Raw genomic sequence first — 72,089 nt, 5'->3', positions numbered from 1 at the left:
CACCCCACCCCAATGGAATGTGGCTCTTGCATCACAGTATTTGTTTCCAGACATGAAGTACTGTAGCTGCATATGGAAAATCTCTATTAAATGCAGTTGACAGGATAGGCGGATGATAGTACATCGAAAGCCTAAGCGGTTGAAAGGAATCGTCCTGAAGTGTGACTGAAGGAGCAAGTTGATGTGGAAGACATTTGACGATCCAGTAATGCGATCAGCGTTTGACAGAGCACTGAAACATCTGACCTCAATAGAATCGATGACATATCTTCGGAGTTGCTGAAATCTGTGAGAGACGTAGGAACTGGGTTACTTGAGTTGGTGTCAAAGATCGATGAAACGTGTGATTACCATAAAATTTTCAGAGAAATATTATCGTTACATAAATGTAAAAATATTGAATGATTGGTCTGAGTCACTAGTACTCTTGTGAACTAATGAAGAGAATAATAAACAGAAAAATCGTAATAAAAACTGCAGACGTACTGGATGAAGGCCAGTTTTGCTCGGGGAATATAAAAAGTACCAGTGAAACAATTCAATTGAAGAAAATTAAGGATAATTTCATAACGTTTGTGACTGTAGAGAAAGGAATACGTTCCTAAGGTGGACGCCTGAAGCACACATTACTGTTTGTTGGTTGGTTGGTTGGTTGGTTGAGAGGGCCAAACAGCTAGGTCATCAGTCCCATTGGCTTAGGGAAGGACGGGAAAGGAAGTCGATCGTGTCCTTTTTCAAAGGAACCATCCTGGCATTTGTCTGAAGCGATTTAAGGAAATCACAGAAAACCTAAATCAGGATGGCCGGACGTAGGTTTGAACCGTCGTCCTCCCGAATGCGAGTCCAGTGTGCTAACCACTGCGCCACCTCTCTCTGTCACTGTAATGCATTGAGCGAAATGTGGACCAACGGAAAAACAGAGAAAAAACTGGAAACATTTGAAATGTAGTGTTATCGAACTCTTTTAAAAACAGAGTAGACAAATGTAATATTAAACTAAGAGGTACTGCACTAAAAGGAATAGACGAAGAAGAATCTATGAAAACTACCAGAAGAAGGGACAGACGAGAAGGACACCTGCTATAGCACCCAGGAATAGTTAACTCGGCACTGGAAGGAGCAGGAATGGAAATAAAATTCTAACACATTCTACAGTACGCGTCGGATTTGAATGTACTAAGAAAGGTAGTTAGAGATGGGTGAACCGTGGTTTATTTTCAAAGAATTTTCTTGAGAATTTATTCTACTTATTAGCGGTTCACCAAGAACATTAACACATTTAATCACACTATGTGAGCGTGGTAGTAGTTGCCAGGGAGTAACTGATGAAATCATAAGCAAATTCCTTTTTAACAAACTGTAATTTATTTACTTTAAGGTGCCTAAAGCATTTTTTAAAAGAAACAGATTTAAAATTATAATCAAAAGCACCCTCTAAATATCAAGTTACAATTTATTCAGAGGCAGAAAGAAACAAATTTTTGACTGTATGAGCTTTCGGGCTGAGAACTTTGCCGCTCCCTTTTGATACGGGCGTAGTTACGACCGCTCTCAACAACCTCTGAAAGACTACAGATTACTTTAAACTAAAAGTTATAACAACTCACAAGCACACAAACTACGAACCCCGTAGAAGGGATGGAAATGGTACAAAACACCAAAATTAAAATATTAACTTTGCCACCGAAGGTGCAACTTGATTTTAACTTCTAAGAAAAGCCTTACGGTGGATGGGTGGCAACTTTAGATACTAAAATGACCATTTAAATAAAAGCCCATGAAATGCAATCTTATATAAAATTATAAAAGGTTGGCCAAACAAGTTAACATGCTCTACAGTACACAGATGCTGCCTCTCAAAATGATAGGCTAGATCAAAACATATTTCAGGAATTAGGCCGTTACACTCCAAGCAATAAATTCGTTAACACACCAAATCTGACAAACATGACAGAGCCAACTACTAACGTACGGCAGATTGATAGGGAGATTACCGAATAACCCGAACCGCAGGTTGTTCTAACCCGCCCCTACTTCACAAGGGAAAAACGGACCACCCAATTCATAAATAACCACCTTCCCGCGGGTGGGCAAACGGAGAAGAATGGTGGGACGACCCCAAAACAAAGCGGCTGGTGACTTCACCAAGAAAACAAGAAGAATTTAACAAGTAAATGAAACAACAGATCACCAATCACTTAACTTCTAATAAACTGCGATTTCTGGAGAAGACCTGGTGCCACACCCCCAAATCGCTCTCCCGAACCATCCGCTGCCAACCGCTTCAACGGACGCAGGAAGGCGCGCCGATCTACCGTATCACGGCGTCGCAGCTCGCACCGGCCAGACCGATTTCGTGGTTTGACTCCTGTTGCTCTCGTGTCGACCGCGAAGCCACTACCCCTCGCTATACGGCGCGGCCCACATGCGACCTCACATGCGCCGACGCTCAAGGCGGACAAGTGATTCAAATGGCTCTGAGCACTATGGACTTAACTTCTGAGGTCATCAGTCCCCTTGAACTTAGAACTACTTAAACCTAACTAACCTAAGGACATCACACACATCCATGCCCGAGGCTGGATTCGAACCTGCGACCGTAGCAGCCGCGCGATTCCAGACTGTAGCGCCTAGAACCGCTCGGCCACTCCGGCCGGCAGGCGGACAAGTCATCTTGTGTCTCAGTGCGCGAGCGACCAACCGATCGAACCAACCGCCAATGACCATTGCATGAGCAACTCGAGCAGACTGGCGGCCTAACGCGCAGACTCAGATGCCAGAACTAAGCCCCGACCGGGCGACCACTCGCTGAGTTCTCTTACTGGCGGAGTGGAAAGACTCTCATTTATCCGGCCTTAAAGATTGATCCGAACGAAAGACATACTAGCACTCCGGACGACAGACAGACACTAACTACCTCACAAATTGGGACGAGAGGCAGACTAGCAAGCTGGGGACGAGAGACTGATCCAGACTGACTCCGACTGACCAGACTGACCCACTGGCGAGCTCATAGCGCCCCTTAAATGCACGTGAACGGGCAACCTTTCCCCTTTCCCACCAGAGGGAGACACCAAAGCTGCGATTGCCACAGCGGCGTCACCGTCAGAAACGGAGGGCGACTGCTCCACACTATGCGCTGAGGCGCGCTCTTCAAAACAGCAATTTTTACCACGGCTCAATGGGTAAGACCACTGTAATTCAGTAGCCATGTTACCAAGGTGCTACGAAGGCAAAGAGAGGTCATCACAGATTTAACAGAAGTAACAGCTGTATAGACAAACAGAATGAAGCGAAAATGATTGTGAGGAGAGCAAACCAAGAAGCTTTCAGTGAGTTCGAAAGAAATATTTGGGACTCGATCTGGTAAAATTAATAAGTGGATCGAAATCATAAGAAGGCGTGATGAACGGCAATGTCTCCGCATTTTTATGCGGAAACTCTGAGAGCTTTTTAAATAAAACAAATGTTATTAACATTCTACACCTTTATTCTTTACGCCTTCATATTTGCCGCCCTCTGACGCCAGAGGGCTCCAAATTGTAGCGTGTAACATGGCGTCGTGTAATGTAACTATGTCGGCGCATAAGAAACAGCGTGCTGTAATCGAGTTTCGAATTCAGAGAGATCGTCCACACATGGAGCACATTCTCCTTCATCGTGACAATGCCAGACCACACACGAGCGCTGCAACATCGACAACAGTCCAAAGCGTCAGGTGTTTTTTTGTATGTACGTACGAGTGTTGCCCATGCATTGTTTTTCTTCAACAATTCTTTGTTGAACACAATGAGAATTACACACACGAAAGAATGGTATTTTATCTACACGCCCTACTTTTCCACGTTACCTCCATCCCGTTCTAAGGCCTTCCTCCAGCGCGAAACAAAGGCGTGTCTGCCCTGTCGGTACCAACCCTTGTCCTAGTGGCGGAGCCAGCGCTTCACTGTGTGAATCACCTCCTCATCGTCCTCAAAATGTCGTCCACGAATGGCATCCGTTAATGGCCCAAACAAGTGGAAGTCCGGGGGGGACTAGGTCAGGTGTGACAGCCGTGGATGGTCTCCCGACCGCTGCAAGTCGTGGAGATCCACCGAACCACCTTCTGATGACCTCACCCTCCGTGCCCAGCGATTAACCGTATTTCTGTCGACATCAGATGCTCCATAGGCTTTGCACAAGCGTTTGTGAATATTCTCCATAGTTTCTTTCTCTGCAGTGAGAAATGCAATGACCGCACTTTGCTTGTAACGTACATCACCTACAGACGCCATTTTGAAAATGTTCTGCACCTACGCTATCTGTCGAAAGTGACGGAAACTTGGCGCGCTCACTCAGGAGGCTTCAGATAACACATACGTAACGTTTCGCATTCGTAGCATTGTTTTCGGCCGAGGAAAGAAATGCGGTGCATTACTTTCTGGGCAACCCTCGTATATTGCATTAATAATCAAAAATATACAATTATTTATTATTTTATTATTAGGCCATTTACTGTAGACAATAAATTTCCTTTGTTGTGACGGTGGTATGAAATGGAATATACAGCTAAGTTATTTATTAAAAGAACAATGTGGATAAGTTGTGTGAACATTCATGATGTCAATAGAAAAAATGATAAATTTGAATTGTGTGTACAGCGACAAAAACTACCATAACGCGGATAGAAATATGTATCACGTATGTAATGGATCATTATGACACATTTCGACGAGAAATACTTTAAATTGTGACATAAGTGTGACAAAAAAGTAATAATGTTGTTGTGCATTCTGTAAGGCTGACAAGAAACAAAAAAAACATTACCAGTGAAGTGCTTGCATAAACATGCAGTGTGAACACATGTGTGGCAAGAAAATCGTTATGTGTCAGATGAGACCTTAAATGCTAAACCACATAAAAAACAATGATAGAAAAAAATGACAAAACCAACCATATGAAATGAAGACACGTGGTTATGTGATATATACAAGACACTTCATCATGTATTTGTGGAATGCAAGGTCAGCAGTTTGACATGGCGTGAAATGAAAGACCCAGAGCCTGACGATTCCATAACCAGAGAAAAGCATCACACGCAAGCATAGAGCACTGCACTAACACACAAGACTTGGAACCTCTCATTCAGTCATCGCTGTCCAAGGAAACATGTGAAACATGTTGGTCGGCGTGTGTGTGAAGACTATGAAGCACACAAGCAATGGGGAGTGCCACCCTGTAGGTGTAGCTCTGGCTGTGGAACAGCAGAGGGCAAAAATGAGCAGCGCCTGTAATCGTCCAGTCATGGACGTTAATCGCACCGTGGGCAGGACAAAATGGCTCTTGGCGTGGGACGGTGCCGTGTGACATCAATGTATTTCAGTATTGAGACTCTGGTTGAGAGTTGTGGTGGTTCAGCGTTCTGACTCTCTGGCGGTGACACATCGCAGGTGTCATTCTCCCTGCGGACCTCTTCATCCATGTCTCTGCTTTGGCGTTTTTTATCATTTGTCAGGTGACAGCGAGATGTATGTTGCTCAAATGTGAACAAAATGAAGGCAAGAATGAAGTAGCACAGCTGGTGTGTTGTTGCTATACTGGCGTACTTGAAAGTGAGCAGCTGATCTGTACCACGTTTGTGGCCGATGGCTCAGGGCTAATCTCACAAAAAGACAAACAGTATATAATTCCGAGTTGACTATATTTTAGCACAGAGCTGTGTATGATTACAGGCTGGCCACTAGGTCGAGTACAAAGAAAGCTACAGTAATGTTCAGGCACTCAGAGTGTCTCTACGAGTATTGTCGCTGTAGCGACTTAGTGGTAGCCTCCAGCCAGGGAAAAGCTCGTGAGTTGTCTTGGATCACTGTCAAAGTGCAGTGGCTGTTTCTGCTGTCAGCATCTGCCCAGACGTCAGACTGTCTACCGCACTGGAATTTACCATGAAGTGGGCTGCCACAGAGGCAGATCTCTCGTCCTTCGGCTGTTCCGGCGTTGTAGTCTAGGTAGGCAGCAGCCAGCTGTGCCATTCGGGGTTCCCTTTCACCTGAACACGACTGTAAGCCGACCAGAAAGTGGGTCGTCTGCTCCCACGCTCAGATGAGCTGACGGCTGCCCCGCACACTCCTCTGCAGATGCGCCTCTGTTCTTCAGAAACCAGTCTGTGTCCCACTCGTGTTGTCTCACATCTCTGGGCTGGGTCGGCACAGTTCTTATGCAAGTGTGGTTTATACATAATACGAGTACAATGACAATACAACATACAAAAAATAGAAAATAAGAAACCAAGCTTTACAAATAGGCCGATAATACATACTACCACATTACTTATGATAAAAGGGTTATCTTTATGCTGTTTCAAAACACAGTACACATATAAATAAAACCTCTTGCACTATATAACAATATACATAGAAAATTATTTCCAAGGTGTTGAAAGTGTAGCATAAAAATCCTCTTATGTTACGTGACTAATCCCTCTGGGCCCGTTTTAGACTATCATATCAGTATGAGTGCATGTAGTTACACTAGTTAGTACATAATGATTACTGTTACCAAAATAATGGAACTTAATTTATTATTTACCATATTCAACTGTGGGTTAAGAAAATGTACAACTTAACATGCAATAAAGTGAGTACAGACCTAGTAAGAAATAACTGCCACCTGATGAGGTACCGTAAATTCTGTCCTAACTATGAATTACAACCCAACTGCTACATGTGGTACCCCATGAGCGACATAGTACTCGTCATAGTATGCCAGCCGAACTACCTGTGAACTTTATTCTGAAGTACAAAACAAGACAACGAAAACTGAATTGAGTATCACATGTCTTATCCCGGGCAGAGCACAAGGGGTACTTTCTACATACACACTGACCAGATGTGAACTCAAAAGGGGAAAAAATATCAGTACATACACAAAAATAATGACCCATTATGATTACCAAACTGATGGCTTCCTCCATCTCTTGATGTCACTTCTGGGTATGATGTCTTCTTGCAGGCACGTCAGGACAAGCTTTATGTTCCTGCTTCCTTTTTTTTTGTCATCATGAGATTTGCTGATCACTAAAACTTGCAAACTTGCCTTAGTCCTAGCGCATGGATAACCAAAAGTACAATAAATATCCATGCTCTACTTTTTGTCTAAATGTTACTGAATTGACATCAAAAAACTATGATTTGCTTGTAACTTAGTCCTTGTCAAACCTCTGTCATGGTACAGCCGTGAAGTTGCTGCTCATAAAGTCTTCCACGGTACATGCAGCATGACACCAGTGACTCCACATGTACAGTGACATGGCACTTCTGCGAGAATCTCACAACTCCAACAAAGATTAACCTGATGCATTTGCCGCCTGGGCCATGCATAGTGGCCCCTCAGCATCATATATCATGGAGAAAGTGGAATCCCAGGTGTGGCCATACACGACGAAACACCATCGAAACGCTAGTGCAGTGCATACACAGTCAACAGAGAAAGCTCCTCTTGATATCATCAATGACGGAAAGCCAGCTAGGCTTAGAAACTAAAACAAACTAGATTCCCACACTTTCAAACAACATGGCTGCATCTCCCACGTAAGTCAGGCTGATGATATTAACAAGGAGCATGCCCCTAAGTGCTCAAGACACAAATGATTTTATGACAATCCCCATTATGTGAACATGCAACACATCTACTATTTCTTCTAACACTGTAACTTGCTATAGGCAGGACCGCAGATTCACAGCTTCTTCTGGTTCTTATAAGCTGGTTGACACCACTGTTATGTATGATGACAACATGCCACTGGTAATCATTAATGGCCAGCAAGATAATCATAAAAAAGTTATCTCCTAATTCTAATTTATGTACACAACAAAGATACAAAATAACCTAATCCTAGCAAAACTGAGCTTTCACTAAACCTTTCTCTTCAACAAAATATTTCACATAACACACGCCGGGGACACCAATCGACTTCTTTGCTCTCAAACACTCTAGTTCTACCACATGCGTGATCCTCCGTATGTGAAAGTGTCCATTGTAGACAGAGAAGAACTAGTGGAACTGTAGCTCCTGCTTGTTAGAAAACCAAAAAGATTTGACAAGACCTTTTGCCAGAAATAAAATTTTCGCATCTGTGTCTCCTTGTCAGACCATTTTTTTCTCTTTCTTGCTACCAACTGGATCTCGAAGAGTGCCTACTCCACTATCTTGTGATGCTGTCTTCGCGTCCTCAGCAGGAAGTTCATGACTTCTCTCATAAGGATTGCTACTCCATGAGATACCTCATACATGACATCCTAGAGCTCTTTCAAGAAAATCTCCCTCGTAGTTTGTTGCTTGGTGCTATAGATCCTACAAAGATTCCCTAGCTCTTCAATAATGCGTTCATTCGGTTTTGAACTTGGGTGAAGTGATAAGATGAAGATAGATTCAGTCCTATGCCTTATGAGCACATCTTTCCATCTCTCCGGCCTGAACTATGGAAATGATATTCATAAGTATGGTGCAATGTTCCTTCAGACATGTCTCTTGTGAATAACACAGGCACTGCAATATCATATTTATCTGCTGACACTGGGCGAGCGACTTTCAATTAAAATATCTCCCCCATATGGGAATTTACATAATGAATGTACGAGTGCAGATTGAAGACACATGTTTGGTGGCATATGGAAGTCTGGGTCCGGCCATGAGTCATGCCTGGATAGCCTAATGGTAAGGCGACCACTTGTAATAACCGAGAAATCAGGTTTTATGTCCCAGTCTGGCATAAATTTCAGTTGCCGCCATTCCATTATACAGCTGATGGTTATCCATAATCACAACTACGAATACATGTCATGAACTGTGGACTGTTGTCCAATATCATTTTCTCCAACCTGCGGTAGGAAATCTTCGTGCAGAGCACATGGCACAGTCAATGCTGTTGCTTTGTTGAGTGGTGTGCCTTTAGTGGAGGTCAGTTCACCATACTCGTTGATATTGCTGAACCCTCTCTGCATCTGTGGAAGTGGCCCCATCATGTCTTCTGTGGTTGATTGCTTTAATTTCTTTGACATGCTGTGATGGTGCTCCCTTCTATGCTTCCTACTCCAAAAGGTCCATGTGCTCTTTGTTCTATTTTAATGTTTTCTCGAACTAAACTTGATTACTATCTATCTATCTTTTTCGAAGCCTCCACTAACACGTTCTGATCCTGTATTTGCAGTAACACCAAAACTTTTGTATTTTTACTCGTGGCACTCCTAGCTAGCCTGGCATGTTTATCTGCCGGCTGCTTCTATTCCTGCTAGTCATGTATCTTCTTTCGCTCCTGATGTGACATGTTTTGACTTGGCGCCCGTCCTCCCTACTTGCCCCACCTGCTTTTCGATATTATTCACATGTGCTGTCAATTTCTCTTCTGACTTCTCGAACTTATATCTATCTTCTTTTCTAAATTTTTAGCTTCTTATTCCCTCTTCGTTTCTCCTTCTCCTGACTTATTTTCTAAGTTCATCGTATCTTGTTCCCTTTTCTTTCCTAACTCTGATGCTTCTTTTTTTCTATCCCTTCCTATTTATTTCAAATGTGCTATAAGTGTGTCTGGCCAAAACTCGTTCACCGTGTTGGCTACTGGTGATAAGAGACATGACTCCCTCAGGTTTCTGCACTAATGTGGAGAACTGGCCTGTTGTGCATCTCTGCTGAGTCGTCTCAGATTTTGATTACTGAATTTATATGCATATCGTTAACTGCATCGTCCTCCTCACTCATGTTGCACGTTTGTTCAAGATCCGTGATGACTGGGTGTTGTGTGTTGTCCTTAGGTTAGTTAGGTTTAAGTAGTTCTAAGTTCTAGGGGACTGATGACCATAGATGTTAAGTCCCATAGTGCTCAGAGCCGTTTGAACCTTTTTTTTTTTTTTTTTGTTCAAGATCCCCATTACCTTTCACTAGTTTTTCATTATCATCTACACATGCTGCTGACTGTCTCTTGGAACAGTAAACCATTTCGTCCCCAGATATGTCCTCATTTTTATCCTGTCTATTCTTCATAGTACTACAATCCTCGATACGGTTCTCCCTTTGCCTTAATATCACTTTATTTCTGGTTATCATTCACACAACGCCTAAGAGGTCACTGCAAGAACGATGCCAGATATTATTCACGTAACATGTATACACTCTTCCTGAAAGTCTGAACAAATAATTATGAACCCTTACAAATGAATGTTTAACACTTATAACGACACCACAGGTCAGCAAAACTTGAGCTGCACTACAGAAACGACAAAACAACTCATGAGGAATGAAAACAGTTTATTAAAAATGAGGAAAATGGATTAAAAATTCCATGCCAGTATCTAAGACTAACACAAAATTGACACAATTAATTATTTGATTATATATATATATTTTTTTGCTGACCATGCATCAGAGTCTTTCGAGTGGAGCTCGTTCAATGGCAGCATCGATGCAAGATTCGCAGTCGTGTGTGCAATTTGACATCTATAGAATGGTAAGTCGGCAATGTTGAACTAAAATCCTAATGCTTGACTCGCTATAATATGCCATCTATTGCGAACAAGACAGTAATGTTACCTGACTGCTTTATTACAATTTCTTAAGACAGTTAATGAGCACCACAAGAGCGTACAGCTATGGCGCATGCAAAGAAAGATCTGCTGCTGCTGCTGCTAAGCACATGAATATGTTATGGAAAGCATAAGAGTAACTTGACGAAGTTCCCTACATGCCAGAACTGAAAGTGTATTAACACCTACAGATGCCATCATATATATAAAAAAAAAAAAAACAGACAGCATTAAGTAAATCTGGAAGCTGGCGACCAGGTCAGCTGGTCTCAGACTCGAACAACGGACTCCGGCTGAAATCCACAACAGAATCTCGTCTGCGAAAATAAAACAAGTTGTCCATCTGGTGGTCCAGATCAGAATACTCTAACCTACTAGCCCACTGGTCCATATCGGAATATCAAATCTCACTTTCCACGCACAACACCCCCAAATCGGATGACTAGCCGCCAGAAATTAGAGGTGCCTCATTACATCAACTCATCACAGTCTGATCTCCAAGCAGTATGCACGCATTTTTGGTGCATGGGAATCCAGTGAGCATGAGAACACACAAAAACATAGCAAAACAGGCCAGCTACGTGGGCGACAGTCGGACGGCCACCTCGCTGTGCCAGACGCACTCTTTCTTGGAAGACGAACATTCACAATGCTTACAGATACAGAATTCAGGGAGTAGGCACTCGGTCATTCAGCCAGCAAACTCCAACAGACGTCCAAAACACCCCTCGCCTGCTGTAAAAAGATTCTGGAGGCTCCAGCTCGGCGTGGCCCATAGTGACAGTAAGGCAGGGCCAATGGCACAGATAGCAAATTAAAGCGCCGGCTTGGCATAGCAGCACTGCAGCCGCGCCAGTCCAACGACCCCTTGGTGTCAGCCAAAGTCAGTCTCTCACTTCCCACCTCGCCTGCTTAGTCTAAGAATTCGTCCGGCGGTCCGGCTCAATGAAAACATCGCTCTGTAAAGTGTTTCCTCTGCACAAAGTGGCAGTGAAACAGATGCCAGGAAAGTACAGAGAAATGAAGGAATGATCCGTCAACTAAGTAACCAGGGGAATGAGTTGTCAAGGCTCTCAGTACACAATCGCTGTCATTTCTTAACATTAACTGATGTTCTATCAATAAATAAACACCATATATGCAATGAAAATGAAAAGGTGACAAACTAAAACGGCTTGACGTCTTTCAAAAACTAAGATTAACTCCTCAGAGATAGGGTTCACAGTCACGTAAAATTTTATAAATCACATTGTGATCACCTTTCGACTCTAACATCATTTATTCGTAAAACCCAGTATTGCAGTTTCGACATGTGGTCATTATCGAATGGAAATAACTTCGTTTTAGCAGTTGTTAGAACTTAAAAATCATCTGACATGCCGTGAACACCGAAGCTGGTTTCATTGTACAGTGACTCTGAATGCGACTTTTGGTGTGTATTGCACTCCTTGAATTTCACTGTAAATATGTTGCTCGTATTTTGATAGATTTTTGTTCACATCCATAATATTGGGTGGAATAAGTGGTTCTATGTTTTCCTTTTTCTTTTTTTTTTTTTTGCTTTTTTCATTTAAAACAGAATCTGGTTTCGTCACATGGCGTTCTGTGGACTCATGTACATATGTACATCTGCTCCTGCTTTTCAATCCCTATGTGAACTGCTCGATTTGACAGATGATTTGACACAATTGGTATTCAACATTATTACATCTTGTCACAGAATAAGTACGTAATTCTGTTTTGAATGGTGTTGCTTGACGGTAAGTATGTTTTGCAGCCTTAGTGACAGTATGCATGTCATTGAACCAGGGATATTGATTTCTGCTGCAGAGCATTTTTGTAATATCTGTCAGTAACATGTGAACATGTACGCGTGATTAATTTTGTATTTTTAACATTTGCAAAGAAGAATGCCCTACTCATTAACACTACAAAACACACTCAGTGGCAAGGAGCAACACCGTTCAAAGCAGAATCAAGAGGTAATAGCGTTGGATACGAATTCCATGAAAAATTGCTAACATGGAGTTCTCTATTAAAAGCGAGGAAGTAAGGAAAACATATACAAACAAAAATAAGTAGAATACAAATGTGTACTTACTGTGCATTTAACTCGAGCAGTTCACAAATGGACTTGTTATCAGGAACAAATATACATGCGTCCACAGAATATCATGCGACAAAACCAGCTTATGTTTTATTCAGGATGACAATTATTGAACTACATGAAATAAAATCGTCATAACTTCTGAACGGTTTGCTTTAGGACATTCAAACTGCACGGTTGGCTGTGGGGCATAATGGGAATTAGCATGCACATCCATGGTTTGGTTTAGCGATGAAGCCCACTTTCGTCAACACGCAAACTTGGAGCATTTTGGAGACTGAAAATCCGCATTTCGCGATCGAGAAGTCTCTTCATCCTCAACAGGAGACTGTGTGATGTGCAATGTCCACTCACGAAGTTATCGGTGCGATAGTCGTTGATGGCACGGTGGCTACCGAACGGTACATGAAGGTTTTGGAAGATGATTTCATCACCATTATCAAAAGTGACCCTGATTTCGACAAGATGTGGTTTATGCAAGACGGAACTCGACCCCATCGAAGGAGGAGAGTGTTTGATGTCCTGGAGGAACACTTTGGGGATCACATTCTGTCACTGGGGTACCAAGAGGTCAATGGCATGGGCCTCGATTAGTCACCATATTCTCCGGATCTGAACACATGCGACTTCTTTTTTGGTGCTATATTGAAGACAAGGTGCACAGCTGAAAACAGCCATTCAGGAGGTTATCGACAGCATCGATGTTCCGACACTTCAGCGAGTCATGCACAATTTCGCTTTTCGTCTGCGCCAGATCATAGCCAATGATGGCAGGCATATCGAACATGTCATAACCTAAATCCGAATATCTGGAGTGACGTTTACATGTTGAATAAAGTGTGTGCATGCCATAGTTTATAACTAATTTATGTTTCTTCATTGTTGTTGTTGTTGTTGTGGTCTTCAGTCCAGAGACTGGTTTGATGCAGCTCTCCATGTTACTCTATCCTGTGCAAGCTTCTTCATCTCCCAGTACCTACTGCAACCTACATCCTTCTGAATCTGCTTAGTGTATTCATCTCTTGGTCTCCCTCTAGGATTTTACCCTCCACGCTGCCCTCCAATACTAGATTGGTGATCCCTTGATGCCTCAGAACATATCTAGTCAAGTTGTGCCAAAAATTTCTCTTCTCCCCAATTCTGTTCAATACCTCCTCATTAGTTACGTGGTGTCCGCCCCCGGTAACTGAGTGGTCAGCGCGACAGAATGTCAATCCTAAGGGCCCGGGTTCGATTCCCGGCTGGGTCGGAGATTTTCTCCATCGACGCGCAAGTCGCCAAAGTGGAGTCAAATCGAAAGACTTACAACCGCCTAACGGTCTACCCGACGGGAGGCCCTAGTCACATGACATTTACATTTAGTTATGCGGTCTACCCATCTAATCTTCAGCATTCTTCTGTAGCACCACATTTCGAAAGCTTCTTTTCTCTTCTTGCCTAAACTATTTATCGCCAATGTTTCACTTCCATACATGGCTACACTCCACACAAATACTTTCAGAAACGGCTACCTGACATTTAAATCTATACTCTATGTTAACAAATTTCTCTTCTTTACAAACGCTTTCCTTGCCATTGCCAGTCTACATTTTATATCCTCTCTACTTCGACCATCATCAGTTATTTTGCTCCCCAAATAGCAAAACTCATTTACTACTTTAAGTGTCGCATTTCCTAATCTAATTCCCTCAGCATCACCCGATTTAATTCAACTACATTCCATTATCCTCGTTTTGCTTTTGTTGATGTTCATCTCATATCCTCCTTTCAAGACACTGTCCATTGCATTCAACTGCTCTTCCAGGTCTTTTGTTGTCTCTGACTGAATTGCAATGTCATCGGCGAACCTCAAAGTTTTTAATTCGTCTCCGTGGATTTTAATTCCTACTCCAAATTTATCTTTTGTTTCCTTTACTGCTTGCTCAATATACAAATCGAATAACATTGGGGATAGGCTACAATCCTGACTCACTCCCTTCCCAACCATTGCTTCCCTTTGATGCCCCTCAACTCTTATATTTGTCATCAGGTTCAATTGTACAAATTTTAAATAGCTTTTTCGCTCCCTGTATTTCACCCCTGCCATCTTCAGAATTTGAAAGAGAGTATTCCAGTCAACATTGTCAAACGCTTTCTCTAAGACTACAAATGCTAGAAACGTCGGTTTGCCATTCCTTAATCTATCTTCTAAGATGAGTCGTAGGGTCAGTATTGCCTCATGTGTTCCAACATTTCTACGGAATCCAAACTGATCTTCCCCGATGTCGGCTTCTACCGGTTCTTCCATTCGTCTGTAAAGAATTCTTTTTAGCATTTTGCAGCCGTGACTTATTAAACTGATAGTTTGGTAATTTTCACATCTGTCAACACCTGTTTTCTTTGGGATTTCAATTATTATATTCCTCTTGAAGTCTGAGGGTATTTTGCCTGTCTCATACATCTTGCTCACCGGTAGAGTTTTGTCAGGGCTGGCTCTCCCAAGCCTATCAATAGTTCTAATGGAATGTTGTCTACTCCCGGAGCCTTGTTTCGATTTAGGTCTTTCGGTGCTCTGTCAAACTCTTCACGCAGCATCATGTCTCCCGTTTCACCTTCATCTACATCCTCTTTCTTTTCCATAATATTGTCCTCAAGTACATCGCCCTTGTATAGGGCCTCTATGTACTCCTTCCACCTTTCTGTTTCCCTTCTTTGCTTAGAACTGGGTTTCCATCTGAGCTCTTGATATTCATACAAGTGGTTCTCTTTTTTCTCCAATGGTCTCTTTAATTTTCCTGTAGGCAGTAGCTATCTTACCCCTAGTGTGATAAGCCTCTACATCCTTACATTTGTCCTCTAGTCATCCCTGCTTAGCCATTTTGCACTTCCTGTCGATCTCATTTTTGAGACTTTTGTATTCCTTTTTACCTGCTTCATTTACTCCATTTTTATATTTTCTACTTTCATCAATTAAATTCAATATTTCTTCTGTTACCCAAAGATTTCTACTAGCCCTCGTCTTTTTACCTACTTGATCCTCTGCTGCCTTCACTGTTTCATCCCTCAAAGCTACCCATTCTTCGTCTACTGTATTTCTTTCCCCCGTTCTTGTCAATCGTTTCCTAATGCTCTCCCTGAAACTCTCTACAACCTCTGCTTTTGTCGGTTTATCCAGGTCCCATCTCCTTAAATTCCCACCTTTTTGCAGTCTCTTCAGTTTTAGTGTACAGTTCATAACCAATAGATTGTGGTCAGATTCCACATCTGCCCCTGGAAATGTCTTACAATTTAAAACTTGGTTCCTAAATCTCTGTCTTACCATTATATAAGCTATCTGAAATCTGAAACCTTCCAGTATCTCCAGGCCTCTTCCGTGTATACAACCTTCTTTCATGATTCTTGAACCAAGTGTTAGCTATGATTAAGTTATGCTCTGTGCAAAATTCTACTAGGCGGCTTCCTCTTTCATTCCTTACCCCCTTTCCACATTCACCTACTACGTTTCCTTCTCTTCCTTTTCCTACTATCGAATTCCAGTCACCCATGACTATTAAATTTTCGTCTCCCTTCACTATCTGAATAATTTCTTTTATCTCATCATACATTTCATCAATCTCTTCGTCATCTGCGGAGCTAGCTGTCATATAAACTTGTACTACTGTGTAGACGTGGGCTTCGTGTCTATCTTGGCCACAATAATGCGTTCACTATGCTGTTTGTAGTAGCTTACCTGCGCTCCTATTTTTTATTCATTATTAAACCTATTCCTGCACTACCCCTATTTGCTTTTGTATTTATAACCCTGTAGTCACCCGACCAGAAGTCTTGTTCCTCCTGTCACCGAACTTCACTAATTCCCTCTATATCTAACTTTAACCTATCCGTTTCCCTTTTTAAATTTTCTAACATACCTGCGAGATTAAGGGATCTGACTTTCCATGCTCCGATCCGTAGAACGCCAGTTTTCTTTCTCCTGATAACGACCTCTTCCTGAGTAGTCCCCGCCCGGAGATCCGAATGGGGGACTATTTTACCTCCAGAATATTTTATCCATGACGATGCCATCATCATTTAACCATACAGTAAAGTTGTAGGTCCTCGGGAATAATTACGGCTGTAGTTTCCCCTTGCTTTCAGCCGTTCGCAGTGCCAGCACAGCAAGGCCGTTTTGGTTAGTGTTACAAGGCCAGATCAGTCAATCATCCAGACTGTTGGCCGTACAACTACTGAAAAGGCTGCTGCCCCTCTTCAGGAACCACACGTTTGTCTCGCCTCTCAACAGATACCTCTCCACTGTGGTTGCAGCTACGGCACGGCTATCTGTATCGCTGAGGCACTCAAGCCTCCCCACCAACTGCAAGGTCCATGGTTCATGGGGGGCGGGGAGGGGAGGGGGGAGGGACGTTTTTCATATAGTTCAGTAATTTTTTTTCATTGATACTGGATGACAATTACGTTCCTCATAAAGTTCACAAATAAAAAACGGATATGGAATCATTTACTTCTCCCAATATTACAGATATGAGCAAAAATCAAGCAGAATACAAGCAACACATTTACAATTCATAAAGTGCAATAAACACAAAAAGTCGTAATTAGAAACATACTGCGACGAAACCAGCTTCTGTTTACTACAAGTGGAAGACTAAATCACCCAATACGAAAACGAGATGACTTAGGATCGATAAACTTACAGCACTCTAACTGGCCTGGCAGCGAACCAAGTTCGTGTTACCAGGAATCACTACATGCGTTTCAGCCAACTGATGAAGACAATGAGAAACTGTCTCAGGAGACACTGGCAGTACACCAGACGACAGTTGTATGAACAGCACGTTAATAGGCTCCAGGAATTTATAAAGAAGGAGATACAAACACATCAAAACACGCAGTGGGATCAGAAACTTGCTGAGCTGTATACCACCTGACCAGAAGTGTGGAATCTAGCTCGAGTGACGCTGTACACACTCTCTACAAGAGCCTGACAGACCCACCCAGTTTATGAAGGAGAAGGCGAACCTGATAGATAGAATACCAGCAGCGTCATACACACCGAATCTGGCTCCCTCAGACCGACCATTCGCTCTTGAAACAGACGAGGAGGTTACGCGACTTATAGCCCAACCTACGGGAAGCAAAATCAGACGTGCTAGCACACATTAAATCACTCATCTAGAAAAGCCCCTGGTCCTGATGGCATTCAAAACCATGTCCTCAAGGAGTTTACAGATAAGGCTACAGAATACATGTCAAACATCACGAATGTCATCCACAGACACCAACACTTCCCTGCCTTTTGGAAGGTGGCCAGGGATCCTGATGTTACAGAAGCCAGGAAAACACTACTCCCTCCCACAAAATTATCACCCCATTAGCTTGCTGAACTCGCTCAGAAAGATTGTTGAGAAGGTGATTCGATAACGACTCACTAGGCGCTGTATCAACAACACTGGACTGGAGTATTTTGGCTGCAGGAATCACCACACCACAACACAACAACTCTTCCACATAATTGAATACATAACAGACAAAAAAATGGTTCAAATGGCTCTGAGCACTATGGGACTTAACAGCGGAGGTCATCAGTCCCTAGAACTTAGAACTACTTAAACCTAACTAACTTAAGGACGTCACACACATCCAAGCCCGTGGCAGGATTCGAACCTGCGACCGTAGCGGTCGCGCGGTTCCAGATTCAAGCGCCTAGAACCGCTCGGCCACTCCGGCCGGCACATAACAGACAGATACAACACAAGCAAAGCAACCGGGGCTGTTCCTAGACATCGAAAAAGCCTTCGATCGTCTATGGCACAATGGCCTGGTTAGCAAACTCAGTAATGTAAGATTCCCCGACGGATTCGTACATCTCATACCGAGAGATTCATACATCTCATATGCTTACACAACACAAGCAAAATTTTCAGCATTGACATTCAGGGTAACCAATCAACAGAACATGGTATACAAGCCAGGGTATCCCAGGGCAGGATACCCCTCTTCTTTAATTTCTACATTTCCAGTATTCCAGCAACACACAACACAATGGTCACGATGGTCACATGTGACACAGCCATCTTAGTGCAAGAGTGTAAACCATCAAACATAAATTCATGACTATAGACAGCACTCAATACTGTCGAGCTTTGGTTGGAGAAATGACATATCAAGGTTAACACACCAAGTGTGAGGCAGTTCTGTTCACATGTAGACTAAAACAACTGCACAAACATCAAACTGTAGACAAATCACACTACAGACATTCCCGAAACGTTTCCATGTGAAAGTCAAATCCCTCGGTGTCTGGCTGGACCAGAAACTCACATGTGGGGAAAACATACAACACGTAGTGAGTAACGCATACATGAGGTTCAAACAGATGTTTAACAGGCAAGGCACAGTGAATAGGAGGGCGTCGAGGTCGATGTACATGACACTTGTCAGACAAGTATGCAGTTTCAGTCTGGAGCACCAACACGTCTGTGCTGCCTGCTGATGATAGAGAACAAGGTGCTATGAATTATAAGCGATGCCCCAACATACACGTGCACCATGGACTTACATAACTAATTCCGACTCGAAAATCTCAAAGAAATATCCAAAAAACTCGCTACAAGACTGTACAAAAACTCGAGACACTCGAACAATCCCTTCATCCTAAATCTGTGGAACTAAGACCACAACTATAGGTGGAAGCACAACCGCCCAGAAACAGTTTTTCTTGGGGATACTACCCACCTATGACAGGTTAAATTATGCACACAAACACAGCAATTTCGGCGAACCCCAGCTATGCATACAGCCTACCAAATGGCACAGACAGCGAAGCCAAACACACGGAACACGAACAAACCCCACACGACCCAACACGACGAGCGGCCGATTTACGACCAATAGACCACTCAGATGATAACTTGGAATGTCACAGGTATTCTGACGCTGCAGGTGGCCCAGAAAACTTCACCGGACAATAGCTACAACGGGTAATGTCCCACTACTAACCTTTCCAACGTCCACACATAACAATTGTTGTTGGCACAAATCCGCCAGCAGGCCTCCTGCCCGTTCAGACTGCCACAGAGGTTTTTTCCCCATGGGTCTTGCCATGGCACTTTTTTCCCCTCTGCCCATACAAACCGCTACTGTTAAACAGCTTACTTCTACTACCTCCTAGATGGGACCGTATTAGTGGGTGGGCGTAGAACGGCTCCACTTCTATTACATTACTGCACTGGCGAACACGATGAATAAGGAGTGGAGTGTGGTTAGCCAATCACATCACTCATTCGTAATTTCCTAAGCTTAATGATTGAGCAAGTATTCGGTTTTACTCATGCCAGTTTAAGCTGTGCTGTTAGGTTCTACCCTAACCACCGCCTTGGAAATAGTGATAAACCTATCACAGAAAAATAGCGAAATGTTTCGATAAAAATAACTGCACATCTTTGATGAGCTTAGCTCTCGGTTCTCACCTTAACACCACCTTGTAAATAGCAACACATTCCGAAAAAACAGGTAGATATTCGTGACAAGAGATTATAAATTCCGTTGGTGCTCATAGCACCCACATATACTTTAGCTGCACTATTAGGTCCAATCTACCCACAGTCTCAGAAATTAATAGTTTTCAGGTTGTACTCGTCAGCGTAATACCCTATATACATATGGAAAAAACTATACAGTATGTGCCTTATGAAATGAAAACGCACGTAGTTCAGAAAACAGCCAAATATTTGTGACAACCAAGACTATAAATTTATGAGCGATTCTCGTTGTCAACCATATATTATCAACTTATTGTTTGGATACGACCAACTAGAGAGAATTACCATCTGCAGCACGTAACAGAAGGGTTAATTGTTGGCAGCTCAAACATACACCAAATGATGGTACACCTTAGGGACAGAAAGGACACCAAATGCACTCAGTGTGTATTCCTGGGGGTCTCATTCAACTAGTTGAAGAGGCTATTCCAGTAGCCACAGGAGGAACGTGTGCAACCAGCTGTGAATTGTGGAGCACGTTGGAACAAATGACGCATGTCGTATGGGCTCTGCAGTCATACTTGTGTCATTCCATCGATTGGCAGAGAAGGTTGAGAAGATCAGCCTTGCTCGTGGAGTTTCAACAAAGCTCACAATTTGTAGCATTGTTCCCAGAACTGATCGCGGGCCATTGCTTCTGAGTCGAGCAGAAGGACTGGACAGGAGCCTGTGAAGGTTCTGCGACAAGCTTGCTGCGACTTCCACGACTTGCATCCCAGGGTTGAGAACTGTAGGGTCCCCCTAAATGGGTCAGATGTGCACTACATATCAGAAGCTGCTACTCAGATAGCTGGCTGAGTGTAGGGTGCACATAGGCGTTTTTTAGATTTCAAAGTGGTGCAAAGACTAGCAGCTTGCTTTTAAATGTTCAGAAACGTAAAACTGCACTTCACAAAACGAAAAAACGTAGTAACCTATGACTATCAGTGAATCACTGTTGGAATCGACCAACTCATACCTGGGTGTAACACTATGCAGGAATATGAAATGGAATCATTACATAGGCCCAGTAAGGCAGGTGGTAGACTTCGGTTTATTGGCAGAATGCTGGGAAAGTGCAGTCAGTCTACAAAGGAGATTGCTTACAAATCACTCGTGTGACCAGTTCTAGAATATTGTTTAAGTGTATAGGCCTGGACCAAATTGGGCTAACACGGGATATTAAACGTATAAAGAATAGGGTAGAGCAAATTATCACAGTTTTGTTTGATCTGTGGCAGAGTGTCACCGAGATACTGAAGGAACTGAACTGGAAGACAGGAATAAACTAAGTCTATTAACAAAGTTTCAAGAACTGGCCTTAAATGATGACTCTAGGAATATACACACATCAAAAAAAGTTTTGCATCACCCCAATTCCTAGAATTCCTGAAGATAGACGTTGACTGTTCATATTTTATGAAAGACACAGTCCCTTTGACCTTTCAGAGATGTCACCATACCCGCCCAAAGATGTAAACAACCATGCATGAGCAGCGCCTATTAGACGAAGGGGTTCCGACAGCCGATCAGTTCCAGTCATTCCGCCAGGAAGGAGGCAAAAAGCTCATGTTGTCTGTAGTTGAAGCATGCCAAGACCGTCAATACCGCGGTCCGATAGCGTCCGCATTGTTACTTTGTGTCAGGAAGGGCTCTCAACAAGGGAAGTGTTTGGACATGGAGGAGATAGAGAGAGACAGGAACTGTTGGTAACATGCCTCGCTCAGGCCGCCCAAGGGCTACTATTGCAGTGGATGTCCGCTACCTACAGCTTATGGTTCGGAGGAACCCTGGCAGCAACGCCACCATGTCGAATGATGCTTTTCGTGCAACCACAGGAAGTCGTGGTGGACAACAGGCTGCACAATAGGCTGCATGATGCTCAACTTCACCCCCGACGCCCACGGCGTGGCCCATCTTTGCAACCTCGACACCATGCAGCGCAGTACAGATGGGCCCAATAACATGCCGAATGGACCACTCAGGGTTGGCATCACGTTCTCTTCACCGGTGAGTGTTGCATATACCTTCAACCAGACAATAGTCGGAGACGTGTTTGGAGCCCTTAGACACACTGTGCAGCGAGTGCAGCAAGGTGGAGGTTCCCTGTTGTTTTGGAGTGGCGTTATGTGGGGCCGATGTACGCCGCTGGTGGTCATGGAAGCCGTCATTATGGCTGTACGTGAATGGCATCCTCCGACTGATAGTGCAACCATATCGGCGCCGTCATTATGGCTGTACGTGAATGCCATCCTCCGACTGATAGTACAACCATATCGGCAGCATACTGGCGAGGCATTCGTCTTCATGGACGACAGTTCGCGCCCCCATCGTGCACATCTTGTAAATGACTTCCTTCAGGATAACGACATTGCTCGACTAGAGTGGCTAGCATGTTCCCCAGACATGAACCCTATCGCACATGCCTGGGATAGAGTGAAAAGGGCTGAGGTATTTACGCCAAATCGCCGTTGAGGAGTGGGACAATCTGGACCAACAGTGTCTTGGATAGTATGCCATGACGAATACAGGCATGCATCAATGCAAGAGGACGTGCTACTGGGTATTAGACGTACCGGTGTGTACAGCAATCCGGACCACCACCTGTGAAGGTCTCGCTGTATGGTGGTTCAACATGCAATGTGTGGTTTTCATGAGCAATAAAAAGGTCGGAAATAATGTTTATGTTGATCTCTATTCCAGTTTTCCGTATAGGTTCCTGGAACTCTCGGAACCGAGGTTATGCAAAAAAAATTTTGATGTGTGTACTACAGTCCCATACGTATCGCTCACATACGGATCGTGGCGATGAAATTACATTAATTACTGCACGCGCAGAGGAATTCAAACAATCATTTTTCCCGCGCTTCATACGTGAATGGAACGGGAAGAAATCCTATTAACCAATTCAGTGGGACGTACCCTCTGCCATGCATCTCACTGTTGTTTGCAGAGTATAGATGTAGATATATACGAAAGTCAGTCACTCAAAGAACACCGTCGCTCCGTCCGATCCGCTTGTTAGACTGTATGTTTAGCTTTAGCTTTAGCAGACCAGTTGCAGACATGAAACAATCGAATAGCGACACGAGAGTGTTATGTTTGTTTATGTTTTGCTGCCCACATGGTGTGCAATCGTAGTGTTGTAGCGTAAATTGTTTGAGGAAGAGTAACAGTAATAACCGTGTGTCATGGGCAAGAAAGATAAAAATAAGAAAAAGGGGAAGGGAGCTGAGAAAACCGCTGCGAAGACAGAGAAGAAGCTGTCTCAGAAACAGAAGAAAGAACTCGCTGCAATTGGTGAAGTAATGCCGCTAAAAGCTCATTTTCAGTTATGCGCCATAAAAACGCTTCTGTTTCCTGAAATAACTTTTCATATATCTTCTTGCTAGGATGATATTGAAAAAATTGTTGCCCAAATCGAAAAAGAAGAGCAGAAGAAAATGCAAACTGTGGAACTGCGTGTCGGCCCACCAAGCAGAAGAGTGAACTTTTCTTTTGTTCCCCATCCTGAAAAGGATGAGCTAATTTTATTTGGCGGAGAATATTTTAATGGACAAAAAGTAAGATTTCAGCATGCAAACTATTCCAAGTACATGTACGAAACTAGGCATTTTGTTTCAGAGAGATGGCAGGCGTCATTTGGCATTCTTATGTTGTGGATTATGGCAATGCAATATTTGGAATTCTCTATCGTTTTTACAGTATTATAAAAGCTTGTTATAAATCAATGAGCGAGGCAGTTAGAATACCCTATAAAAATTGCAGAAATGTTCCACTTTCGATGACGTAGGCCTATTCCTCAGCTGGCATTCCATAGATATTTTTATGATATCCTTCACTCTTATCCTCTCCAAGAAGTTTCCAAATAATTTCATTTAATTCAGTCTATTGTACAATATTCCTATTATTCTTTCCAATTCTTGCCTTTTCTTTAACTTTGCCCTTCGTCCATTTTAGTTTACTTTGTCTTCTTATTGCTTACAACTCTTTTGGTGTTTGTGTAAGTGCCTCAGTTAAAAAAAAAAAAGCACCCTTTTTTTTCTATGTATAACATGCATTTTTTAATGTGCTGAACTTGTTTAATTAAACTTAATGTACAAAAATTGGAAAAAGAGAGAGAGAGAGTGAGTTAGAGGATGGCCTTAAGGAAATTATAGGACATACTTGGTTGTGGAAAGTTGAAAACTGTAATGTATGGAAAATCCTCGAAGAGGCCTGTATCCAGCAGTGGATGATAAATGGGATTATTGTTATTGCCTCCCAAAACTTAAATACGTTCTCATAATCTACACTTCCAGCTTCCTGACTGATGAGTCTGTTTCTTTTCATCTTTGTATCTGTGTGTTACCTCAGAGTTTCTGATCACTTGCAGTTTCCAATTGGTATAAAATCAGCTTATCCTGAACAGTTTCTGTATTGTTACTTAAAAGTTAGTCAGTTTTATGTACAGTTTTTGTCCTACTTTTGCTTTAAAATATCGCATTATCATCGTGTCGGGAGTTGCTTTCATGTACTAGTTTCTGTAACTCACCATAAAGGTTTGTGTGAGCACATTGGTGCACAGACTTGGATAATTTACATGGAGCATCTTTTGTTTATTTTTGAGACAAGTGTTGCTATTCTATCTAAGATTCCTTCACTGTTTGTAATATTGTTTTTAATTTTCTTGTTTACAGCATAGTCATCATCTTAATTTATCCCACCATCTGTACCTCTGTAATAAAACTTATGGAGTGCTTTGAGAACATAACAGAATTCTTTTTTTGAGGGAAATTTTTTTATTCATCCACATCAAAGTTATCCCTTTCAAAACAATTCGTGTTAGATGTTATACACTTACTCCAGCACTTTTTCCAACTCTCAAAACCATTTTAGAGCTTGATTTTTGGGATAGCTTTTAGCTCTCTCACTGATGCATCTTTAATCTCATCTATGCTTAAAGCAAGGTAATCCTTTGTTTTTGAGAACAGAAAAAAGTCACATTGGGCCATGTCTGATGAGTATAGAGGCTGACTCATCATTACAGTATTGTTTCTGATCAACAATTCACAAAAAAGCAACAAAGTTTGAGCAGGTGCAGTATTTTTGTGCAAAAGCCATGAATTGTTTTAAAAACCATTCAAAAGCCAAGATTGCACAAAGCATCCCCCCCCCCTCCCCCAACAACTGGTTTCATAAGTCTTAGCTGTCATCTTCAGGTCTTTTTGTAGGAAAACATGTTCATTTTACACTGAACCTCATTCACAAGATGTTAACTGGATAAAGCGTAGCATTTGACACCTTGTGCATGAGGTTCAGCATAAAATGAACATATTAACTACAAAAAAATGTTTAAGACCTGAAGACTACAGTTCAGACTGTTGAAAGTGTTTGTCTTGAATAAAAAAAATATTTTGTACGATCTTGGCTTTTGAATGATTTTTAACAATTAAAACTGATCACCCATCAATACTCTCCTAATGAGTATTTATTGCAAAGTGCGGTCACAGAAGTTACTGTTCCTGCCCGATGGGCTTGACCCATTGCTGATCTCCCTCAATCCACTATTCCTGGTATTCTTTCAGCCCAGATGGAATACCAACATCCCAGAAAATATGTATGTAATAGTTTGACCTCCTACAATGCTACCAGTGGTACACTGCCTTGACAGTATATGAAGAGTTTACAACCAATCTGCACCCTGACAGAGATATACTGGAAGCATTCTCCATGGAGGTCAGAGTGCTTCTAAATCTCAGAGCCAGAGTTCAGAATGATCAGCTTGCTTGCTGATTACAAACCATAATTGCCAATTGTTATTTACCATTCAGACTGTCTCTCTGTACCTGAATGCTCGTATTATCTAACAGTCCCATACTACTTGCTTCAGTCTGTTGTAGATTGATAGAAAATGTTTTATGCGTTCATATTATGACCTTTTTGAAGAAAAAAGTCTCTTGTCCATGAAATCCAGAGGGCCATAGATAATCGTTCCTATGTTGATGCCATGTATGTTTTCTTCCAGAATGCACTTGATACAGTTGTGCCTTATTGCTTAGTTTCATTTCTGGGGTGCACTGAAGGACAAAGTGTACACAACAAATCCTCACACGATAGAGGAACTCAAGGAATCAATTAATTCAATATCTCGGAGAGAATTACATTATGTGATTAATAATTTCTTGAGTAGTTGTCATGGATGTGTGGAAAATAATGGCAGAGTGTTCCAGCATCTCCTTGCTTGACATGGGTGAATACAAAATTTATTTGCTTATATTTTAAATGTTGTCATGTCGTACTGCACCAGTAGACAGGTGACACAGCATCTGATCACTGGGCAATGGAATGTTCGATGCACGACATCTATGTGCGCCACTCAGATGGTCATCAGATAAATAGAACATCTAGTACGTGGAGATACCACAATCTCATGTAAGACAGCATGGTCAGCACCTAATAGAATATGAAAGTGGACTCCTTTTGGCTGACTGCTTGACTTTGGCAATATTCAGATTTGTGGAGCATTCGGTTTTGACAGTCGTCCATTGTTCATTGCAACCCTTTCACATCTGTGTCTGCCAAAGTAATAGACTCCCTGCAGCTTTCTTAATATTGTGCACCATTGGTTGGAGACTAGCAGCTGGCAGACTAGAGAATTGCCATCCCATGCAGCTGCTTTTGGAGTGATGCAGTGACTATGAAGAATGAAATGCTGATGAATGGCCTCAAATAGTGTCCAGCATTGGATCGTGGTTCTGCACTACTAAATGACCATCATCAGCAGGTACAGCAGTGGTCTCGGGAGATATCCTATTCTTCCAATGGTCTGGAGAGGCACAGTTGTGTAACTACTGATATCATGGTGTGGGGAACAGGGAGCCATCCGATATGATTTCAGGTCATGCCTGGTAAAGATTGAGGGAACTCTCACAACACAACAGTATGTCATTGACATCCTGTGTCCTCATACATTACCCCTCATGTGACAGTACTAAGTGCCATTTTTAACAAGACATTGCTTGTCCACACACACAATGTTTTTCTAAGAACTGTGTGCATAATGTTAAGGTACTGCCACAGCCAGCAAGATTCCCAGAACTGCCCCCAGTAGAACATATGTGGGACCAACTCAGGAATCAACTCCATTCCAGTGCCAGTATCCAGGATATCTAGGACAAATTACAACTGTTGTGGGTCAGCTTGCCTTAGGAGAGGATACAATAGCTTTATAACACCCTTCCCAGCCAAAACAGTGCGTGCTTCCAAGCTAGAGGAGGTGCAACGTTGTATTGATAAGTGAGCCCATACTGCCATGTTCTATATAAATTTGACTTGATTTTGCAATCACTGCAATAACGTCATGTGTCCTTTCAACCCATGAAGTTTCATTTCATTTCCTCCTCTTCTTCTAGGTGCTTCACTTTTACAGGGTGTTTCAAAAATGACTGGTATATTTGAAACGGCAATAAAAACTAAACGAGCAGCGATAGAAATACACCGTTTGTTGCAATATGCTTGGGACAACAGTACATTTTTGGGCAGACAAACTTTCGAAATTACAGTAGTTACAATTTTCAACAACAGATGGCGCTGCGGTCTGGGAAACTCTATAGTACGATATTTTCCACATATCCACCATGCGTAGCAATAATATGGCGTAGTCTCTGAATGAAATTACCCGAAACCTTTGATAACGTGTCTGGCGGAATGGCTTCACATGCAGATGAGATGTACTGCTTCAGCTGTTCAATTGTTTCTGGATTCTGGCGGTACACCTGGTCTTTCAAGTGTCCCCACAGAAAGAAGTCACAAGGGTTCATGTCTGGCGAATAGGGAGGCCAATCCACGCCGCCTCCTGTATGTTCCGGATAGCCCAAAGCAATCACACGATCATCGAAATATTCATTCAGGAAATTAAAGACGTCGGCCGTGCGATGTGGCCGGGCACCATCTTGCATAAACCACGAGGTGTTCGCAGTGTCGTCTAAGGCAGTTTGTACCGCCACAAATTCACGAAGAATGTCCAGATAGCGTGATGCAGTAATCGTTTTGGATCTGAAAAATGGGCCAATGATTCCTTTGGAAGAAATGGCGGCCCAGACCAGTACTTTTTGAGGATGCAGGGACGATGGGACTGCAACATGGGGCTTTTCGGTTCCCCATATGCGCCAGTTCTGTTTATTGACGAAGCCGTCCAGGTAAAAATAAGCTTCGTCAGTAAACCAAATGCTGCCCACATGCGTATCGCCGTCATCAATCCTGTGCACTATATCGTTAGCGAATGTCTCTCGTGCAGCAATGGTAGCGGCGCTGAGGGGTTGCCGCGTTTGAATTTTGTATGGATAGAGGTGTAAACTCTGGCGCATGAGACGATACGTGGACGTTGGCGTCATTTGGACCGCAGCTGCAACACGGCGAACGGAAACCCGAGGCCGCTGTTGGATCACCTGCTGCACTAGTTGCGCGTTGCCCTCTGTGGTTGCTGTACGCGGTCGCACTACCTTTCCAGCACGTTCATCCGTCACGTTCCCAGTCCGTTCAAATTTTTCAAACAGATCCTTTATTGTATCGCTTTTCGGTCCTTTGGTTACATTAAACCTCTGTTGAAAACTTCGTCTTGTTGCAACAACACTGTGTTCTAGGCGGTGGAATTCCAACACCAGAAAAATCCTCTGTTCTAAGGAATAAACCATGTTGTCTACAGCACACTTGCACGTTGTAAACAGCACACGCTTACAGCAGAAAGACGACGTACAGAATGGCGCACCCACAGACTGCGTTGTCTTCTATATCTTTCACATCACTTGCAGCGCCATCTGTTGTTGAAAATTGTAACTACTGTAATTTCGAAAGTTTGTCCGCCTGAAAATGTACTGTTGTCCCACGCATATTGCAACAAACGGTGTATTTCTATCGCTGCTCGTTTAGTTTTTATTGCCATTTCAAATATACCGGTCATTTTTGAAACACCCTGTATTTGTCAGGCCATGTATATAAGGTCCAACATATGTAATATCATTCATATCCACTACCCTAAGCAGTGTCTTATATACAAGAAATTATTTGTTTTAAGCTAGCACTGGTTTTCGTGCTAACTTGCTTAGTTAATGAGCAAATCATCATACATTATTTTCTTGTAATTTATTTTTGATGTTCAACAATTACCATTAACTGGGTGCACGATTTTACACATTTCTTCTCTATCACATCACTTTGTTCAGTTAAGTGATAGATCTATAGCTTGTCTAGCACATTCCAGATTAAACATGCTACCTGATAGTTCTGTGCCTGCTAGTGTTTTCTTTCCCTTGTTAAAATATTGCATACAATAGATATTATAGGAAAATTATAAGTTACTGACAAAAGCATCACAAAATGCAGAAACAGCACGCCATTTTGTATATTATGGGCTGAAAGAGCGATTCTGCACCTAATATATAGTGTAAATAAACTGTCAGAAACCTTAATTTGAGGAAAGCCCGTATTTTGAAACATTCTTTGTTCATTTTATATTTTCTAACTCATTCGCTCTTTGCTGCATTTCTGGTTTAGTTTTATTACTGAAGCTGACGCTATCATCTTAAGTGCATTGTCATTATGACAGTTTGTTTGATTAGATTTCAGTACATAAGGCTGTAATGTGATTGCTGTGTCTTACTTATTATATGAATATTTATCTTTATTGTAATCTTTCTGATGTCCGCAATTTTTAATTTTCCAGACGGAGATGTACAATGATCTCTTCTTTTACAACATCCCACGCAACGAGTGGGTGTTAGTTAAGTCGCCAGGAGCTCCTCCACCACGCAGTGGTCACCAGGCTGTTGCTGTAGCAGCTGGGAAAGGGCAGCTGTGGATTTTTGGTGGGGAATATGCCAGCCCTTCACAGTCTCAATTCTATCATTACAGAGACCTTTGGGTTTACCATTTAGCTACAAAAAAGTGGGAGAAGATAAGGTATACAGAGTTAATAGATATATTTCATGAAGGAAATGTAGCAATCAGTTGTGTGCAGTAAAATTCAGATTTTGTTTATTTCTGTAGTGACGGGGAAAACTGAAAGTAAGGAATCTAATATATCTTAGAAAATGTCCACTCAAAATATGCATGCTGTAAATGAAGGTCCACATTGTTCAACAGAGGTAATTCAGTTGTTTAAAAAGCAATCAGATGTTAATGACCGGAACAGGACTACAGAAGAGCATATTTTCTTCCTCAAAAGTTGGTCCATTAAAATAGTGGGAGAGCGGTGGGGCAGGAGTCATATTAAGAAGACCCTACAAAAAACTATGGAATAGATAAGTCATTTCTGTCCTAAAATTTAGAGACCCTGACAGATGAGAGGCTAGAGGAAACTACAAAATAAAATGCAGTTAATAAAAAATTAAAGGCGAAGAGATCACTATCACATTTTTGGTTTTTCCATGTTTCATAATACATTCACCCTTGATAAATTGGCTTTTTAGAAAGATTGTGACTCAATGACTTTTTTGTGGACCTTGGTCAAGCAGTTCCAATTTTAGCATTTAATGAATTAATACAATTCATCTGTCTTAATACAAATTTTAGAAAAATACACACACTTGTATTCAGTTAATTTTCGAAGGGAAGGTGTAAGCAGTATGCAGGGTATTGCACACGCCATGGGCTCAAGACACAAAAATATTTGTAAGGTATTACAGGTATACAACCTAAACATCTATCACCTTCAAGAATTTCACATACAAGGACCATTCACAAAGGAAGACACTGTGGTAATTGTGGCAAGTGGGCAGCAGCATAGATAGGGACCCTAATTATTCAATTGAGGGTGACCTGGTAAAGATAGCTTCAGCAATGTGACATACTGGTGTTGGAAAACAGGCAACCAGAAAGCAAATTTTAATATACACATTTCATGCAAACAGCCTCTAATTGAAACTGGAGATTTTCAGAAACTGACAGAAAAATTAGGGGCTTCCTGTTTTAATCGAGCCAGTGCACAAAATTAGTTATTCTTATTGCATCATAATATCTGAGGACTTAGGGATAAGTTTAATGAGTTGCTTATTTGTGTTGAAGAATTAGATTTGTGCAAACCAATTAATATAATCTCTTCTGCAAACATCATGTGACCACTCGTATAGATATGTCGACTGTTACAGCATTTAAGTTAGCCTCTTACATCTATAGAGAAAATATGGAGAAAGAGGAGTTGCCAAATTTGCCAGAAACTGTTTTAATTTTAAGAACACTGTATTAACAAATTTTGCCTAGAGCAGCACTTAGGAACTTGGGCAAAGAAACCACAATTTCATGATAAGTCTTTATAATTGTAAATAGACACACACAACCTTCAGGAAACTTTAGCCTCTTCATAAAAAAATCTGGAAGCTATGCTATCCCAACTTACAGGAAAAAAACAAGGAAGTAGTGGTTGCTGGTGATTTTAAAGGAGAGTTATTGAAAAGCTCTGTCAGTGATCAATTATTGCCATCAGTAACTATTTGAGACTGCTGTTGATAATATTTTTGTAGACAAATCTAGGGGAAAAGAGTCAAATCACATCTCATCTGACATGTAGCAACTTATGTTAAATGTTGAAACTTGTCAGGATATAAAATCTGAGCATGGGAGGGTACTAAATTAGTAAAAAATTGAGAATTTTAGATTATTACTCAAAAACATGAACTGGATAGATGTTTACAATACTTCTGACTCAAATGGAAAATACAACCATTCATTTATAAAGTTACTTTCTAATTTGGAAATTGTTTTTCCCTAAAGTTACTCAACTCAAACAGAAGTCTAAAAATAAACCATGGATTACACAAGGAATAAAGATATGTGGAAAAAAGGAAACTATCCACTATTTAGGAACAGCTCTGATGTTAACATTGTTATACATCACAAAGAATACCTCAAAATATTGAAGCAAGTAATCCAGAAATCTAATCAGCTTTATTGTGAGAAAAAGATAATTACATCAGGCAACAGAATAAAAACTATATGGGATATACTGAAGACAGAGACAGATGGGACCAGGAAGGAACAAATGAGACATTGGTAACAAGGGTATGCAGTGTTTCAAACATCTTAAACAAGTACTTTGTTTCTGTTACTGACAAGTTGGTGTTATCAGGCTCAGTAAGCAATGCAATGGAATGTCTGAGACCAGTCTCTACAAATTACTTCAGTAATATGGAAATGACTCTCACTTTTTCCAAAGAAGTAGCACCCTTTGTGAAATCCTTAAAATCAAAGTATTCTTGTGGTTATGATAACATATCAGCAAAGTTAATCAAAGAGTGATCATGCAAGTTGCATTGTATCGAAGTTATTTGTGTAATAAATCTCTTTATTAGTGGAACATTTGCGAATGCCTAAAATATGCTGAAGGTAAGCCTCTTGACAAGAAGGGAGATAGAGAGATGCCATCAAACTATTGACCAATTTCACTTTTGCCAGCTTTTTCAAAAATATCTGAAAAGGTGTATTCAAGCATTGTCTGAAGCGTTTGGCTGCAAATAATGTTTTTTCCAAGTCACAGTTTGGGTTTCTTAAAGGTTCCAACACAGAGAAGGCTATTTACACACACAGTGAGAATGTACTGTACTTAATTCATTGCATGACAAATTAGAGGCTACTGGGATTTTTTGTAACCTGTATAAAGCTTTTGACTGTGTGAATCACAGCATTCTTTTGAGTCAATTAGAATATTATGATGTCACTGGCAGTGCTGCAATATGCTTCAGCTCTTACCTGCTGAACAGGTACAGTTGGTGCCCTTGTGAAATACCTATGGAGTAAGCAATCTGTCTTCAACTAATTGGGAATTAAGTACATGTGGTGTTCCTCAAGGTTCCATCTTGGGTCCATTGCTTTTTCTTTTGTGCTTTAATGATCTCTTGTTTGTTACATTACTAGATGCTAAGTTTATTTTCTTTGCAGACGATGCAAACATTACAGTAAATAGCAAGTTACATACATATTTAGAAATGGCTGTTAATCAAATTTTCGCTGGCATTAATAAATGGTTTAAAGCTAATTCACTGTCATTAAACTTCGAAAATACCGACTATACACAGCTCAGAATTAACTACTGCTTCTCAGTATATTTATTCCTTAATGAAATTTGTTGCAAATAATAAATCTCTTTCCAACAAATAGCTCGATACATAGTATCAGTACTGGGAATAAGAACAATCTACATAACGACATAAATCCACTTACCTTTGTCCAAAAAGGCGCAAATATTCAGGAACAACATTTTCAATAAATTACCAGCAACCATTAAAAGCTTGGCTTCATATAAAGCAAAGTTTAAAGGAAAATTTCTGTTAGATTTCAGTTTTGAAAGCACTTGGTTGCAACAGTCAAGATTAGGTATTTTATGTATGATAAATTTATTAAAAGTGCATGACTGTTTCATTCTGACAGTGTATTAATTCTGTAAATATTACCAATTCCACTTTACTGTAATGAACTCACATCTCCTGGCAAATGCTCAGGGAAGTGGATTATTATGTTCAAATGTTCTATGTTTTTTTATGTTATACTTTCTTATGACATGTTCCACACCCATCAGAATCATCTCATTTTGGGGTCTATGGAATGAAAACTAAGTCAAATCTAATCAATTTTATGTATAGTGTAAGCAAATTGTGCTATGGTTTCTTCATTCAAATGCTAGTGTTGCTGCCTCCCTCACACGTTACAAACTTAGACCATAGATGACATCATTATATTGAAACCAGCATCTCGATCAGCTGACTGTTGGGGGCAACCACTTGCAGGTGACTGCTGCAACGCTGATCAATTTCGTTTTCAGTAAATGTTTCTTTATTAAAAGATGGAATCGTGTGCAGTATTTAGTTGCTTAAAAGGTATGTGAAAAGAAGTAATATTTAATTCTACAGGTAAAAATATACAATAAAAATAAAAATTGTGACCCGTTTTACAATATTAACTCTGTGAGCTTTCAGGCTGAAGGTAAAAAATGATATCATCACAAAGCATATGCGAAAGATATTCTATTTGAGAGTATGTATTTGTGTCTAAATAGTATTAATTGAATGATATGGACCATTATATATCTATCTTGTAAAAACACAGTGGTCCTCAATCTAAAACCAGATGACTGGCGAAGATCTGAGATGAAAGAACATTTATATCTAACTCACTATAAGAATTTTCTCTCTGATAACCATTTTCTGATATATGATGCTTCTTATCTCGATATCATTCCGGTATGTGCAATGGATTAAGCAAAAGTCATAAATGATAAATTCTTATTTTGTATAAAAACCAGACGTTATGGAGAGAAATGAATGTCATTTCTGGTAAAGGTGTAATAAAAGTAAAGGTGTTATAAAACATATCAAATATATTGGTGAGTAATGATCAGAAAACTAAATGCTTCCTGCCAAACTGATATCTTGTCCTGTGCTCCTGTGGAACCAATGAACTAAATGGCCTCAGTGCTACAAAACCAGAAATTTACCAAAGAATTATACAATACAGTGTTCAAACGTTTGTTATGCTTTCACCTGGCAAAATATAAAGGTGATAACCACCACAGTAATATTGGGAATTTAAGAGAAATTAGATTAACTGCACTGTAACATCTGTAATGCTAACACATAAGCTTACCATATTTTGTGTGTCCAACTCAGGATGTATTGCCATACATTAGTCTAACCCGTAACATATTTTAGAAATTAATTTAAAGCCTTAAAAGTTTACTGAAACATTAAATTTTAATTTATTGAGCTGCACTTTTCATTAGACATGGTGTTTTTCAGAAATGGCTTACGTACAGTGTGGGCTGCCCAACCAATTCTTAAACCAAGTCTATCTAAATCACTTTTAACTTTTCTAAACACATTTTCATCCCCCTTTCTCTGCACACCACCATCATTACTGTTAGTGTTGTAAGCAGTACAATAAATCAACTGTTCTTCAGGTTCATATTTCTTTACGCACTGCAAAAGACGCCAAATCAAAATTTTAGTAGTGTCACCTGACACTTCATTGAAACTTAAAAGTTATCGTTTATGACCTAAAATTTTCAAACTAAAAAGTTTGACTTGAATTCCCTCATTCAGACTGAAATGACTTGCAACAACCGGAGCAAGTTTTACTTCACTTCTGTTACATAATTAATGTTTCCCAAAGAGCACAAAATATTATCAAATAAAAATTGCAAAACAACGTTAACAATAATTACCTCTGTTTCGGTTCAAACAGTTGAAAATTTTGGTTCATGTAATGTTTTAACTGGTTTAGATGTGCAGCCTGATGTTTTGAAATTTGAGTTTGTACGTAACAGTGTGGTATGAAGATGTAACCTTGTGAGCAGATCACTCCAGACCACAATTCGCAGCCTTGAGTTTAAAAAAATGTCATATGTTTGGTATAGTAGTAGCACCAATAGCACTACTATGTTTAGCTGTTTTCACATGGTCTTCATATGCAACAGAAAATTCTCCAGTACGTAGTCTGCAATACTCATTGTTGCTGTCAATACACAATTTCAAAAATTTGTATTCCACTTGCAAGTTAAAATTAAACACACCCTTTCTTTTACCCATAGTCACATAAGACAAAACAAGTAGAGAGAAAATGATCAGAAAGTGTAAACAAGTTACTTCACACACAAAAACAGCACAAACACATTGTACCTAATGTGTTGCCGAATGACTAATAGTAAGTGAAAAGTTGTGGCAGATCTGGTGGCCACACTTTCCCATTGATGTCACTGGTTGCTCCAAAGTCAGCTGAGAGAGGCACGACCATAAGAGAGTGTTTAAAAATGTGAGGGTAAACATATAGGTCTAAAATTAAAATAAATCATCACCAGTCAAAAAATTCTCTGTCCCCAGTTGTTTTTGCAAGCCTGGACAGCACTAAAGAACTAGGACTGTCTGGGCCAATTCCAGGCGCATGGTAAGTGTACTAATACATCAAGTCATTCAGTGCTTGATTTTAGCTATAAATGAGAAAAGCTCTAAATGTCGGTTCCACTTGAGATAATCCTTAATGACAGAAATTCAGATTATTAACCTCTGTCATGTGACTTAGATATCGGTTTCAATCTTAGACACAACCAAGACTGAAGTGTACGCAGTTTATATGTATCTGAGGTTTAAGGTTCAAATGCAGCTTATGTCACATACGAGGAGAGACTACCTTATCTAACTTGTTGGTAATAGTTTTCTAAGACCTGTACTTCTGCTTACTTATCAGTTACTGTCAGTTTCTTCTTCTTCAATGCTATAGCCCTTGATGGGCCAAGGCCTCTACAACACTGTGCCTCCATGCGTCTTTGTTCTCTGACGTTTTCTTCCAAGTATCATTTTCTGCTCAATATAGTCGTAACAGCTGGACACAAGACTATTTTCTGCGTACAGCAGTCTCTAGTTCCAAAATTATGAATCTCTTATATGTTGTGCAAACACAGCAGTGTCAGGGATATATTGGGTGCATTTATTGGAATACACTTTTAATAAAACACGATTTGTGTAACATTGTTATGCATCCCCTGAAGCTTGTAGACATTTCATACACATAACTTAGGACATGACTGATTAAAAAAAGAATGTTCTTTCACAAAAGATTGTACTCTGTGTTTGATTTATGACTCAAACTTTTTTGTCTGTGTCATTGAGACAAATTGTAGAATTAATATTCAGTTTTTCAGTAGCTGCTTCCAGCTGGTGTATAATCCTTTAATAAAAATATTGACCGCTTAATTTCAGTTTCCATTGTACTTGATCTAGAAATTCTTCATTACATCAGCATTTGAGCTACACCAAAATGTGTTATTTATAAAATATTACACTTCATAAGTAACACTAATGAGCCACTTTATGAACCATTAATTCAAAGCTGGCTTGACTCTTAAATCAGTTCATAGTGAAATCAATATAATTTATGTTACTTTATATTATTTTAATCATTTTTAATCTCTCTCCATTTTAAACTCCAACCTTCGTATCTTAACATAATCACTGTGTACATTTTGGGTCATTTATTCAGGTATACCAAGCTGAATATAAAAAAACTAATTCAACTGAATGTCAGTACACTGATTATAATGTTGCTTCAAACTGACGGAGGAAGGTTAAGAATTGTAGAAGTTAATGCATCAGTGTTAAGGCCGTTAAAAACATAGAATTAGCTCACTTTGACAAGATTGGGGATGGAAATTGAATGTTACTTGTTTAAGGAACTGTTTTGATATTACCAGGGATTGCACAGAAATGGCCTCTCATATGTAAGCATGCACATTGGTAATTATAGAACTTTCTCTCCCCCCCCCCCCCCCCCCCCCCCCCCCCCCTCCTTCTCTTTCTTTTAAGATTTTGAATTTGGTTTCATTGCAAAATTGTATGATGTCTATTGTAACAAAAAAAAAAAAAAAAAATGAACCATCACTGGTCCTCATCACCTTAGCGGACATTCTGTGTTGCTTCTTGTTGGCTGTCTTTGAAATAATTCTAACAAAACCTCATTTTTATTGTATACGAGCTTTTGCCCACAATTTCTTCCACATGGATCTCGAACATACATGAATTTTGAAAATTCCTTAAGCTTATTATCAGTGAGAAAAAGAGACATAAAAGACTGAAGGCAAAGCTGTCAAAAATATGCAAGAGTAAAGAACTGATGTGTTTGTAAGCACACATACAGACGTATGAAGTATGAATTGTTTTATGATAAAACGTTCCAAAATACAACTTTTACAGATTCTATCAATTCTGTCCTGGTTTATTTAGTTTAGCTTTATAAAACTTCTGCTGTCCCGATTTTTTTCCTTCCAGTGTTATGAAATGATCCTTAAACAAAACTGAGTTGATCCACATAAAAAAGAGAATAGAAAATTGCCAATTTCACTCATTTTTAGGGACAACTCATGCTTGACCAAAAATCTGAATATTTGTTTTAACAAAAAAGCACCTTAAGTTTCCTAAGACAATTTCCCTTTATCTCCCATGGGTCGCAGTTTCTCCATACTGACCCAGTTAAAGAAAATACTGTTTACGTATAGATAAGTTGGCTTCTAGGTGGCATAACAATATGAAATGTGCACCAGATTTTAAGTTAGATCTCCAACAACACAACTGTGAAAACTGCATCCAATTTTGTGGAGTAGTTTTTTCATTATACACATACAAACTTACGGACAGACAAACAAAAATTCTAAAAATAATTGTTTTGGCTTCTGTTGCTGTTATAAAGTCCCCCATATTAAGTTTTCTTAAATATCTCCTATGTACAAGCACTGACCAGTTAAAATTTTATGATATGTATAGATGTTGCTATAAGCTTCACTATAGTTTATACTGTGGGCAGAGTCTGTTAATATAAGCTTCATCACTTGTCTTGAAAACAAACAAATGGGGAAAAAACTGCTGCATGAAGTTCAGCTAAAAATGTATTGAATAACAATTTTGTGAACATTATCACTCGTTATGCACATATTTTTTCCGTATATCCTGTCATTCCATAACTAGTTTCCATGTGTCAGCAAGAAATTTCATTTGAGTTACGCTTTTCCTTGAAACTATTTCTTTTTTTTTATTTGCACTTACCTACAAAACAGGCCTCTACTCTACCTAATCCTCCAGTAATAAATGTTGGTTATTCCTCATTTTGACAATGACCATCTCTATCCATTTACTATTGTTGTTCAGACTCTGTATCCAAATTACCATCTTCCCATTTCACGTGACAAATTCTTATTTTCTTTCGATCCAGATTTAGATTTTCCATGGTTTTCCTATGTAATTTAGTGCCATTTCCAGAGTGGTTTCTTTGAAATCCAGGCTTCCATCTCTAATGATCTTGTCACTGTGATGGAATATTAAACGTCGATCTTCCATCACTTATACTATGAGTAGTGCTTAGGCTTGTACAATAACTATTTCAATTTTGTTTTCAAGTGTACAGATACCTCACGATAAATATTTGGTACTTTTAGTGCTCCTGGAGGACCAAGTGCTAGAAGTGGACATAGAATGGTAAATGTGAAGAAAAAACTCATGGTGTTTGGTGGTTTCAGAGACAATGTAAGAGATTACCAATATTTTAATGATCTTTATGCTTTTAATATGGAGGATTACACATGGAAAAAATTAGAACCATCAGGTAATAATGTACAGCTTCTAATAGTATAATCAATGTCACTGATGATAATATGTAAAGTACTAATCAACCGATTCAATACATTGTTTAAACTCATTATTTCTTCATACAGGTACTGCTCCTGTTCCACGATCAGGATGTCAGATGCTTGCACTCTCAGACAACAGAATATTGATCTTTGGAGGTTATCATAAAGAAAAACTCAAGAAAGATGTTGATAAAGGAGTGATCCATACGGACATGTTCTTGTTGTCCATGGACAGTAAGTAATAGCTTTATTTAGAAGAGGAAACATACTTGCATTATGTCAGCAGCGCAGCACCTACTTTAGGTTAGGAAGAACAGAAACTGAGCAGCATAATTGTAGCATACTGAATCCATTCAAACAGCTGTTTGTTACTTTATTAAAATGATAGTGTGTAGGTCAAACTGTATTTTTACTGTTAACAAAACAGTGCTTGCCTTCAGTGAATTCCTTCACTCATTGCCAAAAATCTTTATATTCCATTTTTTGGGTGGAATATTTGCCCTAAAAAAATTTTTCGCAATCCTCTGGGTAATGTATCCACACACATTTCTTCTTTCTCATAACTTCAGAACTGCTGTTAATTGAAAATTGCTACTTTATTGGCAAACTGGACTGCTTCTTTATGTTGTCATTATGCTTTTCATTCTGCACATGTTGAAATACTGTTTTTACACTACCATGAAATTCTGCTGTCACAATATTTACAAAAAGTCATTGCTTTATCAGAAGCATAAAATGCTTCAGTTCCAAATTCTCATGCTCTATGGTCAGCAGTCACAGCCAGTAGTGGATACAGAGAAACCTCAAGGAGGGGAAACTAAAGATATCTTGAGCTACCTTTACTTTTACTGTAATAAAAAATAGTAAAGTCACATGCAAAGTTGAAGAAAGTTTTATTTAAACTGATTATACACATATACAAGACAATGCCATCTTATGAAATAAAAAGGTTACAGTCGTGATTCTCTTCATTAAACAATGAATTCGTTGTGCCTATTCTTCCTGACAGCGGCCCTACAAGGGGGGGGGACGCACGCCCCCTGTATGTATCTGCCACTGGTCACAGCAGGCTTTGTCATTTTCATAATTGTGAATCACTTAAGCACATGTGTTCATCACTGAGTTTAAGATACACTGAACATAGACAGAATTTGTTCTCACACAAGATTTCACAGGAAAGGGAAAGCATCAACAGCTGCCAACTTTGAACATCTGTGAACAGCTGCATGACCAAAAGCGTCTAGCAATACAAATTATGACTGACTAAATAATTGCATAGTTTTGATGTGACTGCAGAAACTGTTCCAACAATTTTTAAAAACTATATTCAAATAATTATGGCTATATTATATAATATATTTGTAAGTTAATATGTATTATGGGCTGAGTTTACTCTGTGATGGATAAGAGTTTGTCTTGCTTTTAATCAAGTAACAAATGCTGAAAGGTTTCATCTAATTGAAATATAAATTGCATAATATATTTAAATTTTTGATAATGTTATAGAAATACACACTAACAGCAGTAAAACATACCATTCAACCTTGACTGCCACCTTACCATTGCACACAATATTGTTTAATCACTAAGGTTGGCAGCAGGCAGACACAAAAATACCTCTTAGTCTCATTTCTTAACACAGGAAATGAACTGTTACTTTAAACTAGGTCATATGCAACAATTGGCCCTGGCAAGTCAGATTTACCATTTTTTTTGTATCGAGGAGCAGGGAAAAATGCTATTTTCCATGACATTTTGGTAAAAATAGCTGATTTCACAACTTATTTGAAGACTGTTTTCCACCAAAAGTAACTCGGGTTAGACCAAAGTCTACAGAAGAAACCATAGTTTCTCAAGAAATGAAGGAATCTTGAAGACATAAGGAAACTGTGTATGTCAGGCAGAGACAGTGTTCATACTATAACTCATTACAACATGTACTGCAAATTTTGAAGGTAGTAATACACACTTCAAATCAAATGCATTATGAGAAATAGGTAGTCACATCAATTAACACCACAGGATGCAGTAGAGAAGGAGATTGTTAGAACCAGAGATGAGGAGAAGCAAATACCTTTAAGAGCAAGTGATACAGTCCTAACAGATGTGTGCAATGCCACAAAACTATTTAACAAGCATTTCATGACTTACTGAGAAGATAGTCATCACATAGGGTTCAGTAGATACTGCCCTGGAATCTCAGACAGGCCATTACAAATAGTAACTTTACTGGTATGGGTATGACTCTCATTACACCAGAAAAAGTAATGTCCATAATATCTTTAAAAAAACTAGTGGTAATGATGAATTTAGTAACACACAAAGTTATTTGTGTAACCACTCATTTATCACTGAAACATTTCTCGACTGGTTGAAATAAGCTAAAGTTAAGCTTCTGTATAAGAAAGGAGAAATAGACATACCGTACAACTTTTATCCACCTTGAAAAAGGTAGTATACAGGTGCCCTCTTAACCACATGACTGCAAATAATACATTTAAAGTCACAGTTTGGATATCTAAAGGGTTCCTATATTGAGAAGGCTGTTTATGTATGCAGTGAAAATGTACTTAATTCATATAACAACAAATTAAAGGTTACTGGCATAGCGTGATCTGTTAAAGATGGTTTGACTGTGTAAATCACAATGTCCTTTTAAATACATTACAATATTATAGTGTAGCAAAAGATGCCATCACATGGTTCAGATCTTATTTCTCTGACAGGAAACATATGGTTACAATAGGAAAGAGTCTTGTATTGAGCTATCAGCCATCATCCAGCTGGGGAGTAATTGATGTGGTGTCACACAATACTCCTTCTAAGGGCTCGTACTTTTTCTTTGTGTGTGTTAGTGACCTTTCATCAGTAACATTACAAGATGCCTTCTTTTATATACACAAACTTTGCAATAGACAGCAAATCATATTTTAGAAAGGGTGGCTAATGAAATTTCCACAAACATGAATAAATGTTTGTAGTCAATACTTGGTCTCTATCCTTTGAAAAGCCACACTGTATGCAGTTCAGATCTGGAAAGAAGTGTCCTGTCCCTCCTGCTGTCCCAAGTGTGTGTCTAAAATATGAAACTGACAGTGGCAAATTCTTGGGATTGTGACTTGTAATAAATACAATTTTGGGGGAGCATACTACATAACTGATAAAGTGTGTAACCAAAACTTTATTTACAATTCAAATGTCAGGCACTGGTGATAAAAAATTTTAAAAAAAGCTTTCATATTTTACTTACTTCCATTCTGTAATGTCATATAGATTATTTTTGGGGCACCTCATCAAGCCAAGCTAAGCTAAAGTTTTCTGAATCCAAAAATGTGTAATGCAAATTATTAATAGTATGAACTCAAGAGTGTCCTACAGAGGTCTGTTCAAGTTACTGGCAATATTAACTACTGCTTCCCAGTATGTTTATTCCATGGAGAAGCTTGTTATAAATAATTTAAAACCTTGAATGGAATAATGACAATGTTATGAAAAGGATAGATTGCTACTCACTGTATAGTGATGATATTGAGTCGCAGGCAGGTGGAACAAAACGACTGCTAAACAAGCAAGCTTTCCGTCAAAAGGCATATTACACACACACACGCACACACACGGCCAAAAGCTTACTTGTTTAGCAGTCTTTTTGTTGTGCCTGCCTGCGACTCAGTATCTCCACTATAGGGTGAGCAGCAATCTGTCCTTTTCATAAACTGTCATTATAAATAATATATATCTTTTGAAAATGACAGCTAAGTTCATGGAATCAATAATAGAAATAAGAATTATCTATATAAAAATTTAGTCGCGTACCTTGGTCCAGGAAGGTTATTCAAATATACTCATTTCAGTAATTTGCCAAGAGCAATAATAAATTTTAACTGCTAATGAAGTGAACTTTAAGAGGAGCTTAAAGTATTTGTAAGTGGCCAGCTCCTACATCATAAACAAATTTCTTAATAGACCATTTGGTATATGTAGAGCATTAAATGCATTAAATATACTGTTTATATTAAGAAATGTGAATAGTAAGAACAGTTGAATGAATCAAGATATTGGACATTTTATTTAAACATTGTGTAAATATTACAGAAGAAACCATTTTCAGTGCGGTAATGTAATTGGTGTAAAAAAGTAGTGCAAAATTGCTTTCTTTTTGATGATGTGTGGCTGAGATAGCATAAGAATTATTAGTGTGTATACATTTACATGTTTGCAACAAGTTTTTTTATTACAGAATGTTGAATCAAAACACCTATCAGCTGTCTAAATTTTCAAATCATTATTTTATTGAACAACCAGTTTTGGCATTATATTACACCATCTTGAGGCCCCCTGACTGACTTGTAGGAAGTTTCCCACCTCTAGTTTAGTCAAAATAGGAGGCAGCATTCAATGACTGGTATCTGTAGATTCTTGAGACAGCAATCACTTCATTCACCACCTGCTGACGCCATCTGTGTGGAGACTGGCATGCCATTACCTCTTAAATGAAACTATGTTTCAGTTTTCCATTCACTCGCATCCATGAGGACTATTTCACTTAGGATCTGTGGAAATATATTAGCATAGCTCTCTTATTTTAAAAAAATACACATGAAGATAAAAAATGATGCTCCACAAACAAATTATACGAATGGGATGGAAATCAGGAGATGTGGTGTATGTGTGCAGATAAACAAATTATTACAATTTCGGAAAAATTGGATGATTTATTCAAAAGAAAGAGCTTCACAAATTGAGCAAGTCATTAATGCACTGGTCCACCTCTGGCCCTAATGCAAGCAGTTGTTCAGCTTGGCACTGATTGACAGAATTGTTGGATGCCCTCCTCAGAGATATAATGCCAAATTCTGTCCAGATGCCACATAGATCTTCAAAATCTGGAGCTTTTTAAAGGGCCCTGTCTTACTGCTCCAAATATTATCAGTTGGGGAGAGATCAAGTGACCTTCCTGGCCGAGGTGGGGTTTGGCAAGCACAGGGACAAGCACTGGATACTCTCGCCATGTGCGGGTGGGCATTATCTTACTGAAATGGAAGCCAAGGATGGCTATCCATGAAGGGCAGCAAATGGTGTGTAAAATGTTGTCGAATTAACACTGCATGTTAAGGGTTTCGGATGACAACCGAAGGGATCCAGATAGGAAAAGAAGTGGCACCCGAGACCATCACTCCTGGTTGTCAAGCTGTGTTGTGGGTGATAGTCGGGTTGATATCCCACAGCTGCCCAGGGCATCTCCAGCTTCGTCTTCAGCCTTCATTGATTGAATAGAATTGTCTTCAGTGTTGAGTCCCACTTCAAATTTAGCCCCAATGACCAGCGAAATGGGCATGACGACCAGGAGTGACAGTCTGGGGTGCCATTTCTTTTCATAGTAGGACTCCTTTGGTTGTCATACATGACACCCTTACAGCACAGCACCACATCAACAATATTCTACACCTCATTTTGTTGCCCTTCAAAGCCAGCCTCCTGGGCTTACATTTCAGTAAGATAATGCCTGTGTGCACACATTAATAGTTGCTGTTGCTTGTCTTCGTGCTTGCCAAACCCTACCTTGGCCAGCAAGGTCACTGGGTCTCTCCACAATCGTGCAGATTCGGAGCTTTAATGGCAGGGCCTTCCAACCAGCTCAGGATTTTCAAGATCTAACACACCAATTGAACAGAATTTGGCACAGTAACCCTCAGGAGGACAGCCAACAACTCTGCCAAGCTGAATAACTGCTTGCACTAGGACAAGAAGTGGATCAACATGTTAACTTGCTCAATTTGTGAAGCTCTTTGTCTTGAATAAAACATCCAATTTTTCTGAAATGACAATCATTTGTCTCCACATGTACATCTCACATCTACTGATTTCTGTCCCATTCGAATATTTCCTTTGGGGTGCCTCATTCAATGTATTTCATGTATACTTGTTTTATGCCGTGTTCAACACCCTTGTCCGTTTCCTTACTATGCAAGGTAGCAACTTGTCTGGAAAACTGAGAATTCTCAGAGAAACGAATTTTCCCAGAAAAATTCAGAGACTCTGTGGGGAGTTGAAAAGTGCAGAATCATATTGTTACAAATCACTCTTAACATCATGCTTCAGAAACAATCATTTGCAGAGTCACGTAAGGAAAAATGAAGAAGGGCAATAAATTGTTGTAATGTTTGTTTCTCAGTCAGATTTACCTTTGGGGCATTCACCGAACTGGAGGAATATTTTTTACTGTCCATAGGTTCTTGGGCTCCATGTTTGTTTCTCATTGCATGATTCTGAGTGTGACAGAGAGTAAGGCCCATGTCAGTCTTTAGCATGCAGCTGTAAATTCTTAATTTGCACAAAAGCAAAGACAGGTTTTTGATTTCCACATCCGTGTTTTGAACATACATTTCGTAGATAACCGTTGAATTTTTGGGCTTTGGTTCTTTTTTAGTTACTTCAGTGCAAAGTAATACTTTGCTGACTTTCTCATAGTGTCATTATTTAAGCCAATAATGACCATAGTGCATTCAGTTTGAAACTTGATGCCTCATTATTACGAAAGTCTATTGACATTATATTGCATTGACAGTAGTTAGAAGCATTTTCTTTCCTGTTAGGAATTCTCGTATACTTGAGTTTATAGCCCGGTAACATGCAATGGTGACAAACTACAGTAACAATGGAATTTCCAGGGCTATGAAATCTTACAGCTTGGAGAACTGTTGAAAAAACTGCAAATAAACAGTTGATTCATTTTCACTATTTTTATGTTGTTGGGCCCTCTATTTCTTATTTTTATTTTTAGTGTGCAAAGTTAATCCAATGTGTCGTGGGAGCTAAGCTTTGTGAATTTAGTCAGCAAGTAATTGCACGACATAGAAATGTATCACTGCCATTGTAATATTTCACGAATATATTATAACACTAGTCAGGGGAACTAATTGCTGGTTATTATTATTATTTAAGACTGCTATCTAAGTTTTTTTTAAATTGTCGATGTACATGTACCATGTAATTATATGCATATTACACAAGCCAGTGATAATATTGGATCAATTGGTAACAATATTTCAAATCGCTGCACTCTTGTCATTAAAATATCACACCAGCAATCGTCATCTGACACTACCCTCCTGTACGTAACAAAATTTTAAAACTAAATCCACTCAGCCTAACAAGAAAAATGTATCTGGCTAATCTTTTTGTAGAAGTTGTCACAGATATTTGAATGAAACTAATTTTGCTGTAAGAACCTGAAATATTTCATGATGTTGTTTACCAGCAACTAAATTTTTATGAATCGTTATCTTGCGTTTCATTAATAAACATTTTTTTTGTATAAAAACACTTACTTGGATATTAAAGTTTCTCTTTCCACACATTCGTTTCCTTTTCAACTAAACCAGGTTATAGTGGGCAAAAATAATTTGGTTTTTTAATATTTTATCATATACAGGCTCATAATGGTAATAATGTTATACAATTTTTCTTATATTTTAGATCAAACTATGAGAATGATCTAAAATATAACTGTCATCTCACAGCCCATATTCCTGAAGAAGTCAATAATGAAATGCCCACGTTTGCTATCTATTATTAAAAATTCAGCTTTTCTACAGAGTGTCATTCTGAGCGACCTAACAATTGTATTCCCTCGTAAACCTATTGCCTCATAGCTGCCGTACAGGGGAATTATTAGCATAAATGATTTCTAATCAGAGGTGCCACTTTTAAACCACCAAACAAAATTTAACTGTTCTATTTCAGGCGCAATCTGTCTACTCTAATCTCATCCCAAAATTGAAGTACAAACTATTCAGTTCAAATGTTACCCACTGAACCTCAGAATAGACAAAGCGGTTTAGTTTGCCATATATTACTGCAAAAGTGTTACAGAAGTGTGAGTCTTGCTTGGTCCAGGTCTTCTCCAGACATCAGACAATAAATAACCACTAATTTTTAAATTGGTCAAATTGAAAAATGCTTTGACCCCATTACAACAATACATTTTATTGTAACATTATACAAATGAAGTGTTACTTTTGGTCAAGCCAATTCATGATTTATACAGGGTGTATCATAATTAATAGCGTAAATGCATACAGTTGAAAGTACACAATACTAGAAGCAAAAAAGTCTCCGTAAACCTAAGGTCAAAAATGCATACCTTAAGAGCTACGTGCAATTTTTCATCTTCGATACTGTGAAGCAAATCTCTTCTGCTGCTAGCTCTTTGCTTTCCACATTGTGGAGCAAAACAAGAAAAAATGTCCAGTAAACATTTGCTCTAAAATGCATACCTTAAAAGTTATGAGCAAGTGTTCATTAGAAGAGTTGTGTTTCCAAGTAGCAAAGTTGAGCACGTGCATTTTAAAGCACATGTTTACTGGACATTTTTTTCTTGTTTTGGTCCACATTACCATTTCCCAAAATATGGAAAGCCAAGAGCTTTCAGTAAAAGTGATTTGTTTCACAGTATCAAAGATGGAAAAATTACTCGTAGCTCTTAAGGTATGCATTTTCGACCCAGTGTTTACCGAGAGTTTTTTGCTTCTAGTATCGTGTGATTCCAACTGTATGTGTTTATGCCATTAATTATGATACACCTTGTATAATATTCTGGTCCAGCTTCATTTCTCACAGGGGCTGGTTTCTTTACTGACCAACATACACTGCTACCTCTGTAGCCGACCAAGTTTTGCTTCTCGTCACTACCACAAGAAGTCTCTCCATACACCAACAAAACAAATTATAATATCCAAAAACAAAGATGATGTAACTTACTAAACGAAAGTGTTGGTATGTTGATAGACACACAAACAAACACAAACACACACACAAAATTCAAGCTTTCGCAACCCATGGTTGCTTCATCAGGAAAGAGGGACAGACAAACGGATGTGGGTTTTAAGGGAGAGGGTAAGGAGTCATTCCAATCCCAGGAGCGGAAAGACTTACCTGTCCTTTTTTCCCCCTAAGGTAAGTCTTTCCGCTCCTGGGATTGGAATGTCTCCTTACCCTCTCCCTTAAAACCCACATCCTTTTGTCTGTCCCTCTTTTTCCCTCTTTCCTGATGAAGCAACTGTGGGTTGCGAAAGCTTGAATTTTGTGTGTGTGTTTGTGTTTGTTTGTATGTCTATCAACATACCAACGCTTTCGTTTGGTAAGTTACATCATCTTTGTTTTTAGATATATTTTTCCCACGTGGAATGTTTCCCTCTATAAAATTATAATATCTGTACTAAACATCTGTAATTCTCATAAACAACATACATTCTTTGTGTGTATATACCTTACTGTGTACCACTCCTGGTACGAACAGCTTACAGCAGCAGATTTCCTTCTAAAAAAAAAAAAAAAAAAAAAAAAAGAGAGAGAGAGAGAGAGAGAGAGAGAGAGAGAGAGAAGATTAAATAAATGGGATTGTTTTGGCACTAGAAGGTATTTACTTTTGAAAAGTGCATGTGGTCCTTTATTTTCCTGTCTTGTGGAGAGATTGGGGGGGGATCAACTGTTGGCATGATTATTTGTTTTGTTTTCGTCTACTATAAAATGAGCAGAGCTTCTCACCAATAGATGTATTGTCAGAGCCTTCACTTTTGCTTCATTTGGAATTGTAAAAAATGAAAAACCAAAGTTGTATCGTAGTTAGAGCTGATTAGATACTACTATGAACCACACATTTTTTGAAACATTTTCAAAAAAACTGGAATGTTGGTGCCTTTTTTTGCAGTGTTGTTGAGCATGATTTTTTTCTAAAATATTTTCTGTTGTTGCTGTAGTCATATATTAACACAGTCAATAAAATCATTCCAGTTTCTTCCCGTGTTAATACCTTATTAATAGTTACTGTTGTGTTAACCAATTGCAACGACACATTGAGGCTGTTTGCATTTATGATTGACCACACTTGATATCCAGGTGACAAGCATTTTTTTATTATATCCTCTGATAGTACTAATACTACTACGAGGCGTGTTTTTTAACTAAGTACTGTTTTGAAATTTAAAAAAAGGCGTGCTAAGATATCTCAATAATTTTGTTTTTACATGAAAGCCTGTTCCGTAATCTGCTTTGCTACATAATTTCTGTCAATATTGAGGCACTTGTCATATCGTTGTACCAGCTTCTGAATACCCTCCTCATAGAAGTCTGCCACCTGACTTGTTAACCATTGCATCATCACTGTTTTGACTTCATCATCGCCTTGAAGATGCTGACCACCCAGGTGTTTCTTCAAGTGCAGGAACAGATGGTAGTCACTGGGCGCAAGATCGGGGCTGTATGGAGGATGATCGAGAGTTTTCCATTGAAAAGATGTGATGAGATCTTTGGTCTGATTTGCCACATGCGGACGGGCATTGTCTTACAGCAAAACGATGCCCTTGCTCAACTTCCATGGACTGTTGCTTTGATTCTGGTGTGACGTAGGCTACCCATGTTTCATCGCCCGTAACAATTTGTCTTAAGAAATCATCACCGTCATTGTGGTACCGCTCAAGGAAAGTCAATGCACTGTCTAAACATTTGGTTTTGTGCACATCCATCAACATTTTCGGTACCCAACGTACGCACAATTTTCCGTAATTCAAGTGCTTGGTCACAACGCCATACAAAACACTATGAGAAACATTAGGAAAGTCATCTCACAAGGAGGAAATCGTAAAGCGTCTGTTTTCTCTCATCTTATTGTCCACTTCCTGCACCAAACTTTCATTAACGACCGAAGTTCATCATGCACATTTGTGCAGCTGTCTTTAAATGCTCTCACCCACTTTCTTACCATTCCATCTCACTCATAATGTTTTCTCCGTAAACTGCACAGATCTCACGATGGATATCAATTGCTTTTAGCCCTTTAGCACTAAGAAATGTTATAACAGCCCGTACTTCACAGTCAGCGGGACTCGCGATTATCGGAGGCATCTTAAACACTCAGTACACAATGTAAACAAGGAAGAATCAGACTGTAATGGTGTCAGTGCGTAGATTAAGGTACAGGCTTTCATGTAAAAATAAAATGATTGAGATATCTTGTTGTTCTTGTTGTTGTTGTTGTGGTCTTGAGTCCTGAGACTGGTTTGATGCAGCTGCCCTCCAATATTAAATTGGTGATCCCTTGATGTCTCAGAACATATCCTACCAACCAATCCCTTCTTCTAGTCAAGTTGTGCCACAAACTTCTCTTCTCCCCAATCCTATTCAATACTTCCTCATTAGTTATGTGATCTACCCATCTAATCTTCAGCATTCTTCTGTACATCTACATCTACATCTATACTACGCGAGCCACCTTACGGTGTGTGGCGGAGGGTACTTATTGTACCACTATCTGATCCCCCCTTCCCTGTTCCATTCACGAATTGTGCGTGGGAAGAACGACTGCTTGTAAGTCTCCGTATTTGCTCTAATTTCTCGGATCTTTTCGTTGTGATCATTACGCGAGATATATGTGGGCGGTAGTAATATGTTGCCCATCTCTTCCCGGAATGTGCTCTCTCGTAATTTCGATAATAAACCTCTCCGTATTGCGTAACGCCTTTCTTGAAGTGTCCGCCACTGGAGCTTGTTCAGCATCTCCGTAACGCTCTCGTGCTGACTAAATGTCCCCATGACGAATCGCGCTGCTTTTCGCTGGATCATGTCTATCTCTTCTATTAATCCAACCTGGTAAGGGTCCCATACTGATGAGCAATACTCAAGAATCGGACGCACAAGCGTTTTGTAAGCTACTTCTTTCGTCGATGAGTCACATTTTCTTAGAATTCTTCCTATGAATCTCAACCTGGCGCCTGCTTTTCCCACTATTTGTTTTATGTGATCATTCCACTTCAGATCGCTCCAGATAGTAACTCCTAAGTATTTTACGGTCGTTACCGCTTCCAATGATTTACCACCTATGGCTTAATCGTACTGGAATGGATTTCTGCCCCTATGTATGCGCATTATATTACATTTATCTACGTTTAGGGAAAGCTGCCAGCTGTCGCACCATGCATTAATCCTCTGCAGGTCCTCCTGGAGTACGTACGAGTCTTCTGATGTTGCTACTTTCTTGTAGACAACCGTATCATCTGCAAATAGCCTCACGGAGCTACCGATGTTGTCAACTAAGTCATTTATGTATATTGTAAACAATAAAGGTCCTATCACGCTTCCCTGCGGTACTCCCGAAATTACCTCTACATCTGCAGATTTTGAACCGTTAAGAATGACATGTTGTGTTCTTTCTTCTAGGAAATCCTGAATCCAATCACAAACCTGGTCCGATATTCCGTAAGCTCGTATTTTTTTCACTAAACGTAAGTGCGGAACCGTATCAAATGCCTTCCTGAAGTCCAGGAATACGGCATCAATCTGCTCGCCAGTGTCTACGGCACTGTGAATTTCTTGGGCAAATAGGGCGAGCTGAGTTTCACATGATCTCTGTTTGCGGAATCCATGTTGGTTATGATGAAGGAGATTTGTATTATCTAAGAACGTCATAATACGAGAACACAAAACATGTTCCATTATTCTACAACAGATTGACGTAAGCGAAATAGGCCTATAATTATTCGCATCTGATTTATGACCCTTCTTGAAAATGGGAACGACCTGCGCTTTCTTCCAATCGCTAGGTACTTTACGTTCTTCCAGCGATCTACGATAAATTGCTGATAGAAAGGGGGCAAGTTCTTTAGCATAATCACTGTAGAATCTTAAGGGTATCTCGTCTGGTCCGGATGCTTTTCCGCTACTAAGTGATAGCAGTTGTTTTTCAATTCCGATATCGTTTATTTCAATATTTTCCATTTTGGCGTCCGTGCGACGGCTGAAGTCAGGGACCGTGTTACGATTTTCCGCAGTGAAACAGTTTCGGAACACTGAATTCAGTATTTCTGCCTTTCTTCGGTCGTCCTCTGTTTCGGTGCCATCGTGGTCAATGAGTGACTGAATAGGGGATTTAGATCCGCTTACCGATTTTACATATGACCAAAACTTTTTAGGGTTCTTGTTTAGATTGTTTGCCAATGTTTTATGTTCGAATTCGTTGAATGCTTCTCTCATTGCTCTCTTTACGCTCTTTTTCGCTTCGTTCAGCTTTTCCTTATCAGCTATGATTCGACTACTCTTAAACCTATGATGAAGCTTTCTTTGTTTCCGTAGTACCTTTCGTACATGATTGTTATACCACGGTGGATCTTTCCCCTCGCTTTGGACCTTAGTCGGTACGAACTTATCTAAGGCGTACTGGACGATGTTTCTGAATTTTTTCCATTTTTGTTCCACATCCTCTTCCTCAGAAATGAACGTTTGATGGTGGTCACTCAGATATTCTGCGATTTGTGCCCTATCACTCTTGTTAAGCAAATATATTTTCCTTCCTTTCTTGGCATTTCTTATTACACTTGTAGTCATTGATGCAACCACTGACTTATGATCACTGATACCCTCTTCTACATTCACGGAGTCGAAAAGTTCCGGTCTATTTGTTGCTATGAGGTCTAAAACGTTAGCTTCACGAGTTGGTTCTCTAACTATCTGCTCGAAGTAATTCTCGGACAAGGCAGTCAGGATAATGTCACAAGAGTCTCTGTCCCTGGCTCCAGTTCTGATTGTGTGACTATCCCATTCTATACCTGGTAGATTGAAGTCTCCCCCTATTACAATAGTATGATCACGAAACTTCTTCACGACGTTCTGCAGGTTCTCTCTGAGGCGCTCAACTACTACGGTTGCTGATGCAGGTGGTCTATAGAAGCATCCGACTATCATATCTGACCCACCTTTGATACTTAACCCAGATTATTTCACATTCGCATTCGCTAATAACTTCACTGGATATTATTGAATTCTTTACTGCTATAAATACTCCTCCACCATTGGCGTTTATCCTATCCTTGCGGTATATATTCCATTCTGTGTCTAGGATTTCGTTACTGTTCACTTCCGGTTTTAACCAACTTTCCATTCCTAATACTATATGCGCACTATTTCCTTCAATAAGAGATACTAATTCAGGAACCTTGCCCTGGATACTCCTGCAGTTTACCAATATTACGTTAACTTTTCCTGTTTTTGGTCTCTGAGGACGGACGTTCTTTATCAACGATGATAATGTCCTCTCTGGTAAGCTGTCAGGTATTTTATCGTTTCGCCCAAGGGGGGGTCCCTCTAACCTAAAAAACCCCCGTGTGCCTGCCACACGTACTCTGCTACCCTAGTAGCTGCTTCTGGTGTGTAGTGCACGCCTGACCTGTCTAGGGGGGCCCTACAGTTCTCCACCCAATAACGGAGGTCGATGAATTTGCAACCATTATAGTCGCAGAGTCGTCTGAGCCTCTGGTTTAGACCCTCCACACGGCTCCAAACCAGAGGACCGCGATTGACTCTGGGCACTATGCTGCAGATATTAAGCTCAGCGTGCACTCCGCGTGCGATGCTGGTTGTCTTCACCAAATCAGCCAGCCGCCGGAAGGAACCAAGGATGGCCTCAGAACCCAAGCGGCAGCCGTCATTCGTTCCGACATGTGCTACTATCTGCAGCCGGTCACACCCAGTGCGTTCAATAGCTGCCGGAAGGGCCTCCTCCACATTACGGACGAGACCCCCCGGCAAGCACACCGAGTGCACACTGGCATTCTTCCCCGACCTACCCGCTATTTTCCTGAGGGGCTCCATAACCCGCCTAACGTTGGAGCTCCCTATAACTAATAGGCCCGCCCTCTGTAACTGTCGGGACCTTGCCGGAGAATCGGCCACTGGCCCAACAGGCGAGGCATCCTGTGGTGGCTCGGAAACGATGTCATCACCACTAGGAAGCACCCCGTACCTGTTGGAAAGGGGTAAGGCAGCTGCCACGCGGCCAGATCCCACCTTCGCCTTTCGGCCAGGCACGCGCGAGCCCACCACTGTCCGCCATTCACCCTGGAGTGATGGCTGACCGGTAAGATGCTCACTGCCGGAAGACGCAGCGACATCAGGGGTTCCATGTGATTCCAAGGCCACCGAAGTAGGCATAGGTCTCACCACAGTTGCCCCAACGCCACTACGAGCCGACGCCTGCGCCTCGAGCTCGATGAGCCTAACAGACAAAGCCTCCACCTGCCCCCGAAGAGTGGCCAATTCTCCTTGCGTCCGCTCACAACAACCACAGTCCCTACACATGACTATGTTTACCCTACTCTATACGGTGACAAATTCCCAAGATAATCTTCTGATGAGCTACTCTGATAATCAAGAAACACTCACTGAAATACGAGACGCGAAAACTATGCTAGGTTTTCCCAGAAAAACTATTTAAAAGCTAAGCGCAGCTAATAAGTACAAAAACGCTTTATACAAACAGTACTCGCTGCTGCTGGTGCTCTCGCTCTGGCTGTCACAAGACAACTGCTGATTCAAGTGACTAGTGGCTAACGGCCGCGAAACAAACAAAAGACGGTTTTAGGGCGCTTTCTGTTCTAAACGATCAAGAAAGCACTAAGAAATCTAACACAAAAACTACGTAAAGTTTTATCAAGAACTGTTAGTTACTATGCAGAGCAGATAAACACAAATAGAATCCCTTCCTTAGTGGAAGGTCGTAAACAAAATGCAAAATAAACGCTTTATGCAAACAGTACTCGCTGCTGCTGGTGCTCTCGCTCTGGCTGTCACAAGACAACTGTAGCACCACATTTCAAAAGCTTCTATTCTCTTCTTGTCCAAACTATTTATTGTCCATGTTTCACTTCCATACAGGGCTGCACTCCATACAAATACTTTCAGAAATGACTTCCTGACACTTAAATCTATACTCAATGTTAACAAATTTCTCTTCTTCAGAAACGCTTTCCTTGCCATTGCCAGTCTACATTTTATATCCTCTCTACTTCGACCATCATCAGTTATTTTGCTCCCCAAATAGCAAAACTCCTTTACTACTTTAAGTGTCTCATTTCCTAATCTAATTCCCTCAGCATCACCCAACTTAATTCAACTACATTCCATTATCCTTGTTTTGCTTTTGTTGATGTTCATCTTATATCCTCCTTTCAAGACACTATCCATTCCGTTCAGCTGCTCTTCCAAGTCCTTTGCTGTCTCTGACAGAATTACAATGTCATCGGCGAACCTCAAAGTTTTCATTTCTTCTCCATGGATTTTAATACCTACTCCGAATTTTTCTTTTCTTCCTTCACTGCTTGCTTAATATACAGATTGAATAACATTGGGGAGAGACTACAACCCTGTCTCACTCCCTTCCCAACCATTGCTTCCCTTTCATGTCCTCGAGTCTTATAACTGCCATCTGGTTTCTGTACAAATTATAAATAGCCTTTCGCTCCCTGTATTTTACCCCTGCCACCGTCAGAATTTTAAAGAGAGTATTCCAGTCAACATTGTCAAAAGCTTTATCTAAGTCTACAAATGCTAGAAACATAGGTTTGCCCTTCCTTAATCTAGCTTCTAAGATAAGTCGTAGCGTCAGTATTGCCTCACGTGTTCCAACATTTCTACGGAATCCAAACTGATCTTTCCCGAGGTCGGCTTCTACTAGTTTTTCCATTCGTCTGTAAAGAATTCGCATTAGTGTTTTGCAGCTGTGACTTATTAAACTGATAGTTTGGTAATTTTCACATCTGTCAACACCTGCTTTCTTTGGGATTGGAATTATTATATTCTTCTTGAAGCCTGAGGGAATTTCGCCTGTCTCATACATCTTGCTCACCAGATGGTAGAGTTTTGTCAGGACTGGCTCTCCCAACGCTGTCAGTAGTTCTAATGGAATGTTGTCTACTCCGGGGGCCTTGTTTCGACTCAGGTCTTTCAGTGCTCTGTCAAACTCTTCATGCAGTATCGTATCTCCCATTTCATCTTCATCTACATCCTCTTCCATTTCCATAATATTGTCCTCAAGTACATCGCCCTTGTATAGACCCTCTATATACTCCTTCCACCTTTCTGCTTTCCCTTCTTTGCTTAGACCTGGGTTTCCATCTAAGCTCTTGATGTTCATGCAAGTGGTTCTCTTATCTCCAAAGGTCTTTTTAATTTTCCCGTAGGCAGTATCTATCTTACCCCTAGCGAGATAAGCCTCTACATCATTACATTTGTCCTCTAGCCATCCCTGCTTAGCCATTTTGCACTTCCTGTCAATCTCATTTTTGAGAAGTTTGTATTCGTTTTTGCCTGCTTCACTTACTGCATTTTTATATTTTCTCCTTTCATCAATTAAATTCAATATCTCTTCTGTTACCCAAGGATTTCTACTAGCCCTCGTCTTTTTACCTACTTGATCCTCTGCTGCCTTCACTACTTCATCCCTCAAAGCTACCCATTCCCCTTCTACTGTATTTCTTTCCCCCATTCCTGTCAATTGTTCCCTTATGCTCTCCCTGAAACTCTGCACAACCTCTGGTTTAGTCAGTTTATCCAGGTCCCATCTCCTTAAATTCCCACCTTTTTGCAGCTTCTTCAATTTTAATCTACAGTTCATAATCAATAGATTGTGTTCAGAGTCCACATCTGCCCCTGGAAATGTCTTACAATTTATAACCTGGTCCCTAAATCTCTGTCTTACCATTATATAACCTATCTGAAACCTGTCAGTATGTCCACGCTCCTTCCACGTATACAATCTTCTTTTATGTTTCTTGAACCAAGTGTTAGCTATGATTAAGTTATGCTCTGTGCAAAATTCTACCAGGCGGCTTCCTCTTTCATTTCTTAGCCCCAATCCATATTCACCTACTACGTTTCCTTCTCTCCCTTTTCCTACTACCGAATTCCAGTCAGCCATGACTATTAAATTTTCGTCACCCTTCACTATCTGAATAATTTCTTTTATTTCATCATACATTTCTTCGTCATCTGCAGAGCTAGTTGGCATATAAACTTGTACTACTGTAGTAGGAGTGGGCTTCGTATCTATCTTGGCCACAATAATGCATTCACTATGCTGTTTGTAGTAGCTTACCCGCATTCCTATTTTCCTATTCATTATTAAACCTACTCCTGCATTACCCCTATTTGATTTTGTGTTTGTAACCCTGTAGTCACCTGACCAGAAGTCTTGTTTCTCCTGCCACCGAACTTCACTAATTCCCACGATATCTTACTTTAACCTATCCATTTCCCTTTTTAAATTTTCTAACCTACCTGCCCGATTAAGGGAGTTGACATTCCACGCTCCAATCCGTAGAACGCCAGTTTTCTTTGATATCTTAGTGCCCCTTTTTTTAATTTCAAAATGGTACTTACTTAAAAAACACGGCTCGTATTACTACTCAAGCTGAAAAGGAAAGGGAATTTTACATAAAAAATTACTCATCGAGCATTAATAATGAGAACATTCAAAAATTCATGTAAGTTGTTCTATATTCATAAGCGATGGCCGTCGGTTCTTATTGCTGAGATCTCTGTATACACCTCATAACTAGTAGCATTGTGACAGTTTACCTCTGTATGATACAGTTGTATTTTTCCATGTTATTGTTGGCATATTTTAATTTTTATTTCTCTGTAAAACTAATATAAGCATGAAATAAAATGCCAGATGGGTTAATTCAAGCTGTTCTTGATATTCACATTTCTTAATGTGAGCAGTACAATACCTCACTGGATGACATGCAGTTGTAACCTCTACAGAAAATGTGTCTGAATGTTTGTTTATTTTCTGTGAAGACAGTGTGTGCTTGTAAGTTTGTGACTACAAGACTATGTACAAACTTTAAAATAAGACCAAGCACGTTTTTCTAGGACATGACCAAAGTGGCACAAAGTGGAAGTGGCAGCCAATCAAACAATCAGGATCAGTGCCTATGAGATGTGGTGTCTCTGTTGCAATGGCCACAGGAAATAAGGCTTATACATTTGGTGGTGTGTGTGATACTGAAGAAACAGAGGAAGAATTGGCTGGCACATTCTACAATGATCTGCATGCAATTGATCTTGAGAAAATGTCATGGAGGAAAGGTAATCTTACATGAAGTCATCCACTTCCAGCAAAAATTTAAATCTAGCCAATAGTACTTCAGATAACTTTAAGAACATATCAGGCTTGTGCAATTTTAATATTTTTTTTTATTATTTTTTATTCTGATGTGTTGTGAAATATTAAGTGACTGTCAGTTAGATAACTAGTAACACCATCAGTTAGATATCTAGTAACACCAACAGTTGGTATATAATTATTTAGGCTAAAGTAGTTTCATAGGAGATAAACTAGCACTTACATCCTGTTTTTTAGCATGTTAACCAAGTGGAACACCTGTGACATGTTAGAGCTGGGCATCTGATCTGTACTCCAACACTGACAGCTGCATGTCATTTGTAGTACTTTTGCATACAAACCATTCATATACTTCTCATGGACCATAAGCAACACAGACACTGATACTCTTCCTCAAAAATTGTATTTGGGCTACATAGTGAATTATGTCATGTCTGTTCTGATTCACAAATTATTCATATGACACATACATTATTGATAACCCTTATGACGTGGAACCCATGGGATACATTCTCAACATGACTTAGCAGTCCCTCTTAGATGTATTTCTGCTGGTTTTCTGTATCTTACAGAACACACCGTCTTACAAAACACTCTCTTAATGGTGATTATCAACTTCCTGGTTTAACTGGAAATCACTATACCCATAATTGCCTTAAGGATTCCCACACATTGACTGTGCATGCTGTTTCTAGACAAAAAAATTTACTTTTGCAACATACTTGTCATCCACATATTGATAAAAACAAGGAATCTTCATTATAATGTTTTGAAATTCACACCAGAGCTTTTAAAACAAAACTGTTCACCTGTCCATGTTCCTAAACAAATTACATAAACATCAGCATTATAGTATACTGTGAATCTGGATCCGTGCCATCTGCTGATAGATGAGAACTTTCATCAGTTCGAGAGACAAACCCATTATGACTTATTTCATTTCCAGCCGGAAGTTTTGAGCCTATCAGTGGGGCATGCCTAGACTGTTCCCCTAGAAGGAACACTAGCCACAAAATCAGATAATTTGGGTTATTTTACATATTCATGTACATCCATACTCAGCAAATAATGGAATAGTGTATTGAAAACAGTTGATTAGTGTTACTTTAATCCAACCCCTCTCCACTTCTCGTTTGATTCATTCACAAATGCTGCACAGGGAAAATTACTGCCAGGAGTGTTGGTATGTGCCCTCATCTCACTGAGGGCTACCAAGCCAGGTGGTGTAGTGGATAAGACACTGAATCCATATTCCAAAAGAGGAGAGTCAAATCCCTGTGTGGCTATCCACATTTAGGTCTCTTGAGGCAGATACTTTTGTGATTCCTGTGAAAAGATGATAGCCAATTTTCTTCCCGTTTCCACCAGTCATTATCCAAAAGAGCGAGCTTTCTGTAGGTAATAACATTGTTGTCAGTGTGATACTAAACTGCAGCTTTTGTTCCTTTCCCATCTTCACTAACGTTATCACCATGATAGTGTTCATCCAAATGTATCTATGATAAAGTGCACAAGTCGTGTTGAAATTGTTTACAGATTTAACTTCATAATGTTTCCAGGCAGTAAAGTAATCCTTAAAGATAAATTGCATGATTCTTTTGTGCAAGCTACTTTTTTCATGTAGAAGTTACCTACCCCATATATTGTCCCAGTCAAGGACACTAACTTCAATAGAAGATTTTTAGATTTCTGTCCACTTTGCATGGCACCTGCAGTTTGCTCAAGTGAATGAATCATAGTTTACTGCTGTGTACTTTGTTGTCAAGCATGTCGCTCCACGGGTATAAGAGGCACATGTTGCTGGTGACAGAGCTTGAAATATCTCTATGAAATTCCGGTGATCTTTCATTTTATGTCAGGTGGAGACCGACTGTTAGTTCAGAGCAGCATGTCTCCTGAGGTACACTGATCACAACACTATATTCACCATTGGCTTTTGCAGTTTAATTACATCTTCAGAAGAATTTTTCAACTCATGACCAAATGTAAAACACCCTTTACTCAAAATTCTAGAATACACCTAAAATGTCACCTGTTTGCCACATTCAGTCAAGACAAAACCTTGTTTGGCATTCTTCAGTCGATTTTCGTTAGTAGTTATTAATCTAAATAATAGGCCAAGAAACAAAAACAAGTTGTACCCATCCAACTGCTGCAGATTATAGCAGATCTCCTGTTAGTTGCTCAGATTGGATGAACAGTTGTGAAACCATCTGCCTGGTACATTTCTATCAATGTTCTACCTTTTTAATGTGTTGTAAGTATCAGTAAACAATCAGTGGAAATATATTATTACATCTGCATCCATTGTGAAGTGCATGGCAGAGAGTAGATCTCATTGTACCAGTTATTAGGGTCTCTTCCCATTCCATTCATGTATGGAAATTGGGAAGAATGACTGAATGTCTCTGTGCGTCCTCACAATACATGTGTGAGCAATATGTAGGGGGTTGTAGTATATTCGCAGAGTCATTATTTAAAGCTGGTCCTTGAAACTTTGTTATTAGATTTTCTGGAGATGTTATTGGTTGGTATTCATGAGACATAATGAGTGTCATCGTTATCGATGATGATGTAGGCCAAAGCAGTGAATTAAAATTTGTACCAGCGCCATGAGTTGAACTCAGGTCTCGTGCTCATTAGGCAGATGTGGTGTCCATTAGGCCACTCTTTGGTATCTATGGTACCAGTGTGGTGCAACAGATAAAGCATCTGCTTCATAAGCAGGAGACGTGGGTTCTAATCCCAGCACTGCTACAAATTTTAAATGATTGCTGTGGCCTACTTCATTATCGTTTCTTGCAATAGTTTGTCTGTCTTCAAAAGGCTGTCAGTTTCTTCAACATCTCTGTAACACTCTCCTGTGGGTCAGACACACCTGTGACCATTCAAGTTGCCCTTTCTGTATACATTCAATATGCCCGTTTGTCCTATTTGGTACAGGTACTACATATATGAGCAATATTATACACTCCTGGAAATTGAAATAAGAACACCGTGAATTAATTGTCCCAGGAAGGGGAAACTTTATTGACACATTCCTGGGGTCAGATATATCACATGATCACACTGACAGAACCACAGGCACACAGACACAGGCAACAGAGCATGCACAATGTCGGCACTACTACAGTGTATATCCACCATTCGCAGCAATGCAGGCTGCTATTCTCCCATGGAGACAATCGTAGAGATGCTGGATGTAGTCCTGTGGAACGGCTTGCCATGCCATTTCCACCTGGCGCCTCAGTTGGACCAGCGTTCGTGCTGGACGTGCAGACCGCGTGAGACGACGCTTCATCCAGTCCCAAACATGCTCAATGGGGGACAGATCCGGAGATCTTGCTGGCCAGGGTAGTTGACTTACACCTTCTAGAGCACGTTGGGTGGCACGGGATACATGCGGACGTGCATTGTCCTGTTGGAACAGCAAGTTCCCTTGCCGGTCTAGGAATGGTAGAACGATGGGTTCGATGACGGTTTGGATGTACCGTGCACTATTCAGTGTCCCCTCGACGATCACCAATGGTGTACGGCCAGTGTAGGAGATCGCTCCCCACACCATGATGCCGGGTGTTGGCCCTGTGTGCCTCGGTCGTATGCAGTCCTGATTGTGGCGCTCACCTGCACGGCGCCAAACACGCATACGACCATCATTGGCACCAAGGCAGAAGCGACTCTCATCGCTGAAGACGACACGTCTCCATTCGTCCCTCCATTCACGCCTGTCGCGACACCACTGGAGGCGGGCTGCACGATGTTGGGGCGTGAGCGGAAGACGGCCTAACGGTGTGCGGGACCGTAGCCCAGCTTCATGGAGACGGTTGCGAATGGTCCTCGCCGATACCCCAGGAGCAACAGTGTCCCTAATTTGCTGGGAAGTGGCGGTGCGGTCCCCTACGGCACTGCGTAGGATCCTACGGTCTTGGCGTGCATCCGTGCGTCGCTGCGGTCCGGTCCCAGGTCGACGGGCACGTGCACCTTCCGCCGACCACTGGCGACAACATCGATGTACTGTGGAGACCTCACGCCCCACGTGTTGAGCAATTCGGCGGTACGTCCACCCGGCCTCCCGCATGCCCACTATACGCCCTCGCTCAGAGTCCTTCAACTGCACATACGGTTCATGTCCACGCTGTCGCGGCATGCTACCAGTGTTAAAGACTGCGATGGAGCTCCGTATGCCACGGCAAACTGGCTGACACTGACGGCGGCGGTGCACAAATGCTGCGCAGCTAGCGCCATTCGACGGCCAACACCGCGGTTCCTGGTGTGTCCGCTGTGCCGTGCGTGTGATCATTGCTTGTACAGCCCTCTTGCAGTGTCCGGAGCAAGTATGGTGGGTCTGGCACACCGGTGTCAATGTGTTCTTTTTTCCATTTCCAGGAGTGTACAATGGGTCACACAAGTGATTTGTAAGCAATCTCCTTGTTGACTGATTTGCTTCCCCAGTATTCTACCCACAACTGAGCCAGTGTGATCAATCCAAACTTTAGCAAGCAGGTACGTGTATGAGTTTGCCTGTTCCAGCTGTGACTCAGTGATATTGTACTCATAGGATACTATGCTTTTTTTTTTTTTTTTTTTTTTTTCAGTTTGTGAAGTGCACAATACATTTCTGAACAGTTGAAGCAAGTTGCCAATCTTTGCACCACTTTGAAATCTTATCAAAGTCTGAATGAATATTTATGCAGGTACTCTTTCAGACAGTACTTTATTATAGGTAACTGCATCATCTGCAAAAAGTCTGCAGTTACTATTAATATCACCCGCAAGTTCATTAATATACAACATGAAAAGCAAGGATACCAACACACTTCACTAGGGCACACCCAAAGTTACTTCTACCGCTGATGATGATTTTCCATCCAAGATAACAGGCTGCATACACTCTACCAAAAAGGCCCAATCCAGTCACAAATTTCACTTGATTCGCCATAAAATTGAATTTTTGATGTAAGTGTAGGTGTGGTACTGAGTCAAATACTTATCGGAAATCAAGAAATACTGCATCTATCTGAGTGCCTTGATCCAAAGCTTTCAGTATGTCATATGTGAAAAGCGTGAGTTGGGTTTCACATGATCAATGTTTTCAGAATCCATGGTGGTTGGCATGGAGGAGGTTATTCTTTTCACGATACCTCATTATGTTTGAGCTTAGAATATGTTCTAAGATTCTGCAACAAATCGATGTTAAGAATATTGGACAGTAGTACGGTGGGATCACTTCTGTTACCCTTCTTTTAAATAGTTGTGACCTGTGCTTTCTTCCAACTGTTGGGCACAGTTCTTTGTTCAAGGGGTCTATGGTAGATTATAGTTAGAAGAGGGGCTAACTCAGCCACAGATTCAGTATAGAATCTGACAGGGATTCCATCAGGCTCTGAAGTTTTGCTCAATTTTAGTGATGTCAACTGTTTCTCAACACCACCAACATTAATACTTACCTTACTCATGTTTTCAGTAGTACAAAGATTTTGGGGCAAGTCTCCTGGCTTTTCATTTGTAAAGGAATTTTTGAAAATGTAGTTAAGCAGTTCAGCTTTTGCTTTGTTACTCTCAGTTTCACTTCCTGTCTCTTTTGCTAGGAACTGGACACTAACTTTGGTACCACTAACAGCATTTCCATATGACCAGAATTTCTTTCAGTTTTATGAAAGATCATTTTACAATATTCTGCTATAGTAGTCATTGAAAGTTTTATGCATTGCTCTCATGACAGCCAAACATGTTCCATTCTGTGTCTCATCTATCTATAGTCCTATCTTTTGGTGTACACATATTATGCAGTAGTCTCTGTTTCTTTACAGTAACTGTATACCACGGAGGGTCCTTCCCATTATGAACTGTTCTACTGGGTACATATGTATCCAGTGCATGATCAACTGTTCTTTTAAACATGAGCACATGCTCCTGGCCTGTGCTGAGAGTCTGAAGTTCCATATTGAAATATGACACTACTGAAATTTTATCTATTTCGCTGAACATATATATCTTTCTGCTTGTATTAGTTGTCCTTTGTTCTTTGGTAATCATTGTTGTCACAACCGCACTATGGTCACTGATTCCAGTTTTGATGTGGACATCCTCAAAGAGGTCAGGTCTATTTGTTGCCATTAGATCCAATATATTTCCTTCGTAGTGGGGTTCTGAACTGCCTGTTCTAGGTAGTTTTCAGACAAGGGTTTTAGTAATGTTTCACAGAATGTCTTATCATGCCCACCATTAACAAAACTATAATTTTCCAAATTGATTGTTGGATGATTAAAGTCTCCACAGATGAGTACAGTATGATTGAGTAACTTAACGTACAAGCAAACTGAGGTTTTCTGGAAAGGTTTCAGTTACATCAGAAGATTAGTTCTGATAGAAGGATCCAATTATCATTTTATGTCCACCCCTGATACTGAGTCCTGCCCAAACAATCTTACATGCAGCTTCAGTTTCTATCTTGGTGGATTTGAGTTTCTTGTCTACTGCAAAAATTACACTACCTCCATTTCCCATTAGCCTATACTTTCGATATGCTTTTAATTTTTCCCTAAAAGTCTCACTGCTATCAAATTCAGGTTGCAACCAGATTTCTGTACCTAGCATTATGTGAGCTTCACTGCTTTTCAGGAGCACTTCAAACTCTGGCACTTAGTTGTGAATGCTTCAGCGCGTTACCCCTTGGAATTTTAATAAAAAAAGAAAAAAACTATGTATGCACCCCCACATAGTCAGCTACCTGGGTAGCTGTGTCTGATGGGTAGTACACACCTGACCAATTTAGGGGACCCTACGAGTACTTTTGAATAGTGCCTATCACCAGTTGCACCAATCAGAATTCCACGAAAGCAGTTGTGTTCCCTGTTGTACTATTTCACGCAGTGAAAGAAACCAAGATGTACATTTAAGTTGCCCATCTCTAATTTAAAGAAATATTTATATTTTCAACTATTTTGTATTTCAGTTACTTTATGTAAGAAAGATATGACAACATCAAAAAGAAGAAGAAAAAAGGAAAAAGATGTTGCTGGTGGTGATGAAGTAGAAAGTGAAGGAGAGAGTGCAGAAGAAATGGATGTTTCCCCAACAGAGACAGAAGTAAATGAGGTAGCCCCTCCATTAATGTTCTGTGTAGTAATTCAAAGAAACATCTGTACTTGTAAGTAATAATAATAATAATAATAATAATAATAATAATGTTTCAGGAATGCACTACTGTTGCTGATGATGGCATTTTCAAAGTCACTATTGGGAAACCTGTGCCCTCTGTTCACAGTACAACAGAAGAAACAATTGTTAATGAAACTAACACTTTTTTTCCTTCACCTAGAATTAATTGTGGCCTTGCCATTAAGCGAAGTGTGCTCTACTTGTACGGTGGCATGGTGGAGGATGGAGATAAGGAGTTTACATTGTCAGATTTTTACACCTTAGGTATGGGTAATATTTGTATGTTTTAACTTTTTTGTTAGCATTCATTTAAAAATTTGGTTGTAAAATTATGTTAGCTTTTCAATGTTGTTAGCTCAGTACACTCTGAGCTATGGGAACATCAGGGTGGATATTTTCATGAAGCTCCTGATAGTGCAAGCGCCACAATGCATGATGGATTCAAAACTCAAAAGGATGAAATCTACTAAATGATGCAGAAAGCCTACAGGGGTTCTGCTTTGTTGGAATCTCTGGTTTCGAGGTGAAGAAGACATTCAAGCCGGGCTATGAATAAAAGGCAGTAAATCCTGCCTGGACAACAGTCAACCAGGAACCATGTGTCTCGTATATATTTTGAACACTGGGCTGAATATGTGGATCACAACAGAAACTCCCAGTATTTTAAAAATGACTGTGCCCAACATAATTATTGTCAATTTGAACACGTGGGAAGTATGCCCAGCCGCTTCCCAAACTGTTGACTGTCAGTCACAAGAACAACCAAGTGGTGATTGCAAATGAACTTATGGAAGGTGTGCAAACTGGACATCTTTCTTGAAAGTTGCTATAAAACATGAGTATTTGAGAACACACCCAAGACAAAATTTCAATCTGCTGATGTCATTACCCTCATCTATAGAAGGCAAGAATTAGCAATCAAAAATTGAAAACTGTGCTAATTGTCTTTTTCAAACCTAGTGTGTGGTTCATTATAAGACCCTATGCAAAGGGCAGTCACTCAATTTTGCCTAGTACAGATGTGGGTGCTGGAAAGATTAAGAAAAATAATTATTATTTGAGATAGCTCTTTGCTCATTCCAAAATGGAGATTGCCATAACCTTGCAGGTAAAACACGACATGTCTTTCTGCGTGACAGGGAGTTTCCGGCCAATTGCAGCTTGGTGATGCTATGCTAGCCTCCCTAATCTTGACCTGGTATATTTACCAAAAGGGATTTACTTTGAAGTATTTTAGATGTTTGTAACAATATGTCACAAATCTGTGTGTGTAATTGCTTTACTTTCCAATACTTTCATATATGACACTGGAGATTATTTTCGCTTCTGGCGTTGTCTCCTCATTAAGAATAAAATACTGGGTTATGTTAACTAGTAAATGGTTTATTCCAATCATATTGCATGAGCATGTATTTGTTTAGGTGCAGAACAGTCCAAAGGCTTTCTGGGTGTGAAGAAATGCTACAAAAATTTGGGGTCCATTATTTACAACCTTCCGGATCTTCTGAACAGACAAAGGAAGCTTGGTTTGCCGTAGAATTCACATTTCTGCTGAGCAGTTGCTTTGAAAAAGATTTTCATACACAAGCAGAAAATATATTCCATAATTTGACATCACTAATGCATATATCATGTGACACTTCTTAAATACTGGAATAACCTGCACCTTTTTTCCAATCACATGGATACTCTGTTGTTCTAGCACCCTACAGTAGATTATTGCTAGAACAGGGACCAATTCTTCCCCATATTCAATATAGAATGGAATAGATACAGCATCAGCTTCTGTTGCCTTACCTCTGGCAGATGTCTACAGCTGTTTATCATGTCCATCCTCACTCAATTCTGCGTTGCATAAAAAATAGGCTTTCCTGTCAGCTGTTTTATTTATTCTGCTATTCTTATGCATCTGCATGCATTGCAAAGCATTCAGTGTGGAAAATGCGAATTCAGTTCTCGCTGCTGTCAGGATTTTTCCTTGCTGCAAGGACTGGAAGAGGCTCATGAACTGCATGAGAGGTAATGGCTCCATTGTCTGAAAGCTTACTGCAGCTGTCAGAACGGTGTGCTGACCCCATCCGCTCCATACGTCCATACAGCATCTGAATGAGACTATTGCCAAATGACAAAATGGCAACGGGTCAGAATTGCATGGTCCTTGGGACATATTGGCGATTTTTTTTTTTTTTTTTTTTTTAATTGACTTTCTACTGAAATTGACGTCTGAATTGTATGATTCCATCTAGACAGGTGCTCAGAGTAATCAAGAATTCACAAGAACGCAGAAAAGTTTCCTGTATCCATCTTGTGCTAGGATCACTGCCAGTTTCATTACTAATAGTCACCTTCATCCCGTAAAAGTTACCTATGTTGAAAAGCACAGAAACAAATAACAGCAAGCAGTATTCACTCAAACTTTTGAGCACTAGCTCTTTTTCTAGCAATAGTACACACACACAAACATGCACACTCCCAAGTGTGTTGACACATTCACACACACAAGCTTGCACACACACCCAAATAGACACTGCTGAGTGTGCCCTTGGGTGTCTGTGTGGTGGAGTGTGTGAATGTGTGTACTATTGCTAGAAAAAGAGCTAGTGCTTGAAAGCTAGTATGAATGCTGCTTTTTTTTTATTATGTTTTCCTGTGCTCCATGCATTGATCCACTATGGGCAAGTGGTTGCCTTTCCCTAATATTACATATTGCTCCAACAGGGAGTATCCTGTATTTTTACACTGTGTTGAAGAGAGTAGTACTAATTGTGAATTCATTGTGTTTGAATTCATTGACTGAAGCAGTATTACAGAGTACTCCCTAGTTATGAGTGTGCATGCTTTCAACTTGGTTTTTTTGAGAGAATTTTAGCTTGTGGAGATTATCCTTTATGGTTCTCTGAAGATGGAATCATCTTATTCTGACTGAGTAATGTGACACTGGGAAACACTGAACTTCCATACTAGAAGGCCATAGTTCAAATTTTCATATGGCCATCCAGATTTAAATTTTCCACATGTTCCCTAAATTGCTTAAGGGAAGTGCTGGGATTATTCCTCTGAAAAGGACATAGCTGATTTCCTTCTGGAAGCGTGCTTGTGCTCCATCTCTCATGGTTTTAAACAAGTATTACAGAAACCAGGGAAAATATTAAAAATGGTCTACACAGATAGCAAAAATGAAAAGACAAGTAAAAGATCATTACATAGAAATTTCTTGCCTGTAGCAAGAGCAAAATCTTGGGCATAGGGTTCATCTGCTTGTTCATCATCTTCTACATGAGCAGTGCATATGCAAAGGCATTACCATTGTGGAACACAGTGTATCTGTTATCAGATATTTGTATCACAGGAAACAGTTACTTACGTAAACTGTTCACTAAACTTTGTATTGGGAGCATGGCAGGAGGACCAATGAAACAATGCATCCAAAAATGGGTACATATAATACCCCTAATGTAAGCTTATTTTCAGAAAAGGCTGAGTAATGTAATATAAATGGCTGCTTCTTCTGTTCATGTCTTTTGTGAAACCATGATTGAAGGTACCATTGTACCAGGGCCACGGACCTTCAGGTTAGTGTATTTGTGAATTCTGTGAAAGTAATTCAGACAAAAAAAGTGTAGTTTCTATCTTTATCAGTTAAATGTGCTACTGAAGTGTGACAGCCATCCAGGAGTCAGAGAATCTACCGTATGTACTTGAATGTAAGCCGCACTCGAATCTAAGCCGCACCTGAAAAATGAGACTCGAAATCAAGGATAAGAAATTTACCCGAATCTAAGCTGCTCCTGAAATTTGAGACTCGAAATTCAAGGTGACAGAAAAGTTTTAGACCACCCCTCCAAATCGAAACAAAGTTGGTCCATTGTAACGTGAAACACAACTGAGGTCGAATTGGTTCGAGTCGTAAGCTTAACAGTTAAGCTTTACCAAGTAGCCATTGCTACGTGTCAGGTGCTCCGTCCGTATTTATACGGGTACCCTTCCTTTTTCATGTGCTTCGTCTGGTTTGAATCGATTGCTTAAAGAGAGGAATTATCTCATTAGCGAAACAATGGCAAGAGACTGCTATTTGTTGTTACTTACACTGCTGCTTTCTCTGATAATGATCAACAAGAACCAAATAATAGCTGCGTATGATAGATGTTCTGAATGAGAGTTTAGCGAAAATTTTTCTCTGTTTGAAAATCTTTGCAGACGCCTCTTTAGTACATTACATTCTGCACAGAAATTAGTCACCTTAGATTTAAAAATTTAGTCAGTTGCCGTGCTTCATTTCTGACTGTACCGCTATTCAGCATAAGAATAATATGAATATAAACATGACATGATACGTACATTAATCCATGTTTGCTGTTGTCTTGGTCTAGTTTCGGAGTTTATTAGGCAGACAGGATTTAAATGAGATAGCAGCGAACACGAAAGAATACATGGCATAATGTTTATATTCTTCTACCTTTTCTTTTAATTTATTTACTGACACAGAGGTTTTGGCGCCAGTATTTATCTTTGTGCCTGCAAAGCATACCTGTGTTGTGCTACATATATTTGATTGCAGAAGTTAGTTGTGGCGACACCTACCAACATTTTTCAGAACTTCCGCTTACTTTGCACTCGATTCTAAGCCGCAGGCAGTTTTTTGGATTACAAAAACCGGAAAAAAGTGCGGCTTAGATTTGAGTAAATATGGTAAGGCCGTAATTTAGTGAAAATACCCTACACATAACGACATGCCTACACGTGGGGTAACCTTACCTGCCATTTCACTGTTATATTCTTTTCTAATCTTCTCTTTTGTGCTTGTTTGTCTGATGATTACACAGCCATTGCAGTTAATTTACTAGATAAGTAACAGAATGAATGGCCCATGTAATGATTAGTTGATTGGGAAGCAGTTACAGATGATAGTACCATGATGTTCAGTAGTTATGATAAATGGAATGTTCTCTAACCTGTAAAATGTAAAAACTGATCCTTCAATCAATTTCAGAATATCATTTACATCATTTCATTGATACATTTTCTTTCTAATTTTTCAGACCTCCATAAGCTGGATGAATGGAAAACCCTCATAACAAGTGACTTAGCCACACAAGAATGGATTGCTTCAGACAGTGAATCGGATGAAAGTGATGATGATGAGGAGGAGGATGAAGATGAAGATGAAGGTGAAGATGAGGATGATGAAGAGGAAGAAGAGGGTACTGCCAGCAAAAAAACTGAAAACAATGACAAAAATAATTTGAAAATGGAAACAGACTAATTGTGACTGACCAAGTTTTGTTGTTATTTAAAAACTTTTTTTTTTTTTTCAAATACATTATCACATATTTTCGAAAAGATTTGTGGGAGGTCACTTTTATTCCCTTACACATATGCACACCCAACCGAATGTGATGTTCCCATGTATGCAGATAATCTGTTAAAAAAAAAAAAAAAAAAAAAAAAAAAAAAAAAAAAAAAAAAAAAAAAAGGATAAATACAGTAAGTTTTATCGGAGTATGTGAAATGTTCATTGGTGGCAATAATCAGTTCCTTGAAATTTTTTCCCCACTACTTCAGGAATAAGGAAAAGTTGCTTAGAACTAAATCTACAGATCTGCACATTTGTTGTTGTGACTGGCACTGTTTAGGGCAGGGATTCCCTGATGAAAGGGCAAGTAACATGCCAATCTTGATCACCAATCAATCCAACACTGACCCATAATTGGCCCCTGTTGTGCTTCTGTCCATTCCCAAGTAATTTATTAGTATTTTATCTTATCACCAAATAGTAGAGCCACTGAGACATTGGCAGGCTCAGAAACAAAATTAAAAACATAAAACGTCAAAACATAAAAAAAATCTGACACCACACAGATCGACAGATTGATAGTCAAATCGAAACCAGCTGTATTTTGACCGCCGTCTTGTCCACTGCACTACAGATTTGTTTTTGTGACCATGTTTCCAAGTTACTGGTACTTTTGTGTAAATTTGTGAACAGTGATCAAGAGAGCCACAGAAATGGAAACACCTCAGCTCGTCACAATGAGACTGCCACGCCACATGAACAAAGTGACTGACTGTTACAAAACATTTTCATGCAAACACCAGTCCAGCTTACAAAGTGACATCGCCTCTTATTAGGTTTTCTCTTCTTCCACAGGATAACCACAGAATTTATGAACAGACTGTTTAACATCTGCATGATCCTATTGTGAAATTGTTTTTGTAATGCCATGTAGCCTTATGATGAACCCCTCAAAACATGCCACACAATAAATAAATAATACATTAGTTAACAAATTTTGTGACTGGTAGTGGTTGTTAACAACCATTACATATTGACACCTTTTGATATGCTGAAAAAATCAGAAGGGGCACTTGTCTTCACATTTATGAGATTATTGTGTAGACTTTTGATCAGTGCTGTCAGATGATGTGGGACACCGAACACTGTGAGCACGTTACAGCTTTTCCCGGGCAACACAGTCAAAGGCTTTCCTATACTCAAGGAAGCAGATGGAAACAGGAACACAGAACTCTCTGAACTTCTCGATTTGCTGTACGTTGAGAACCTGTTCAAGGGTTCCTTTTCCTTCAACACATTTTTTTCCGTGGCCAGTTTTGGTTGAGAAAATGCAGAATTTGTAGTGGAGCATTGTGGAATAAGCCCACTTCAGCACCTATAGTT

General features: G+C 40.0%; 1 protein-coding gene across 1 annotated transcript; it reads left to right on the top strand.

The window, feature by feature from the left end:
- The first annotated feature begins 23,230 nt into the window (after positions 1-23,230).
- LOC124611662 (kelch domain-containing protein 4) lies at positions 23,231-70,842 on the top strand. The gene is made up of 9 exons (XM_047140264.1): positions 23,231-23,464; positions 23,552-23,722; positions 29,863-30,098; positions 39,106-39,272; positions 39,382-39,531; positions 58,000-58,215; positions 65,208-65,350; positions 65,449-65,677; positions 70,453-70,842. Exons 1-9 carry the CDS (start codon positions 23,351-23,353, stop codon positions 70,674-70,676), a joined length of 1,650 nt encoding a protein of 549 aa, XP_046996220.1. The 5' UTR covers positions 23,231-23,350; the 3' UTR covers positions 70,677-70,842.
- Positions 70,843-72,089: the final 1,247 nt, after the last annotated feature.

Source organism: Schistocerca americana, chromosome 1 (genome assembly GCF_021461395.2).
Source record: "Schistocerca americana isolate TAMUIC-IGC-003095 chromosome 1, iqSchAmer2.1, whole genome shotgun sequence".
NCBI classification, from domain to species: domain Eukaryota; kingdom Metazoa; phylum Arthropoda; class Insecta; order Orthoptera; family Acrididae; genus Schistocerca; species Schistocerca americana.
Note: the sequence above shows the minus strand (reverse complement) of the source record. Positions and strands in the feature narration are given on the sequence as shown.

Bases quoted from the DNA above. Each gene is read 5' to 3' on its own strand.
- LOC124611662 (XM_047140264.1), top strand. From the start codon at position 23,351: ATGGGCAAGAAAGATAAAAATAAGAAAAAGGGGAAGGGAGCTGAGAAA. The intron at 23,465-23,551 runs GTAATGCCGCTA...TCTTCTTGCTAG, and splicing joins AACTCGCTGCAATTGGTGAA to GATGATATTGAAAAAATTGT. The intron at 65,351-65,448 runs GTAGCCCCTCCA...ATAATGTTTCAG, and splicing joins CAGAGACAGAAGTAAATGAG to GAATGCACTACTGTTGCTGA.